This window comes from Rana temporaria, chromosome 1 (genome assembly GCF_905171775.1).
Source record: "Rana temporaria chromosome 1, aRanTem1.1, whole genome shotgun sequence".
Lineage (NCBI taxonomy): Eukaryota > Metazoa > Chordata > Amphibia > Anura > Ranidae > Rana > Rana temporaria.
Genome location: NC_053489.1, coordinates 690,407,074 through 690,479,162, shown reverse-complemented (window position 1 = coordinate 690,479,162; position 72,089 = coordinate 690,407,074). Strand labels below are relative to the sequence as shown.

Here is a 72,089-nt window from a genome sequence, read left to right as displayed (position 1 = left end):
AGACATGATACAGGAGATGATCAGAGACTGCAGACATAGTACAGGAGATGATCAGAGACTGCAGACATAATACAGGAGATGATCAGAGACTGCAGACATAGTACAGGAGATGATCAGAGACTGCAGACATGATACAGGAGATGATCAGAGACTGCAGACATAGTACAGGAGATGATCAGAGACTGCAGACATGATACAGGAGATGGTCAGAGACTGCAGACATAATACAGGAGATGATCAGAGACTGCAGACATAGTACAGGAGATGATCAGAGACTGCAGACATAATACAGGAGATGATCAGAGACTGCAGACATAGTACAGGAGATGATCAGAGACTGCAGACATGATACAGGAGATGGTCAGAGACTGCAGACATAATACAGGAGATGATCAGAGACTGCAGACATGATACAGGAGATGATCAGAGACTGCAGACATAGTACAGGAGATGATCAGAGACTGCAGACATGATACAGGAGATTATCAGAGACTGCAGACATAGTACAGGAGATGATCAGAGACTGCAGACATAGTACAGGAGATGATCAGAGACTGCAGACATAGTACAGGAGATGATCAGAGACTGCAGACATAATACAGGAGATGATCAGAGACTGCAGACACAGTACAGGAGATGATCAGAGACTGCAGACATAGTACAGGAGATGATCAGAGACTGCAGACATAGTACAGGAGATGATCAGAGACTGCAGACATAATACAGGAGATGATCAGAGACTGCAGACATAGTACAGGAGATGATCAGAGACTGCAGACATGATACAGGAGATGATCAGAGACTGCAGACATAGTACAGGAGATGATCAGAGACTGCAGACATGATACAGGAGATGATCAGAGACTGCAGACATAATACAGGAGATGGTCAGAGACTGCAGACATAATACAGGAGACGGTCAGAGACTGCAGACATAATACAGGAGATGATCAGAGACTGCAGACATGATACAGGAGATGATCAGAGACTGCAGACATAATACAGGAGATGGTCAGAGACTGCAGACATAATACAGGAGACGGTCAGAGACTGCAGACATAATACAGGAGATGATCAGAGACTGCAGACATAATACAGGAGACGGTCAGAGACTGCAGACATAATACAGGAGATGGTCAGAGACTGCAGACATGGTACAGGAGATGATCAGAGACTGCAGACATAATACAGGAGATGATCAGAGACTGCAGACATAGTACAGGAGATGATCAGAGACTGCAGACATAATACAGGAGATGATCAGAGACTGCAGACATAGTACAGGAGATGATCAGAGACTGCAGACATAATACAGGAGACGGTCAGAGACTGCAGACATAATACAGGAGATGATCAGAGACTGCAGACATAGTACAGGAGATGATCAGAGACTGCAGACATAATACAGGAGATGATCAGAGACTGCAGACATGATACAGGAGATGATCAGAGACTGCAGACATGATACAGGAGATGGTCAGAGACTGCAGACATAGTACAGGAGATGGTCAGAGACTGCAGACATAATACAGGAGACGGTCAGAGACTGCAGACATAATACAGGAGATGGTCAGAGACTGCAGACATAGTACAGGAGATGATCAGAGACTGCAGACATAATACAGGAGATGATCAGAGACTGCAGACATAGTACAGGAGATGATCAGAGACTGCAGACATAATACAGGAGATGATCGGGAGACTGCAGACATAATACAGGAGATGATCAGAGACTGCAGACATAATACAGGAGATGATCAGAGACTGCAGACATAATACAGGAGATGATCAGAGACTGCAGACATAATACAGGAGATGGTCAGAGACTGCAGACATAGTACAGGAGATGATCAGAGACTGCAGACATGGTACAGGAGATGATCAGAGACTGCAGACATAATACTGGAGATGGTCAGAGACTGCAGACATAATACAGGAGACGGTCAGAGACTGCAGACATAATACAGGAGATGATCAGAGACTGCAGACATAATACAGGAGACGGTCAGAGACTGCAGACATAATACAGGAGATGGTCAGAGACTGCAGACATGGTACAGGAGATGATCAGAGACTGCAGACATAATACAGGAGATGATCAGAGACTGCAGACATAGTACAAGGAGATGATCAGAGACTGCAGACATAATACAGGAGATGATCAGAGACTGCAGACATAGTACATGAGATGATCAGAGACTGCAGACATAATACAGGAGAACGGTCAGAGACTGCAGACATAATACAGGAGATATCAGAGACTGCAGACATAGTACAGGAGATGATCAGAGACTGCAGACATAATACAGGAGAGGATCAGAGACTGCAGACATGATACAGGAGATGATCAGAGACTGCAGACATGATACAGGAGATGGTCAGAGACTGCAGACATAATACAGGAGATGGTCAGAGACTGCAGACATAATACAGGAGACGGTCAGAGACTGCAGACATAATACAGGAGATGGTCAGAGACTGCAGACATAGTACAGGAGATGATCAGAGACTGCAGACATAATACAGGAGATGATCAGAGACTGCAGACATAGTACAGGAGATGATCAGAGACTGCAGACATAATACAGGAGATGATCAGAGACTGCAGACATAATACAGGAGATGATCAGAGACTGCAGACATAATACAGGAGATGATCAGAGACTGCAGACATAATACAGGAGATGATCAGAGACTGCAGACATAATACAGGAGATGGTCAGAGACTGCAGACATAGTACAGGAGATGATCAGAGACTGCAGACATGGTACAGGAGAGATCAGAGACTGCAGACATAATACTGGAGAAGGTCAGAGACTGCAGACATAGTACAGGAGATGATCAGAGACTGCAGACATAGTACAGGAGATGATCAGAGACTGCAGACATAGTACAGGAGATGATCAGAGACTGCAGACATGATACAGGAGATGATCAGAGACTGCAGACATGATACAGGAGATGATCAGAGACTGCAGACATAGTACAGGAGATGATCAGAGACTGCAGACATAATACAGGAGATGATCAGAGACTGCAGACATAGTACAGGAGATGATCAGAGACTGCAGACATAATACAGGAGATGATCAGAGACTGCAGACATGATACAGGAGATGGTCAGAGACTGCAGACATAATACAGGAGATGATCAGAGACTGCAGACATAATACAGGAGATGATCAGAGACTGCAGACATAATACAGGAGATGATCAGAGACTGCAGACATAGTACAGGAGATGGTCAGAGACTGCAGACATAATACAGGAGATGATCAGAGACTGCAGACATAGTACAGGAGATGATCAGAGACTGCAGACATAATACAGGAGATGATCAGAGACTGCAGACATAATACAGGAGATGATCAGAGACTGCAGACATAATACAGGAGATGATCAGAGACTGCAGACATAGTACAGGAGATGGTCAGAGACTGCAGACATAGTACAGGAGATGATCAGAGACTGCAGACATAATACAGGAGATGATCAGAGACTGCAGACATGATACAGGAGATGATCAGAGACTGCAGACATGGTACAGGAGATGATCAGAGACTGCAGACATAATACTGGAGATGGTCAGAGACTGCAGACATAGTACAGGAGATGATCAGAGACTGCAGACATAATACAGGAGATGATCAGAGACTGCAGACATAGTACAGGAGATGGTCAGAGACTGCAGACATAGTACAGGAGATGATCAGAGACTGCAGACATAATACAGGAGATGATCAGAGACTGCAGACACAGTACAGGAGATGATCAGAGACTGCAGACATAGTACAGGAGATGATCAGAGACTGCAGACATAGTACAGGAGATGATCAGAGACTGCAGACATAATACAGGAGATGATCAGAGACTGCAGACATAGTACAGGAGATGATCAGAGACTGCAGACATGATACAGGAGATGATCAGAGACTGCAGACATAGTACAGGAGATGATCAGAGACTGCAGACATGATACAGGAGATGATCAGAGACTGCAGACATAATACAGGAGATGGTCAGAGACTGCAGACATAATACAGGAGACGGTCAGAGACTGCAGACATAATACAGGAGATGATCAGAGACTGCAGACATGATACAGGAGATGATCAGAGACTGCAGACATAATACAGGAGATGGTCAGAGACTGCAGACATAATACAGGAGACGGTCAGAGACTGCAGACATAATACAGGAGATGATCAGAGACTGCAGACATAATACAGGAGACGGTCAGAGACTGCAGACATAATACAGGAGATGGTCAGAGACTGCAGACATGGTACAGGAGATGATCAGAGACTGCAGACATAATACAGGAGATGATCAGAGACTGCAGACATAGTACAGGAGATGATCAGAGACTGCAGACATAATACAGGAGATGATCAGAGACTGCAGACATAGTACAGGAGATGATCAGAGACTGCAGACATAATACAGGAGACGGTCAGAGACTGCAGACATAATACAGGAGATGATCAGAGACTGCAGACATAGTACAGGAGATGATCAGAGACTGCAGACATAATACAGGAGAGGATCAGAGACTGCAGACATGATACAGGAGATGATCAGAGACTGCAGACATGATACAGGAGATGGTCAGAGACTGCAGACATAATACAGGAGATGGTCAGAGACTGCAGACATAATACAGGAGACGGTCAGAGACTGCAGACATAATACAGGAGATGGTCAGAGACTGCAGACATAGTACAGGAGATGATCAGAGACTGCAGACATAATACAGGAGATGATCAGAGACTGCAGACATAGTACAGGAGATGATCAGAGACTGCAGACATAATACAGGAGATGATCGGAGACTGCAGACATAATACAGGAGATGATCAGAGACTGCAGACATAATACAGGAGATGATCAGAGACTGCAGACATAATTCAGGAGATGATCAGAGACTGCAGACATAATACAGGAGATGGTCAGAGACTGCAGACATAGTACAGGAGATGATCAGAGACTGCAGACATGGTACAGGAGATGATCAGAGACTGCAGACATAATACTGGAGATGGTCAGAGACTGCAGACATAATACAGGAGACGGTCAGAGACTGCAGACATAATACAGGAGATGATCAGAGACTGCAGACATAATACAGGAGACGGTCAGAGACTGCAGACATAATACAGGAGATGGTCAGAGACTGCAGACATGGTACAGGAGATGATCAGAGACTGCAGACATAATACAGGAGATGATCAGAGACTGCAGACATAGTACAGGAGATGATCAGAGACTGCAGACATAATACAGGAGATGATCAGAGACTGCAGACATAGTACAGGAGATGATCAGAGACTGCAGACATAATACAGGAGACGGTCAGAGACTGCAGACATAATACAGGAGATGATCAGAGACTGCAGACATAGTACAGGAGATGATCAGAGACTGCAGACATAATACAGGAGAGGATCAGAGACTGCAGACATGATACAGGAGATGATCAGAGACTGCAGACATGATACAGGAGATGGTCAGAGACTGCAGACATAATACAGGAGATGGTCAGAGACTGCAGACATAATACAGGAGACGGTCAGAGACTGCAGACATAATACAGGAGATGGTCAGAGACTGCAGACATAGTACAGGAGATGATCAGAGACTGCAGACATAATACAGGAGATGATCAGAGACTGCAGACATAGTACAGGAGATGATCAGAGACTGCAGACATAATACAGGAGATGATCGGAGACTGCAGACATAATACAGGAGATGATCAGAGACTGCAGACATAATACAGGAGATGATCAGAGACTGCAGACATAATACAGGAGATGATCAGAGACTGCAGACATAATACAGGAGATGGTCAGAGACTGCAGACATAGTACAGGAGATGATCAGAGACTGCAGACATGGTACAGGAGATGATCAGAGACTGCAGACATAATACTGGAGATGGTCAGAGACTGCAGACATAGTACAGGAGATGATCAGAGACTGCAGACATAGTACAGGAGATGATCAGAGACTGCAGACATAGTACAGGAGATGATCAGAGACTGCAGACATGATACAGGAGATGATCAGAGACTGCAGACATGATACAGGAGATGATCAGAGACTGCAGACATAGTACAGGAGATGATCAGAGACTGCAGACATAATACAGGAGATGATCAGAGACTGCAGACATAGTACAGGAGATGATCAGAGACTGCAGACATAATACAGGAGATGATCAGAGACTGCAGACATGATACAGGAGATGGTCAGAGACTGCAGACATAATACAGGAGATGATCAGAGACTGCAGACATAATACAGGAGATGATCAGAGACTGCAGACATAATACAGGAGATGATCAGAGACTGCAGACATAGTACAGGAGATGGTCAGAGACTGCAGACATAATACAGGAGATGATCAGAGACTGCAGACATAGTACAGGAGATGATCAGAGACTGCAGACATAATACAGGAGATGATCAGAGACTGCAGACATAATACAGGAGATGATCAGAGACTGCAGACATAATACAGGAGATGATCAGAGACTGCAGACATAGTACAGGAGATGGTCAGAGACTGCAGACATAGTACAGGAGATGATCAGAGACTGCAGACATAATACAGGAGATGATCAGAGACTGCAGACATGATACAGGAGATGATCAGAGACTGCAGACATGGTACAGGAGATGATCAGAGACTGCAGACATAATACTGGAGATGGTCAGAGACTGCAGACATAGTACAGGAGATGATCAGAGACTGCAGACATAATACAGGAGATGATCAGAGACTGCAGACATAGTACAGGAGATGGTCAGAGACTGCAGACATAATACAGGAGATGATCAGAGACTGCAGACATAGTACAGGAGATGATCAGAGACTGCAGACATAATACAGGAGATGATCAGAGACTGCAGACATAGTACAGGAGATGATCAGAGACTGCAGACATAATACAGGAGATGATCAGAGACTGCAGACATGATACAGGAGATGATCAGAGACTGCAGACATGGTACAGGAGATGATCAGAGACTGCAGACATAATACTGGAGATGGTCAGAGACTGCAGACATAGTACAGGAGATGATCAGAGACTGCAGACATAATACAGGAGATGGTCAGAGACTGCAGACATAATACAGGAGATGATCAGAGACTGCAGACATAATACAGGAGATGATCAGAGACTGCAGACATGATACAGGAGAGGATCAGAGACTGCAGACATGATATTTCGGGGGATGACTCTTCTGTTTGTTGGTCGGGATGTTTTCTCTGTAAAGTGTAATATATTTCTCTCAAGAAACAAGAAAAAGAGAGAAGTGTCCCATATGACAACCAATGATGTGAGATATGTGCTATTCTGAGAAGACGCTCCCCCAAATGAGAGGGTATTTGCCGTAACCAAAACTACTAGTCAAAATACAAAAAGAATCTGGGTGAAAGCCCTAGAAAACTAGGCTAACCCCAGAAAAGAGGTTACTATAGGCAAATGAAGGACTATACTCAGTTGATACAAATGTATAAATGATTTATTAGTATCTACAAAACATCAATAAAAATTAAAAATTAGTCTGCGGTGTATGCTAAACCGCGTGGCAGAACAAGTGCTTTGAATGGTATGCTGCCGCGTGAGCGGTATAGCTAATATGACTCACAAACATAAAGACAACTAACAAACATATAACATAAACCCAGGCAATCCGGATGCTGTGGTGTGACTTCTGTGGTAGTTCACTAGGGGCAGGAACCCCGATCTATGCGATCTGTAAACATGTGTTAGTAGTAGACCTGATATTAGTGAAAAAACCACAGGAGTGACACTGCGGGGAGGGGGAAGCAGGTTGTGCTGAAAAGGCCCTGAACCTGGAGTTCACAACTCATATGTGTATGAATTCCTATTTTGTCTGATCGACATAATTAAAGTCCAGCAATCTGGTGGATTCTATCCTATATGGGGAAATGTCAGTCCACCAATAAGAAAAGTTCAGGGTTTCGAGGAAAGAGAGGCAGTAACTTCTGCTATTTTTTGAAAAAATAGCAGAAGTTACTGCCTCTCTTTCCTCGAAACCCTGAACTTTTCTTATTGGTGGACTGACATTTCCCCATATAGGATAGAATCCACCAGATTGCTGGACTTTAATTATGTCGATCAGACAAAATAGGAATTCATACACATATGAGTTGTGAACTCCAGGTTCAGGGCCTTTTCAGCACAACCTGCTTCCCCCTCCCCGCAGTGTCACTCCTGTGGTTTTTTCACTAATATCAGGTCTACTACTAACACATGTTTACAGATCGCATAGATCGGGGTTCCTGCCCCTAGTGAACTACCACAGAAGTCACACCACAGCATCCGGATTGCCTGGGTTTATGTTATATGTTTGTTAGTTGTCTTTATGTTTGTGAGTCATATTAGCTATACCGCTCACGCGGCAGCATACCATTCAAAGCACTTGTTCTGCCACGCGGTTTAGCATACACCGCAGACTAATTTTTAATTTTTATTGATGTTTTGTAGATACTAATAAATCATTTATACATTTGTATCAACTGAGTATAGTCCTTCATTTGCCTATAGTAACCTCTTTTCTGGGGTTAGCCTAGTTTTCTAGGGCTTTCACCCAGATTCTTTTTGTATTTTGACTAATATATTTCTCTGCCTCTAGATGGCGCTCCAGTCTTGGCTCTCATTGCCTGTGCTCCCCCTCCCCCTCCTTCTCTTGTAGATGATAAATAACGAACGATCTCCTTCTTGGATACAACGTCCCTCTCATTCCACCGGGGGAGGGGAGTCTCTGATCCTTCGGGGAGAAATCGACTCCTTTCCACCGACATTCATCCATGTCCAATCTCCCGTCCCTCACCTCCATTCTCACCCATGTGTTTTCTTAGTGCGTTTTTCAGAAACGCACTGCAGTCCATGTAACGCGGTTTCCTGCGGTAGAAAGTCACATCTGTGCGTTTTTTGGAAACCGTTGAGAATGGTTTTTTTCCGCGATTTTCAGGGAATAGATTTCAATGGAATCTCGCCAACAACGCAAATGTTGCGTTTGTGATGCGATTTTTGATGTGATTTGCTTTTTGCGGTTCTTATTTTAACACTGTATATAGCTGGTTGCTAAGCAAGCCGCCTCGTCCTTAACAACCAGTGAATCAGCAGCAGTCAGCGGGGTTCCCACCGACAGCTGAATGTAAAAAAAGAAAAATTGTTGAGAAAAAAAACTACGTAAAAAAACAGCGTGGGGTCTCCCCCCCCCCTGGTCTAGTATGGATTTGGAGGGGACTCCCCCCCCCCCCCCCACCAACATTTTTGAAAAAAATTGCGTGGGGTTCCCCTCCCCCAAAATCCATACCAGACCCTTATCCAAGTATTCCACCCAGCAGGTCAGGAAAGGGAGGGGAGGAGCGAGTGACCCCCCCTCCTGAACCATACCAGGCTGCATACCCTCAACATCTTCCCCCTATGTTGATGAGGACAAGAGCCTCTTCCTGACAACCCTGGGCTGTGGTTGTCGAGGTCTGCGGGCGGGGAGCTTATCAGAATCTGGAAGCTCGCCTTAAAGAAGGGAGCCCCCCAGATCCCGCCCCCCCCCCCATGTGAATGGTTATCAGGTACATCGTACCCCTCCCCCCCCCCCCTCCCCATTCACCTGAAAAATCAGTGAAATTTACAAACAACAACAGAAGGGTTTTTGACAATTCCCTTAATAGTAAATAGCTCTGAGCCGTCTCTCCCGGTGCTGTCTTCTTCTTCCTCACCACCTGCCGCCGCCGTCTTCTTCTTCCTCACCGCCTGCCGCCATCTTCTTCTTCCTCACCGCCTGCCGCCGCCGTCTTCTTCTTCCTCACCGCCTGCCGCCGTCTTCTTCTTCTTCCTCACCGCCTGCCGCCGCCGTCTTCTTTTTCCTCACCGCCTCCCGCCGTCTTCTTCTTCTTCCTCACCGCCTGCCGCCGCCGTCTTCTTCTTCCTCACCGCCTGCCGCCGTCTTCTTCTTCTTCCTCACCGCCTGCCGCCGCCGTCTTCTTTTTCCTCACCGCCTCCCGCCGTCTTCTTCTTCTTCCTCACCGCCTGCCTCCGTCTTCTTCTTCTTCCTCACCGCCTGCCGCCGTCTTCTTCTTCTTCCTCACCGCCTGCCGCCGCCGTCTTCTTCTTCCTCACCGCCTCCCGCCGTCTTCTTCTTCTTCCTCACCGCCTGCCGCCGTCTTCTTCTTCTTCCTCACCGCCTGCCGCCGTCTTCTTCTTCTTCCTCACCGCCTGCCGCCGTCTTCTTCTTCTTCCTCACCGCCTCCCGCCGTCTTCTTCTTCTTCCTCACCACCTGCCGCCGCCGTCTTCTTCTTCCTCACCGCCTGCCGCCATCTTCTTCTTCCTCACCGCCTGCCGCCGCCGTCTTCTTCTTCCTCACCGCCTGCCGCCGTCTTCTTCTTCTTCCTCACCGCCTGCCGCCGCCGTCTTCTTTTTCCTCACCGCCTCCCGCCGTCTTCTTCTTCTTCCTCACCGCCTGCCTCCGTCTTCTTCTTCTTCCTCACCGCCTGCCGCCGTCTTCTTCTTCTTCCTCACCGCCTGCCGCCGCCGTCTTCTTCTTCCTCACCGCCTCCCGCCGTCTTCTTCTTCTTCCTCACCGCCTGCCGCCGTCTTCTTCTTCTTCCTCACCGCCTGCCGCCGTCTTCTTCTTCTTCCTCACCGCCTGCCGCCGTCTTCTTCTTCTTCCTCACCGCCTCCCGCCGTCTTCTTCTTCTTCCTCACCGCCTGCCTCCGTCTTCTTCTTCTTCCTCACCGCCTGCCGCCGTCTTCTTCTTCTTCCTCACCGCCTGCCGCCGCCGTCTTCTTCTTCCTCACCGCCTGCCGCCGTCTTCTTCTTCTTCCTCACCGCCTGCCGCCGCCGTCTTCTTTATCCTCACCGCCTGCCGCCGTCTTCTTCTTCTTCCTCACCACCTGCCGCCGCCGTCTTCTTCTTCCTCACCGCCTGCCGTCGCCGTCTTCTTCTTCCTCACTGCCTGCCGCTGTCTTCTTCTTCTTCCTCACCGCCTGCCGCCGCCGTCTTCTTCTTCCTCACCGCCTCCCGCCGTCTTCTTCTTCTTCCTCACCGCCTGCCGCCGTCTTCTTCTTCTTCCTCACCGCCTGCCGCCGTCTTCTTCTTCTTCCTCACCGCCTGCCGCCGCCGCCGTCTTCTTTTTCCTCACCGCCTCCCGCCGTCTTCTTCTTCTTCCTCACCGCCTGCCTCCGTCTTCTTCTTCTTCCTCACCGCCTGCCGCCGTCTTCTTCTTCTTCCTCACCGCCTGCCGCCGCCGTCTTCTTCTTCCTCACCGCCTGCCGCCGTCTTCTTCTTCTTCCTCACCGCCTGCCGCCGCCGCCGTCTTCTTTTTCCTCACCGCCTCCCGCCGTCTTCTTCTTCTTCCTCACCGCCTGCCTCCGTCTTCTTCTTCTTCCTCACCGCCTGCCGCCGTCTTCTTCTTCTTCCTCACCGCCTGCCGCCGCCGTCTTCTTCTTCCTCACCGCCTCCCGCCGTCTTCTTCTTCTTCCTCACCGCCTGCCGCCGTCTTCTTCTTCTTCCTCACCGCCTGCCGCCGTCTTCTTCTTCTTCCTCACCGCCTGCCGCCGCCGTCTTCTTTATCCTCACCGCCTGCCGCCGTCTTCTTCTTCTTCCTCACCGCCTGCCGCCGTCTTCTTCTTCTTCCTCACCACCTGCCGCCGCCGTCTTCTTCTTCCTCACCGCCTGCCGCCATCTTCTTCTTCCTCACCGCCTGCCGTCGCCGTCTTCTTGTTCCTCACTGCCTGCCGCTGTCTTCTTCTTCTTCCTCACCGCCTGCCGCCGCCGTCTTCTTCTTCCTCACCGCCTCCCGCCGTCTTCTTCTTCTTCCTCACCGCCTGCCGCCGTCTTCTTCTTCTTCCTCACCGCCTGCCGCCGTCTTCTTCTTCTTCCTCACCGCCTGCCGCCGTCTTCTTCTTCTTCCTCACCACCTGCCGCCGCCGTCTTCTTCTTCCTCACCGCCTGCCGCCATCTTCTTCTTCCTCACCGCCTGCCGTCGCCGTCTTCTTGTTCCTCACCGCCTGCCGCCGTCTTCTTCTTCTTCCTCACCGCCTGCCGCCGCCGTCTTCTTCTTCCTCACCGCCTCCCGCCGTCTTCTTCTTCTTCCTCACCGCCTGCCGCCGTCTTCTTCTTCTTCCTCACCGCCTGCCGCCGTCTTCTTCTTCTTCCTCACCGCCTGCCGCCGCCGTCTTCTTCTTCCTCACCGCCTCCCGCCGTCTTCTTCCTCACCGCCTGCCGCCGCCGTCTTCTTCTTCCTCACCGCCTGCCGCCGTCTTCTTCTTCTTCCTCACCGCCTGCCGCCGTCTTCTTCTTCTTCCGCACCGCCTGCCGCCGCCGTCTTCTTGTTCCTCACCGCCTGCCGCCATCTTCTTCTTCTTCCTCACCGCCTGCCGCCACCGTCTTCTTCCTCACCGCCTGCCGCCGCCGTCTTCTTCTTCCTCACCGCCTGCCGCCGTCTTCTTGTTCCTCACCGCCTGCCGCCGTCTTCTTCTTCTTCCTCACCGCCTGCCGCCGCCGTCTTCTTCTTCCTCACCGCCGCCGTCTTCTTCTTCCTGAAAGCTGCCGCCATATTGTTCTTCCTCACTGCTGCCGTCTTCTTCTTCCTCACCGCCACCGCCATCTTCTTCCTGACCACAGACGCTGTATTGTTCTTCCTTAGTGCCGCCGCCATATTGTTCTTCTTTACCGCAGCCTCCATATTGTTCTTTCTCACCGCCGTCATCTTCCTGACCGCCGACGCTGTATTGTTCTTCCTTAGTGCCGCCGCCAAATTGTTCTTCTTTACCGCAGCCTCCATATTGTCCTTTCTCACCGCCGTCATCTTCCTGACCACCGACGCTGTATTGTTCTTCCTTACTGCTGCCTTCATATTGTTCTTCCTCACCGCCGCCGTCTTCTTCTGCCTCACCACCGCCGACGCCTTCTTCTTCCTCACTGCCCCCGCTGTCTTCTTCCTGAAAGCCACCGCCATATTGTTCTTCTTCACCGCCGCCGCCGTCTTCTTCTTCCTGACCGACGCAGCCGTATTGTTTTTCCTTACCACCACCGCCGTATTGTTCTTCCTCACCGCCACCGCTTTCTTTTTTCCTTACCGCCGCCTTCTTCTTCCTCACCCCCGCTGTCTTCTTTTTCCTCACCACAGTCTCCATATTGTTCTTCCTCACTGCCGCTGCCGTCTTCTTCCTGACCGCCGCCGCTGTATTGTTCTTCCTTACCGCCACCGTCATATTGTTCTTTCTCGCCGCCATCGTCTTCTTCCTTACCGCCGCCTTCTTCTTCCTCACCGCTGCCGCCGTCTTCTTCCTGACCGCCGCCGCTGTATTGTTCTTCCTCACCGCTGCCGCCGTCTTCTTCCTGACCGCCACCGTCATATTGTTCTTTCTCACCACCGCTGTCATCGTCTTCTTCCTTACTGCCGCCTTCTTCTTCCTCTCTGCTACCTTCTTCTTCCTCGCTGCCGCATTGTTCTTCGTCGCTGTATTGTTATTCCTCATCGCCGCTGTCTTCTTCTTCCTGACCGCAGCCGCCGTATTGTTCTCCCTCTCCGCTGCCACCATTTCTTTATCGTTCATCACGGGACACAGAGAAGCATAGTAATTACTATGTGGGCTATAGAGTCTACCTTCAGGTGATGGACACCGGCACGCCCGTAAGGCAGGAAGTTCCCTCCCCTATATAACCCCTCCCATACTGGGAGTACCTCAGTTTTTTCGCCAGTGTCTAAGGTGTTGGTCACGAGTGAACATGTGCTCTAAAGAGCTCCACTGGAGGGATCCATGTTGGATGTAAAAAGCCTCCATAAAATCCGGATCCGTCCAAAGTGCTTCTTAGCCAATGTGGACGGTACCCGGGTCCCGGTTGAGAAGAACGAGGTTTGGCATGTAATGCTCCTCTTTTGAGGGCTGGATCCTGATTATTCAGTACTTTGGTCAATTTCCTAATACCAAAAGCTTACTGACAGGGTGCGATATGGGTCCAGGGGTGTGGTGTTCCTGTCCATGGACCCCGGTCCCTGAAGGTCTGCAGACTTTGCTCTCTGTGACGGGCGAAGATTGGGCTGTCTGTGTGCAGAGTCCTGCGGCGTTGGATCAGGTAAGTGAAGGTGCTATCAGAACTTGGTTCTGAAAGTTTCCTTTTTTTTGAGCCTCTCTGTGCCTCTTCTTTCACTTGTCCTGGTAATGCTGTGGGGAGGAGGGGTGTCTGTAACGGAATAACCCGTGACACCCAGAGACCTTTGAAGGATGGGGGGGACTCCTGTGCCAGCGTCACTAATGACTCTTGGGTCTAGGGTCACCCTGTGCCCCTTTTGGCCATAGGCTGACTGAGAAATATTCATTATAAATTACATGAGATGGGACATTACTGATAATTCATGTATTGCAGGAGATCTGGACATATTACAGTTTGATTTCATGCTGACCCCCAACCGGTCAATAAGAGTGTCTACTTCAATGCTTAACCTAGGCTGTTGAGATGCTAACTAAGTACGTCGGCTCCTAAGACCTTTCATTGTGTGAAGATGCTATTGATGATAGAGGTGTGTTGTGAGTTAGCAGTCTAAAGGTCAGACGTCTCCTTTCAGGGGTAGGAAATTAGCATGTCAATCATGTTTAGTAAAGGAATGTGACTTGTCTAACTGTAGTAATTGCCTCCTCTAATTGCGGAGACGGGACATCTGGGGGGTGACTAATGATTAGCTCAACTGGATGTCATTATCTAAAAGAATGTGATTGAAGCCCCCCCATTGTGTGATGTGTGGGTGGAGAGTTGTTTGTCCCTGTGATTAACTGTAACATGCCTGTACTGTATATAAGAAAGCTAAGATACCATTAAAATAGTTCATACATTTTGACTCAGAAAACGGAGCTTGTCTCGTCTTTCTGGGGAATTGGTATGGATCGTGTCTGTTGGATGGTTGGAGTGTCAGATAAGCTGTCGTGGCTGATGGAATGGGAATATCGTAAACGGTGGTGACCGTTACAGTGTCTATGCTCAGTCGTTTAGCCCCTCCTGTGCAGGTAATAGAAGGGAAAGGTTGTCCAAAAGTTTTGGCTACAAGTTGTCTTACCTGGTCCTCACATGGTAGCTGCAGTAGCTCCAACTTCATGCACGGGCGCGTCAGCGTCACGTGCGAGCGCATAGTGCATGTCATAGGCACATGCGCAATTGTGATAATTTATGAGCTGTGTCTGGTGCGCACGCATGTGCGCGGCATGCACGCGGCTTCAGATGCGCATGCGGCAACGTGTGCGCGCACAGCCTCATGATGCACGCACATGCGTGCAAGAGGTCTATCTCAGCTGTTCTCTTCTTCCTGACCGCTCTCTTCTTACATAGTTACATAGTTAGTCAGGTTGAAAAAAGACACAAGTCCATCCAGTTCAACCACAAAAAATAAACAAACAAAATAAAAAACACAGTACAATCCCATACACCCAACTCCATACCCACAGTTGATCCAGAGGAAGGCAAAAAACATCCTGACTTCTTCCTCACTGCCGCATTGTTCTTCGTTGCCGTATTGTTATTCCTCACCGCCGCTGTCTTCTTCTTCCTCACCGCCGCCGCTGTATTTTTCCTCAACGCAAAATATACAGTCCTGACACACTAGTCTAACTAAGGAAAGGGTTATGAACATACCGGCAATGTTTCCGTGAAATTAGAACTACAGCTGAATAGCCGGAGTATCACTCGGACAATTGTAGGAATAAGTCTCTACTTCAGACCCTCCTTGGTGAGCCTCAGACTCAGACACCTCTGAGTGAGTGAATAATTTTATGGTGCTACAAATGCGAACTGAATCGCCTCAAGGTGCTTATTTCCATCCGGTGTCGTCCTGATCCTTCAGAAGAGATGAGTCTTAAGTTCTTACCTGAAGGCCGATGGTTTTCTTCCATGCGGATGTTTGTGGTCCATGCGGATGTTTGTGGTCCATGCGGATGTTTGTGGTCCATGCGGATGTTTGTGGGCAGAACTTTACGGAGCCGTGGTCCTTGGACTGCAAATCTTCGTTCTCCCTTTGATTTGTAGCGGGTCTTGGGGATGTGGAGGAGGTTTTGGTTGGTTGATCGGAGAGTACGATTAGGGGTGTAATGCTTTATTTTCTCACACAAGTATTGAGGAGCGTTCCCTTGATCCCCGATGGATTGTCTAGGCCCTGTTGGATCGCCAGCCTCTCTTGGCTCTCCTCAGGCGGACTCCCCACCGAACAGCTATCTTGCTTGGGATCTTCCCAGAATTGGGGACCCAGTCGAATACTGGGGCCCCCGCCACAGCTTTAAATGTTCCGTGCCAACATGGTCCTGGAACCAGGAACACTTCATGGCATGCGCACCCCGGCCTGGTAGGCCATCTCGCCGGGGGGCCGTGATGTGTGGTCACCCTAAAGGTGGGTGCCACCTCAGGAAAAGAACCCCGCCTTAATGGCGTCTGCTGCAGAAGTACCCTCCACCAGCATGCCCCGCGAGAGAAACTCCCTCCCGATTGGCTGCTGGCAAGAGGCACCCCAGCCTGAACTCCACTGGCGTCATCTGCCTCCCCGGAGTGGTATACCACCCCAGGAACAACAGAATGGACCCACAGCCCAGCTGAAACAGAGACCCTTTGTAAAATTGCAATCAGAGTCAACTACACTCTGATTATCCCTTTAACTTTTAATAGCACCGGTACTTGGAAGTACACAGGCGCTACACACTCACCCCACTTGAACAGACAATGGCCCATATTCTCGTAGATCGGCGCATATTTAGTGAGGCGTAGCGGATCTCCGATGCGCACCGCCGGCTTAACTTGGCGAGAGCCGGACCATATTCCTGGACCACATGCGTCCTACGCTGCGCTCGCGTAACTTAAATGTGTTCGGCGTAAGTAGGCGCAAGTGATGGTAGGAGGGATGTGGGCGTGAAGCATCCTAATGAACCGTGACCCCATGCAAATGATGTCCAGACCGAACGGCGCATGCGCACAATGACAATAGGCGTAAATCCCTGCTGAGTTGGGCCGGCCCAGTGTATAAAAGCCTCAGCACATCCGCCCAGCTAGTGCAAAGTGACTCCCTTGGATTTCGTTTTTTGGAGTTTACACTTTGCTGCTGCTATGCCAGGCCCAAGGAAAGACAGAAGAAAAAAAAACTTTAGCCATGCTGAGAGGGCAGTTGTTGTCTCAGCAATGGAGCGTTTTGATGCCAGGCTCTATGGTGCTGATAGTGGCAGCACAAGCAAAATAAAAAAGGAGGAGATTTTAAAAAGAGTGGCGGCACAGGTCAATGCCCTTGGCCATGAGGTGAGGACCCCCCAGGACATAATAAAGAAAATGAATGACCTGCGGGGTGTGGTCCGAAATAAAAAGGCCACCATTGCCAAACATGCCAGGGACACTGGAGGTGGGCCACCCTGTCCGATCCAGCTTACAGAGGAGGAGGAAGTGATAGCCCGCTGCCTGCGGAGGGAGCAGGTGGAGGGCCTGGAGGGCCATGACTCCAGTGAGCCGCCCATGAGGACAGGTAAGTGTGTTTTATCTTCTATCTGGTGTGTAACATGTTTGGGGGGGGGGGGGCATGTGACAAGTGTGTGGGTCCACCAACATGTGAATTTTTTGTGTCATCCACAGGTGTGCAGGAGGGAGCTGGGCCATCTACTGCTGGCAGTGTCCGTCCAACACCATCCCCCCCAGCAGCCTGCTTCAGTGGCTGACCCCCTGGGAAGCCAACAGGCTTTGTTGGAGGGGAGTGGGCAGTCCTCCGCGCAGGAGGTGGTTGAGGAGGAGATTGCCCATGAGGAGGTGGTGGGCAATGAAGAGGAGGTGGTCCAGAGCGAGCAGGAGGTGTTTTTATTTCTAGAGGACTCGCATGAGGTGCCCGGACCATCACACCACCGCATCTCCAGCCCCTCAGGGTCTTCCAATACCCTCTCCAGCCCCTCCCGTCCCATGCCCCTCACCACCAGCCCCTCACGGCCCTCCCCCTATTCAAGGGCCACAGGCACTCCTGTCCCCAGGAAGGCCACTCATAAGACCAGGGGTGTGGCAGGAGTCCTGCAGGAAAAGCTGGCCAGGCAGCAGGACCAGCAGAGCTGCCATATGGGGGACATTGTGGAGGAGTTGAGGTGGCTGAATAATAGCCTGTCCTCCTCTGGAGCAGTGCCCGATGCTCTCCAGGATGTGGCTGGAAACTCTGCAGCCACAATCACCAGCCTGGGTGAGCTGCATACCACCACAGCCGAACTTGTGGGGGAGGTCAGGTGCCTGCGGAAGGCTGTTCAGGCCCAGACTGCTTGCCAGGAGGCCCTGCTCACCCGCATAGCAGTGGCTCTAGAGGGCAGACAGCCAGCCAGGGAGGCACCTGGGGATGCTCCTCCACCTGATGCCCCACCCCCCCCAAATGAGGCTCCCCCCAGGCAAGTGAGGGCCAGGAACCTGGGCACCAGGCGCAGTCCGCGCCGGGGCCAGTGATTTTTTTTTTATTATTTATGCTCTGAGTAAGAGCTTTTTTTTCTTATTTATGCTCTGAGTAAGAGCTTATTTTTTTTTGGGTGCTGCACAAAGTAGTGCATAGTACAGTGTGAATGGTGTGTGAATGTGGGGGGGGGTGACACTCCTGCCAGTAAGGGGTGTCACCCTCGGTCGCTGGGGATAAGTTCTCCCCAGGTCCGTGTGAAAGGTGTATGAATGGACAGCAACATCATTGGAGCCTTGACGCGGCGTTGCTGCTCCTTAGTACCGTGTGGTGTACTTCGGTCTAATCCAATGGGATGTGCATGTGGGGAGTGTGTGCTAGGGACCACAGTGGTGTGCATGCGTGCATTCTCATTGTGCAATGTTTAATGTGTATTTTTAACGTTCAAAGATTCGTTCCACGAGACATCTCCTGATTGCTGATCCCTCAGAAGACGGGGTACCCTCGGTCAGGGGGGTAATGTCTGGTTGGGGGGTCAGGTCATCACGTAGCTCAATCTCCAGGCCCTTTCTCACAGCAAAGTTGTGCAGCACGCAACATGCAGCGATGATCTGGCACACAAAGTTTGGGGAATACAGCAGGGTACCCCCAGTCTTATCCAGGCATCGGAAACGTGACTTCAGGATGCCAAATGTGCGTTCCACCACTGCACGGGTACGTATGTGTGCAGCATTGTATCTTCCCTCTCCTGGGGTTTGGGGGTTCCGGAATGTAGTCAGGAGATGGGGCCCAAGTGCAAATGCAGAGTCACCTGGAAGGGAAAAGACAGGAGGATGTTAGTCATGCATGTGCCCCTCGTGATGTCTGCATCATGGGGGGTGACAGTCATGCCTGACACCCATGTCACTCACCAACCAGCCAGCTGTCCCCATACACGTTCTCTTCAAATTGTCTTGGGATGTCGCTTTGACGGTAGATGAAGCTGTCATGGCTGGATCCTGGGTGTTTGGCACGGGCGTGCCATATGAGGCCATGGGCATCCATGATGGAATGCCAGTGCTTCCTATTCATATAAATGTGCTGTGTCTCATGGGGGGGCTGTATTGCCACATGGGTGCAATCAATGGCCCCGATGGTGCGTGGGAATCCATCAATTTCGCAGAACTCACGCATTACCTTCAGCCGCTGGACCTCCTGGGTGGGTCTGATGATGTGGTGGGCCATGCGTCTGAGGATTGCGGGGACAACCTGGTGCACACATCTGCTCATGCTGGTTTGTGATATCCCAATCACGTCTCCACTTGTTCTTTGAAAAGAACCACTGGCGAGGAAATGCAATGTTGCCAGGACCTTCACCAGTGGCTGCACTGCATGTGAGCGTTGTGTTGGGCTGGTAATGTCATCCTGCAGGGCTCTGGTAATTTCCAGGATGGCATCAGGGCTGAATCTGAAACACCTCCAAATCACCCATGCCAAAGAGGCTAATGCGCGGTGGGTATATCCTCTCACGTGCCCTCCTACGTGCCCTCCTCCTTCTACGCACCTCTGCCTCTTCCTCTTCCTCTGCCTCTGCATACACTAGTAGTGCTAAGACCTCGCCTGCCCCTGGCATGTTGGCATACGAATGTGTTGTCCTATAAGTGTGGTTGCTCAGCTCGTCCGGGATGGTGCTGCTGTATTGGCTTTCAAGCTGACTAACTCAGGTCTGGGGCAAGGTTACCCGAGCTTTATGAGGAGTAACTTTCAGCCGGCCATTCGTCTTACGCGCACAGCGCGTAGCCTACGCCGATCGCGCGTAGGTTCGGGAATCTGCTTATGTACATCATTTGCATATTTGAATACTAATTCTATGGCCGCGTAGGATGCCTTCAGCGGAAATATGCGCCTACGCCGCGTAAACTTAAACGAGTTAGAACGGACGGGAGCAGCCTTGTTTCTGGCGGATCTGGTTCTGTGACTGCGGCGCTTAGATATGACGGCGCATCTTTACGCTTACGCCACGGCATCTCCATATACGCCGGCGGAACTTCTTTAAGAATATGGGCCAATGTCCCCAGTGTCCGCTAAGCTGGTGTTCAAGCCTGAACACCTTAACCTGAACCTGCTTTGACAGAAAAGGAAGAAATAGAAAAGAATAGGAACACAAAAGAATATAAAACATTTCTCCGTACAATATTCACAATGAAACATCACAACATTAGACATTCCTAACTATCTAGTCTGCCCCATTCTCTATGGCCTCGTACACACGACCGAGGAACTCGACGTGCCAAACACATCGAGTTCCTCGTCGAGTTCAGTGTGGAAGCCGCCGAGGAACTCGGTGGGCCGACTTTTGCCATTGAACAACGAGGAAATAGAGAACATGTTCTCTATTTCCTCGGCCGAAAGTGTACACACGGCCGGGTTTCTCGGCAGAATTCAGCTCCGATCGAGTTTCTGGCTGAATTCTGCCGAGAAACTCGGTCGTGTGTACGGGGCCTGACAGTCTTGATAGATGATCAACAACCACATACTTGCCAACTGTCCCGTTTTTAAAGGGACAGTCCCGTCAAATAGGACCTAGTCCCGGCTAATTTAGCCTGCCGGGACTTGTCCCGGCTAGTGGGGAAGGCAGGTGCGGCTTCTGGGTCTCAGCAGGGCCGACACTTGCCTTACGGCGCCAGCGCCGACCAGGGGAAGAGGGCGGAAACTCAGAGCAGATCCGAGGGTTTGCGCGGGGTGCAGTTCACCCAGGCGCCACAGAAGTGAGGGCGCTCAAGCGCCAGAGTGCTCACTGCTGCCCTCCCTCCTCCTCCTCTCCTTGTCGGCGTATGAGTCTTTCTAAGCCTGTCACTGTGAGAGCCGCTCTCACCGCCAGCCAGTCACCGACGCGACGCCGTGTCACAATATTCTTCTCCACCCGGGCGGCGCGGCGGCGGCTCCACACATTCCTCTCAGGCTCTCGTCTCCAGCTGCCGCCCAGGTGGGGTTGTCGCACTCGCTCTGTAGGAGGGCGAGGGGGGATGTCATTGTCTCCTAATGAAGGAATGCACCAAAAATGTTTACTGCGGTAGTGCGCCGATTTACTCAAAAAATATTTTTAAACATACTGAAAAATATAATAAATTCAATTAAATCCGGTGAAAGTGTTGCCCTATTGCTAAATTATGTACAACAAATGTGCAAAATAATATATATATCATAAATATGTGTAAAATCACCCTCTTCAAATGCTGGGATGCAACCACCAAAATATGAAAATATGATGGTAAATATTAACATGCAATGTGCAATAAACCCTTATAAAGGAAACTTTATAAGGGTTTATTGCACATTGCATGTTAATATTTGCCATTATATTTTCATATTTTCATATTTTGGTGGTTGCATCCCAGCATTTGAAGAGGGTGATTTTACACATATTTATGTATATAGATATATATATTATTTTGCACATTTTTTGTACATAATTTAAGAATAGGGCATATTTGCACATTTTTCCTATGCTTATTTTGCACGTAACCTAATATTTATTAAGGATATATTTGCACACTGTGCACATTGTTCCAACACTTTCACCGGATTTAATCGAATTTAATATATTTTACAGTATGTTTAAAAATGTTTTTTGAGTAAATCAGCGCAGTAAAATTTTTTGGTACATACTTTTTCACTTCCTTTTGGAGGTGCATATAGTACTGCAGCAGATCGTGAATATCAACTCTCTCTTGCGCCGGTGACATTTATATTATTTTGCTAATGAAGGGGGGGGGGAGAGAGTCTGTACGGATGGGCGGATGAGTCTATACTAATGGAGGGGGCGGAGTCTGTACTAATGGAGGGGGGGGGGGAGTCTGTACTAATGCAGGGTGGGTGGTTTGTCTGGGGGGGTTTCTACTAATGGAGGCGGGAGGTTTTTCCTGAGGAGGGGGTCTGTACTAATGGAGGGGGGGTGGTTTGTCCTCGGGGGCAGCAGTGTGTGTGGGCTGCCGCTGCGGGCGACATCTGAAGGACGAGCCCAGACCACGCCGCGCTCACCACACAGGCCAGACACACACCCCCGCAGAGCCGCCGCCGTGACTTACAAGGGTTCAGAAACAGGTACGAGGGACCTGTTTTAAAGTTTCCTGTTTAAAAATAAACACCAAATCCCAGCAATAATATATTAAGCAACCTGTATAATGTATTATTGCTGGGATTTGTAGTCCTCTGTAACTGCTGGTATTCTGCATTGCGTTTTATATAATGTATTATTGCTGGGATTTGTAGTCCTCTGTAACTGCTGGTATTCTGCATTGCATTTTATATAATGTATTGCTGGGATTTGTTGTTCCTCTCTAGCTGCTGCTGGTATTCTCCATTGTGCTGTATAATGTATTATTGCTGGGATTTGTAGTTCTTCTATAACTGGTCAGTGGTAATCTGCATTGCGCAGTATAATCATTATACAGCGTAATGGAGAATACCACCAGCTATAGAGGACTACAAATCCCAGCAATAGTACATTATACAGCGCAATGCAGAATAACGCCATCTATGCTATCTTTCTCTGTAAAAGATAAATACGTTAAACTATCACTTTAAGCATCATAACCATTAAAGCTTAATGGAGCACAGATATAATGTATGGTGTGTGTGCCTGCCTGTAATTCTCTCTTTATTGAGTAGACCCTATAATCTGATAAGTAGGCGACGATTATGCGGAGTGGGTGGAGCTTCGGGGAAGTGAGTGTGGTAATTAATTAATAGCTGTGCTGCAAAGTGTCCCTGGAAATTTTTTTCAAATGTTGGCAACTATGCAACCAGCAAAACAAAAATGGAAGAACACACACGCAAAATATATACACACAGTCACTGAGGGTGAAATGAAGCTGCACCCTTTAAAACCAAGGCGAAACCTCCTTTCCTCCCAAAGAGACACATCAATTACAAGTGCTAAGGTTTTCTCAAACTGCAAGGCCTGAGAGAAACATGTAAAGAACTATATACATATATCTACTCTGCGCTGGCAGAAGTTGCAGAACACTGCCCCCTGGTGGTCAGTGTGCTGGTACTACAAGCATAAGGCAGTCCACTATTCACTTCAGAACAAATAGCAGCAAAAGGGAGATATAGAAAATGGTGTCTTCTCCTCTTTTCTTTTTCCTGGTGCTGTGAAGAAGCCGGCAAGACCCTATCCTTTCTAACTGATCAAACCCCCCAAAGTTCTGCACAAGCAACAAAATGTGGATCCGGTGGGATGAAAACACAAACTGGAAAGGGGCAACAGTTCTTGTCCGTAACTTCTTCAAAAGTATTAATAAAGGTGACAACACAGGCATTAGGTCTACCTGTAAAACCGTGGATCCGGCAGAGAAATAATGTCCCCTCGGGAATTAGTAGTGGTGACAGAAAAAACTTGATCCACTCTCCCGGGACATTTGAGGACCACTTTATCACTAAAGATATACCGGCCAGGGCTCCGGTCCTTAAGACAGCTCTCAAACCTGTGATTCAGATGGATAAACGTAAAGTCTGTGTCACGAGCACACCTGGGTACGTTCAAGTGCTCCCAGATTGCATCTTGATACCAGCCCTCTCTTGCTTGCTCAATCACGGGCAGAAGGGCTGGAGGCACATAGGGGTATTCCCATCCATATTTAGCGGCCACTTTTCGCATAATAATGCGCTGCAGGCGGGCCAGTCTGGGCAAAACACGGGGATCTCCAAGTCCTGGCAACACGATGGGTCAGGCGCCCTTTTTAGTACAGGCACTGCGGCAGGTATGGGGTTAGCGACACTCAACTCCCCATGTTAGTTGCGGGACACTTGCACTTGGTGCGCTCTGGCCGGAGCGTTTCTTTCGCCTCCTAGACTTGTTGGCTCGGGAACCTCCACCAAATGAAGACTCAGGAAATTCAGGCTCGAACCAGTGATCATCCCCGCCGTCAGACAAGGAGTCTAGGTCGGAGGTGTCATACTCCTCCGCAGGCAGATAGGTGCGTCCCCCAACAGGGACGTTAGCCAAGTCACTCGTTTGGGCAGGCAGGCCTCGACCGCAGCCACGGGAAGCCTGTGCAGGGGCCCACTTTGGCAATGGCGCGCCATACAGAGACCACATTGGTAGCCGTAGCCTCCGGTACGGCATTTGTTTGCACACTGGTCACACTGGTCACACTGGTCACGCATTCTTTCTCTTCCACTTCGCTTACCTCCGGCGATCTGATTGAGGAAACAGCCCATGCAAGGTAAGCGTAGATGAGACGGTCGTAACCTCTGGATCAGCGACCACAGAAGTTGGCGAGGGTTCCGGCCATGGGGCCTCCTCCTCCGCGGTTACAGTCCCAGCTATCCAGTCCACCTTGTACTCCCGGGGAGTTTCGGTCGGTGGCTCGATTTGGAACAGATAGGCCCGGCACCTCTTGCACCGAGCAAATGTGATGGGCGGTCCTTGAATGTTTTATTGAATACTGTATGTGTTCTTTGAAAACAATAAAAATAATTTTCCGGAGATTCTAATCAGAACCCCTCCAGAGGATCCTCTTCAAGGCTCAACATTCTGTGTTCATAACCCTCCAGGAGATCCTGTGCTAGGTCCTTGACCATAACCCTCCAGGAGATCTTGTACTCGGTCCATCAAGATTACAGATGATAACTTCCCAGGAGATTTATGAACATAACCCCTCCAGGAGACCCAGTGATTGGTTATTGACCCTCTAGATCTAGAATATCTTATACTAAGCTCATCAAGATAACAGACCAGAACATTCCAGGAGATTCTAATCATAACCCTCCAGAGAGACTTGTGCTAGTCCCCTGACCATAGGCCTCTAGAACATCTTATACTAAGCCCATCAAGATAACGGACCATAACATTCCAGGAGATTCTAACCATAACCCTGCAGAGGATCCTGTCCAAGGCTCAGCATTCTGTGTTCATAACCCTGCAGGGGATCCTGTGCTGGGTCCTTTACCATAACCCTCCAGGAGATCTTGTGTTGGGTCCTTGACCATAACCCTCCAGAGAGACTTGTGTTGGGTCCTTGACCATAACCCTCCAGGAGATCTTGTGTTGGGCCCTTGACCATAATTCTCCAGGAGATCTTGTGTTGGGCCCTTGACCATAACCCTCCAGAGAGACTTGTGTTGGGTCCTTGACCATAACCCTCCAGGAGATCTTGTGTTGGGCCCTTGACCATAATTCTCCAGGAGATCTTGTGTTGGGCCCTTGACCATAACCCTCCAGGAGATCTTGTGTTGGGCCCTTGACCATAACCCTCCAGAGGATCCTGTCCAAGGCTCAGCTTTCTGTGTTCATAACCCTGCAGGGGATCCTGTGCTACGTCCTGGACCATAACCCTCCAGAAGATCTTGTACTAATTCCATCGAGATTACAGATGAAAACGTCCCAGGAGACTTATGATCATAACCCCTCCAGAAGATCCAGCGCTGGGCCCATGACCATAACCCTCTAGTGATCTCCAAACTGTTGCCTATATCTGCCCCTTGGGTCACTTTTCCTTTCACTGATACAATACACGACCCCCCCCCCCCACCGACACCAACAATGGGTCAATATTCCTGCTACTGACATCAACAATGGGGCCCTAGTCCCCCTGCTGACACCAGCAATGGGGCCCTATTTCTCCTGCTGACACCAGCAATGGGGCCCTATTTCTCCTGCTGACACCAGCGATGGGGCCCTATTTCTCCTGCTGACACCAGCAATGGGGCCCTATTTCTCCTGCTGACACCAGCGATGGGGCCCTATTTCTCCTGCTGAAACCAGTGATGGGGCCCTATTTCTCCTGCTGACACCAGTGATGGGGCCCTATTTCTCCTGCTGACACTAGCGATGGGGCCCTATTTCTCCTGCTGACACCAGCGATGGGGCCCTAGTCCCCCTGCTGACACCAGCGATGGGGCCCTTGTCCTCCTGCTGACACCAGAGATGTGGCCCTATTCCTCCCCCAAAGATGCATTGTTTACTCCCACTGATGCCAGGACAGAGTCTACTCCCAATTGTCACAGTCCGGCCCCCCTGAAGGACAGTAGTCTGGCCCTTTGTTGAGAAGGTTTGGAGACCCCTGCTCTAGAACATCTTATTCTAAGCCCATCAAGATAACGGACCAGAACTCTCCAGGAAATTTTAATCATAACCCCTCCAGGAGATCTTGTGTTGGGCCCCTTGACCATAACCCTTCAGGAGATCTTGTGTTGGGCCCTTGACCATAACCCTCCAGGAGATCTTGTGTTGGGCCCTTGACCATAACCCTCTGGGAGATCTTGTGTTGGGCCCTTGACCATAACCCTCCAGAAGATCTTGTGTTGGGCTCTTGACCATAACCCTCCAGAAGATCTTGTGTTGGGCTCTTGACCATAACCCTCCAGAAGATCTTGTGTTGGGCTCTGGACCATAACCCTCCAGAAGATCTTGTGTTGGGCCCTTGACCATAACCCTCCAGAAGATCTTGTGTTGGGCCCTTGACCATATCCCCTCCAGGAGATCTTGTGTTGGGCCCTTGACCATAACCCTCCAGGAGATCTTGTGTTGGGCTCTTGACCATAACCCTCCAGAAGATCTTGTGTTGGGCCCTTGACCATATCCCCTCCAGAAGATCTTGTGTTGGGCTCTTGACCATAACCCTCCAGAAGATCTTGTGTTGGGCTCTTGACCATAACCCTCCAGGAGATCTTGTGTTGGGCTCTTGACCATAACCCTCCAGGAGATCTTGTGTTGGGCTCTTGACCATAACCCTCCAGGAGATCTTGTGTTGGGCTCTTGACCATAACCCTCCAGAAGATCTTGTGTTGGGCTCTTGACCATAACCCTCCAGAAGATCTTGTGTTGGGCCCTTGACCATAACCCTCCAGGAGATCTTGTGTTGGGCCCTTGACCATAACCCTCCAGGAGATCTTGTGTTGGGCCCTTGACCATAACCCTCCAGGAGATCTTGTGTTGGGCCCTAGACCATAACCCTCCAGGAGATCTTGTGTTGGGCCCTTGACCATAACCCTCCAGGAGATCTTGTGTTGGGCCCTTGACCATATCCCTCCAGGAGATTTTGTGTTGGGCCCTTGACCATAACCCTCCAGGAGATCTTGTGTTGGGCCCTTGACCATAACCCTCCAGGAGATCTTGTTGGGCCCTTGACCATAACCCTCCAGGAGATCTTGTGTTGGGCCCTTGACCATAACCCTCCAGGAGATCTTGTGTTGGGCCCTTGACCATAACCCTCCAGGAGATCTTGTGTTGGGCCCTTGACCATAACCCTCCAGCAGATCCTGTCCAAGGCTCAGCACTCTGTTGATACCCGGGAGGGGGGGGGCTCCTGTGTCACGTATCTGACAATATGTCGAGGATTCTGTGCCTTGACTCTCACCACAATCCTCCAGAATATTTCCCAGATGGGTCACTGAAGTCACAGATAAAAGGGGGAAATGATTACTTTCTATCTATGGCAGATTTTGGGCGCCGTGTATCCGGGCCCTGATGGTATAACGTGTATTTTTATGATCGGGGTGACACACACATACAATACAGGTGTGTCGCCTATTATCAGGTGTGTGTGGAATCTCATGTTATCTCCATGAAGCGGAGATCATAAAACGTCTCCTATCTCTCGCTCTTCTTATCATCTCCTGCAGACAAAATCCAAAGATCAGTGCGGCGAGGAGGGCGAGGAAGGCGCGGCGGTGACCAGGCAGGACAAGAACCAGGAAGAAGAGCTCCATTATACAATCCTTCATATTCCTAGGGGATCCTCTGCGGTGGTCCTTCTGCTTCCCGAGGATGATGAGGGGATATTGGGCGCTTTGTGTTGGGCTGCTGGCCCTGGCCGGAGTCACACGCTCACAAGGTAAGAACATTCCTCCATTACTACAAAGTACGGCCCAGCAGGCCGTGTCCATTGAAAACTCCGGAGCTGTTCTAGTACAGCGCCCCCTACATGTAGAGGACACGGGGCACCGGATTGTACATGTAGAGGACACGGGTCACCACATTGTACATGTAGAGGAGGACACGGGGCACCGGATTGTACATGTAGAGGACACGGGGCACCGGATTGTACATGTAGAGGAGGACACGGGGCACCGGATTGTACATGTAGAGGAGGACACGGGGCACCGGATTGTACATGTAGAGGAGGACACGGGGCACCGGACTGTACATGTAGAGGAGGACACGGGGCACCGGATTGTACATGTAGAGGAGGACACGGGGCACCGGATTGTACATGTAGAGGAGGACACGGGGCACCGGATTGTACATGTAGAGGACACGGGTCACCAGATTGTACATGTAGAGGAGGACACGGGTCACCGGATTGTACATGTAGAGGAGGACACGGGTCACCACATTGTACATGTAGAGGAGGACATGGGGCACCGGATTGTACATGTAGAGGAGGACACGGGTCACCAGATTGTACATGTAGAGGAGGACACAGGTCACCAGATTGTACATGTAGAGGAGGACACGGGGCACCGGATTGTACATGTAGAGGAGGACACGGGTCACCAGATTGTACATGTAGAGGACACGGGTCACCAGATTGTACATGTAGAGAAGGACACGGGTCACCAGATTGTACATGTAGAGGACACGGGTCACCGGATTGTACATGTAGAGGACACGGGGCACCGGATTGTACATGTAGAGGACACGGGGCACCAGATTGTACATGTAGAGAACACGGGTCACCGGATTGTACATGTAGAGGAGGACACGGGTCACCGGATTGTACATGTAGAGGAGGACACGGGTCACCAGATTGTACATGTAGAGGAGGACACGGGTAACCGGATTGTACATGTAGAGGAGGACACGGGGCACCGGATTGTACATGTAGAGGACACGGGTCACCAGATTGTACATGTAGAGGAGGACACGGGTCACCAGATTGTACATGTAGAGGAGGACACGGGTCACCAGATTGTACATGTAGAGGAGGACACGGGTCACCGGATTGTACATGTAGAGGAGGACACGGGTCACCTGATTGCACATGTAGAGAAGGACACGGGTCACCAGATTGTACATGTAGAGGAGGACACGTGTCACCAGATTGTACATGTAGAGGACACGGGTCACCGGATTGTACATGTAGAGGAGGACACGGGTCACCGGATTGTACATGTAGAGGACACGGGTCACCAGATTGTACATGTAGAGGACACAGGTCACCGGATTGTACATGTAGAGGAGGACACGGGGCACCGGATTGTACATGTAGAGGAGGACACGGGTCACCAGATTGTACATGTAGAGGACACGGGTCACCAGATTGTACATGTAGAGGAGGACACGGGTCACCAGATTGTACATGTAGAGGAGGACACGGGTCACCTGATTGCACATGTAGAGAAGGACACGGGTCACCAGATTGTACATGTAGAGGACACGGGTCACCGGATTGTACATGTAGAGGACACGGGGCACCAGATTGTACATGTAGAGGACACGGGTCACCAGATTGTACATGTAGAGGAGGACACGGGTCACCGGATTGTACATGTAGAGGAGGACACGGGTCACCACATTGTACATGTAGAGGAGGACACAGGGCACCGGATTGTACATGTAGAGGAGGACACGGGTCACCAGATTGTACATGTAGAGGAGGACACGGGTCACCAGATTGTACATGTAGAGGAGGACACGGGTCACCAGATTGTACATGTAGAGGACACGGGTCACCAGATTGTACATGTAGAGGAGGACACGGGTCACCAGATTGTACATGTAGAGGAGGACACGGGGCACCGGATTGTACATGTAGAGGACACGGGTCACCAGATTGTACATGTAGAGGAGGACACGGGGCACCGGATTGTACATGTAGAGGACACGGGTCACCAGATTGTACATGTAGAGGAGGACACGGGTCACCAGATTGTACATGTAGAGGAGGACACGGGTCACCAGATTGTACATGTAGAGTACACGGGTCACCAGATTGTACATGTAGAGGACACGGGTCACCGGATTGTACATGTAGAGGAGGACACGGGTCACCAGATTGTACATGTAGAGGAGGACACGGGTCACCAGATTGTACATGTAGAGGAGGACACGGGTCACCAGATTGTACATGTAGAGTACACGGGTCACCAGATTGTACATGTAGAGGACACGGGTCACCGGATTGTACATGTAGAGTACACGGGTCACCAGATTGTACATGTAGAGGAGGACACGGGGCACCAGATTGTACATGTAGAGGAGGACACGGGTCACCGGATTGTACATGTAGAGGAGGACACGGGGCACCGGATTGTACATGTAGAGGAGGACACGGGTCACCAGATTGTACATGTAGAGGAGGACACGTGTCACCGGATTGTACATGTAGAGGAGGACACGGGTCACCGGATTGTACATGTAGAGGACACGGGGCACCGGATTGTACATGTAGAGGAGGACACGGGTCACCGGATTGTACATGTAGAGGAGGACACGGGTCACCACATTGTACATGTAGAGGAGGACACGGGGCACCGGATTGTACATGTAGAGGACACGGGGCACCAGATTGTACATGTAGAGGAGGACACGGGTCACCAGATTGTACATGTAGAGGAGGTCACGGGTCACCAGATTGTACATGTAGAGGAGGACACGGGGCACCAGATTGTACATGTAGAGGAGGACACGGGTCACCGGATTGTACATGTAGAGGAGGACACGGGTCACCGGATTGTACATGTAGAGGAGGACACGGGGCACCAGATTGTACATGTAGAGGAGGACACGGGTCAACAGATTGTACATGTAGAGGACACGGGGCACCGGATTGTACATGTAGAGGAGGACACGGGGCACCAGATTGTACATGTAGAGGAGGACACGGGTAACCGGATTGTACATGTAGAGGAGGACACGGGTCACCAGATTGTACATGTAGAGGAGGACATGGGTCACCGGATTGTACATGCAGAGGAGGACACGGGGCACCGGATTGTACATGTAGAGGACACGGGTCACCGGATTGTACATGTAGAGGAAACGGGTCACCGAATTGTACATGTAGAGGAGGACACGGGTCACCAGATTGTACATGTAGAGGAGGACACGGGTCACCAGATTGTACATGTAGAGGAGGACACGGGTCACCAGATTGTACATGTAGAGGAGGACACGGGTCACCAGATTGTACATGTAGAGGAGGACACGGGTCACCGAATTGTACATGTAGAGGAGGACACGGGGCACCGGATTGTACATGTAGAGGAGGACACGGGTCACCAGATTGTACATGTAGAGGAGGACACGGGTCACCGGATTGTACATGTAGAGGAGGACACGGGGCACCGGACTGTACATGTAGAGGACACGGGGCACCGGATTGTACATGTAGAGGAGGACACGGGTCACCAGATTGTACATGTAGAGGACACGGGTCACCGGATTGTACATGTAGAGGAGGACACGGGTCACCGGATTGTACATGTAGAGGACACGGGTCACCGGATTGTACATGTAGAGGAAACGGGTCACCGAATTGTACATGTAGAGGAGGACACGGGGCACCGGATTGTACATGTAGAGGACACGGGTCACCGGATTGTACATGTAGAGGAAACGGGTCACCGAATTGTACATGTAGAGGACACGGGTCACCAGATTGTACATGTAGAGGAGGACACGGGTCACCAGATTGTACATGTAGAGGAGGACACGGGTCACCGAATTGTACATGTAGAGGAGGACACGGGGCACCGGATTGTACATGTAGAGGAGGACACGGGTCACCAGATTGTACATGTAGAGGAGGACACGGGTCACCGGATTGTACATGTAGAGGAGGACACGGGGCACCGGACTGTACATGTAGAGGACACGGGGCACCGGATTGTACATGTAGAGGAGGACACGGGTCACCAGATTATACATGTAGAGGAGGACACGGGTCACCGGATTGTACATGTAGAGGAGGACACGGGTCACCGGATTGTACATGTAGAGGAGGACACGGGGCACCAGATTGTACATGTAGAGGAGGACACGGGTCAACAGATTGTACATGTAGAGGACACGGGTCACAGAATTGTACATGTAGAGGAGGACACGGGTCACCGGATTGTACATGCAGAGGAGGACACGGGGCACCGGATTGTACATGTAGAGGACACGGGTCACCGGATTGTACATGTAGAGGACACGGGGCACCGGATTGTACATGTAGAGGAGGACACGGGTCACCACATTGTACATGTAGAGGAGGACACGGGGCACCGGACTGTACATGTAGAGGACACGGGGCACCGGATTGTACATGTAGAGGAGGACACGGGTCACCAGATTATACATGTAGAGGAGGACACGGGTCACCGGATTGTACATGTAGAGGAGGACACGGGTCACCGGATTGTACATGTAGAGGAGGACACGGGGCACCAGATTGTACATGTAGAGGAGGACACGGGTCAACAGATTGTACATGTAGAGGACACGGGTCACAGAATTGTACATGTAGAGGAGGACACGGGTCACCGGATTGTACATGCAGAGGAGGACACGGGGCACCGGATTGTACATGTAGAGGACACGGGTCACCGGATTGTACATGTAGAGGACACGGGGCACCGGATTGTACATGTAGAGGAGGACACGGGTCACCACATTGTACATGTAGAGGAGGACACGGGTCACAAGATATATAATGAGGATATGGCCTGTACCCGGTGCTGTACCCGGTGCTGTACCCGGAGCTGTACCCGGTGCTGTACCCGGTGCTGTACCCGGAGCTGTACCTGGTGCTGTACCTGAAGCTGTACCCGTGCCGATTGTCTGCACTTTTTCTGAGGTTTAGGGTCAGCTTCAGTCTGATGCTTTTCACACGTAACCTTGTCTCACCCAGCCAGCCTTCACCTAATAATACAAAACACGGGACGTTCTGGGCGATGGATGGTCCTCTGAGGGCTCCTCACTGTTGGGGTCGGGCTTGTTTTAGTTCGATATGGTCGCCTCATGTCCAGGCCTGGATTATATTCCGTAGTATGTCCATGGACCATCAAATATCCAGCTGATCCCATGAGTGGTGGATGTGGTGACCTGGAGGAGGGGCATAGAGCAGGGACGTCTTATCAAGTGGCAATGCCCAGGGGCCCCAGCTGTACATGGGGCCCCATCAGGGTCAGGTCTGTTGCTCCAATGATCTAGGGGGGTGTGGCAGTGCTGAGGTCAGGTGGTCGGTAGTATGGATGGGCTATCTGTCCCATCCCTCTGCCGTCCTCTACTCCTCCCTTCCCTCTCCCATCCTCTACTTCTCCCTTCCCTCTCCCGTCCTCTACTCCTCCCTTCCCTCTCCCGTCCTACTCCTCCTTCCCTCTCCCATCCTCTACTTCTCCCTTCCCTCTCCCGTCCTCTACTCCTCCCTTCCCTCTCCCGTCCTCTACTCCTCCCTTCCCTCTCCCGTCCTCTACTCCTCCCTTCCCTTCCCTCCCGTCCTCTACTCCTCCCTTCCCTCTCCCGTCCTCTACTCCTCCCTTCCCTCTCCCGTCCTCTACTCCTCCCTTCCCTCTCCCGTCCTCTACTCCTCCCCTCCCTCTCCCGTCCTCTACTCCTCCCTTCCCTCTCCCGTCCTCTACTCCTCCCTTCCCTCTGCCGTCCTCTACTCCTCCCTTCCCTCTCCCATCCTCTACTTCTCCCTTCCCTCTCCCGTCCTCTACTCCTCCCTTCCCTCTCCCGTCCTCTACTCCTCCCTTCCCTCTCCCGTCCTCTACTCCTCCCTTCCCTCTCCCGTCCTCTACTCCTCCCTTCCCTCTCCCGTCCTCTACTCCTCCCTTCCCTCTCCCGTCCTCTACTCCTCCCTTTCCCTCTCCCGTCCTCTACTCCTCCCCTCCCTCTCCCGTCCTCTACTCCTCCCTTCCCTCTCCCGTCCTCTACTCCTCCCTTCCCTCTGCCGTCCTCTACTTCTCCCTTCCCTCTCCCGTCCTCTACTCCTCCCCTCCCTCTCCCGTCCTCTACTCCTCCCTTCCCTCTCCCGTCCTCTACTCCTCCCTTCCCTCTGCCGTCCTCTACTTCTCCCTTCCCTCTCCCGTCCTCTACTCCTCCCCTCCCTCTCCCCTCCTCTACTCCTCCCTTCCCTCTGCCGTCCTCTACTCCTCCCTTCCCTCTGCCGTCCTCTACTTCTCCCTTCCCTCTCCCGTCCTCTACTCCTCCCTTTCCTCTCCCGTCCTCTACTCCTCCCTTCCCTCTCCCGTCCTCTACTCCTCCCTTCCCTCTCCCATCCTCTACTCTTCCCTTCCCTCTCCCGTCCTCTACTCCTCCCTTCCCTCTCCCGTCCTCTACTCCTCCCCTCCCTCTCCCGTCCTCTACTCCTCCCCTCCCTCTCCCGTCCTCTACTCCTCCCCTCCCTCTCCCGTCCTCTACTCCTCCCTTCCCTCTCCCGTCCTCTACTACTCCCTTCCCTCTCCCATACTCTACTACTCCCTTCCCTCTCCCGTCCTCTACTACTCCCTCCCGTCTCCTGTCCTCTACTACTCCCTTCCCTCTCCTGTCCTCTACTCCTCCCTTCCCTCTCCTGTCCTCTACTCCTCCCTTCCCTCTCCTGTCCTCTACTCCTCCCTTCCCTCTCCTGTCCTCTACTCCTCCCTTCCCTCTCCCGTCCTCTACTACTCCCTTCCCTCTCCCGTCCTCTACTCCTCCCTTCCCTCTCCCGTCCTCTACTCCTCCCTTCCCTCTCCCGTCCTCTACTCCTCCCTTCCCTCTCCCGTCCTCTACTCCTCCCTTCCCTCTCCCATCCTCTACTACTCCCTCCCCTCTCCCATCCTCTACTACTCCCTTCCGTCTCCCGTCCTCTACTACTTCCTCCCGTCTCCCGTCATCTATTACTCCCTTCCCTCTCCTGTCCTCTACTACTCCCGTCCCTCTCCTGTCCTCTACTCCTCCCTTCCCTCTCCTGTCCTCTACTCCTCCCTTCCCTCTCCCGTCCTCTACTCCTCCCTTCCCTCTCCCGTCCTCTACTCCTCCCTTCCCTCTCCCGTCCTCTACTACTCCCTTTCCTCTCCTGTCCTCTACTCCTCCCTTCCCTCTCCCGTCCTCTACTACTCCCTTCCCTCTCCTGTCCTCTACTCCTCCCTTCCCTCTCCTGTCCTCTACTCCTCCCTCCCGTCTCCCATCTTCTACTCCTCCCTTCCCTCTCCCGTCCTCTACTCCTCCCTTCCCTCTCCCGTCCTCTACTCTTCCCTTCCCTCTCCTGTCCTCTACTCCTCCATTCCATCCATTGTCCTCTAATACTCCCTTTCCTCCCCTGTCCTCTACTCCTCCCTTCCCTCTCCCGTCCTCTACTCCTCCCTTCCCTCTCCCGTCCTCTACTCTTCCCTTCCCTCTCCCGTCCTCTACTCCTACCTTTCCTCCCCTGTCCTCTACTTCTCCCTTCCATCTACCGTCCTCTACTCCTCCCTTTCCTCCTCTCTCCCTTCCTCTACTCCTCCCTTCCCTCAGTTTTCCCATCCTCTACTCCTCCTATCCCTCTCCCGTCCTCTACACTTCCCTTCCCTCTCCTGTCCTCTACTCCTCCCTTCCGTCTCCCGTCCTCTACTCCTCCCTTCCCTCTACCATCCCCTACTCCTCCCTTCCCTCTCCCGTCCTCTACTCCTCCCTTCCCTCTCCCGTCCTCTACTCCTCCCTTCCCTCCACTCTCCTGTCCTCTACTCCTCCCTTCCATCTACCCTTCTCTACTCCTTCCTTCCCTTCCCTGTCCTCTACACCTCACTTTCCTTTCAGTCCTCTACACCTCCCTTCCTTCTACCGTCCTCTACACATACCTTTCCTCCCCTCTCCTATTCTATACTCTTCCTATCCCTCTCCCATCCTTTACTCCTCTCTTCCGTCTCCCATCCTCTTCTTTTGCCCTCCGCCTCTCATCCTCTACTCCTTCCTTCCATCTCCCATCCTCTACTCCTCCTGTCCTCTACTCCTCCCTTCCATCCCCTATCCTATACTCCTCCCGTCCTCTACTTCTCTCTTCTGTCTCCCATCCTCTTCTTTTGCTCTCTGTCTCTGATCCTCTACTCCTATCTTCCATCTCTCATCCTCTACTCCTCCCTTCCGTCTCCCGTCCTCTACTCCTCCCTTCCATCTCCTGTCCTCTACTCCTCCCTTCCGTCTCCCGTCCTCTACTCCTCCCTTCTATCTCCTGTCCTCTACTCCTCCCTTCCGTCTCCCGTCCTCTACTCCTCCCTTCTATCTCCTGTCCTCTACTCTTCCCTTCCGTCTCCCGTCCTCTACTCCTCCCTTCCATCTCCCGTCCTCTACTCTTGCCTTCCATCTCCGGTCATCTACTCCTCCCTTCCATCTCCCATCCTCTACTCCTCCCTTCCCTCTCCTGTCCTCTACTCCTCCCTTCCCTCTCCTGTCCTCTACTCCTCCCTCCTGTCTCCCATCCTCTACTCTTCCCTTCCATCTCCCATCCTCTACTCCTCCCTTCCGTCTCCCATCCTCTACTCCTCCCTTCCATCTCCCATCCTCTACTTCTCCCTTCCCTCTCCTGTCGTTTACTCATCCCTTCCATCTCCCGTCCTCTACTTCTCCCTTCCCTCTCCCGTCCTCTACTCCTCCCTTCCATCTCCCGTCCTCTACTCTTCCCTTCCATATCCCGTCCTCTAGTCTTCCCTTCCATCTCCAGTCCTCTACTCCTCCCTTCTGTCTTCCATCCTCTACTCCTCCCCTCCCTCTCCCGTCCTCTACTCCTCCCTTCCTCTACTCCTCCCTTCCGTCTCCCGTCCTCTACTCCTCCCTTCCTCTACTCCTCCCTTCCATCCCCTATCCTCTACTCCTCCCTCCCATCTCCCTTCCTCTACTCCTCCCTTCCGTCTCCCTTCCTCTACTCCTCCCTTCCGTCTCCCGTCCTCCTCCCCTCCCATCTCCTTTTGTTGGTTTTGTTCTGTAGATTCGGAGTGTAATCAGTCGGTGTCGATTTCTGAATCTGGATCGAACGTCTTATGGACATATGTCAGATCCCAGGACCGGTGTAAACCCTTCATGGCAAAAAACTCTGGAACCGCCCCCAACGTCTTCCTGACTGAGGACGACTGTATGAAGCGCTGCTCCACTCAGTACAACCAACTCTTCCCACCAGAAGGTAAGGGGTGATAGCTTTGTATATGGGTGGAGTCAGAGGTGAGGGATGACATGATTGTATATGGGTGGAGTCAGAGGTGAGGGATGACATCACTGTATATGGGTGGAATCAGAGGTGAGGAATGACATCATTGTATATGGGTGGAGTCAGAGGTGAGGGATATCTATGTATATGGGTGGAGTAGGAGGTGAGGGATGACATCATTGTATATGGGTGGAGTCAGAAGGGAGGGATATCTATGTATATGGGTGGAGTCAGAGGTGAGGGATGACATCACTGTATATGGGTGGAATCAGAGGTGAGGAATGACATCATTGTATATGGGTGGAGTCAGAGGTGAGGGATATCTATGTATATGGGTGGAGTAGGAGGTGAGGGATGACATCATTGTATATGGGTGGAGTCAGAAGGGAGGGATATCTATGTATATGGGTGGAGTCAGAGGTGAGGGGTGACATCACTGTATATGGGTGGAATCAGAGGTGAGGGATGACATTACTGTATATGGGTGGAGTCAGAGGTGAGGGATGACATCATTGTATATGGGTGGAATCAGAGGTGAGAGATGACATCAGTGTATATGGGTGGAGTCAAAGTTGAGGGATGATGGGTGGAGTCAGAGCTGAGGGATGACATGACTGTATATGGGTGAAGTCAGAAGTGAGGCATATCTATGTATATGGGTGGAGTAGGAGGTGAGGGATGACATCACTGTATATGGGTGGAGTCAGAGATGAGGGATGATATCTATGTATATGGGTGGAGTCAGAGGTGAGGGGTGACATCACTGTATATGGGTGGAGTCAGAGGTGAGGGATATCTATGTATATGGGTGGAGTCAGAGCTGAGGGATGACATGACTGTATATGGGTGAAGTCAGAAGTGAGGCATATCTATGTATATGGGTGGAGTAGGAGGTGAGGGATGACATCACTGTATATGGGTGGAGTCAGAGATGAGGGATGATATCTATGTATATGGGTGGAGTAGGAGGTGAGGGATGACATCACTGTATATTGGTGGAGTCAGAGATGAGGGATGACATCACTGTATATGGGTGGAGTCAGAGATGAGGGATGACATCACTGTATATGGGTGGAGTCAGAAGTGAGGGATATCTATGTATATGGGTGGAGTCAGAGGTGAGGGATGACATCACTGTATATTGGTGGAGTCAGAGATGAGGGATGACATCACTGTATATGGGTGGAGTCAGAGATGAGGGATGACATCACTGTATATGGGTGGAGTCAGAGATGAGGGATGACATCACTGTATATGGGTGGAGTCAGAGATGAGGGATGACATCACTGTATATGGGTGGAGTCATATATCTGATCTCTATGACTTTTCTGTGCAGGCGCAGCGTGTAACCTCACGATGGAGGCGGGGCCTTGCCTGGCTCACATCATCATGTGGTACTATGACAAGGAGAAGGAGGTCTGCGACACCTTCATCTGGGGGGGTTGTCAGGGAAACGGAAACAGATTTGAGAGCTGGGAGAAGTGCTCCGCCCTCTGCATCATCCCAAAGAAAGGTTTGTACCCGGAACCCTCCAATCATTGTCCTGATTGTCTGCAGATTCCGCCCACTTGTGGGATGACCATACAGAATTATGTGATCCAGAGGGAGGGAGGGAGAGAAGGGGCGTTGTGACGGTATCGGTATGATATCCCCGTCAACGTTCCCTTCTTCCCATAACGGAAATCACCCCAATATTCCACGAGGAGGGATATCCCTGGAATCGCCCAGAAAGCCACACATGAGACAAGCTTACTGCTAGAACAAGACACTTTAATGACACAAAAACTCAGCTTATATGTGGTTACAGCCTGTTAGGAACGCCCCCCTCACACAGTGGGGTTTCCCATACAGATTATAGGAGACAAGTCGGAGCCGACCATGCAGACACGTTTCTTTAGATAAAGACATCAGGGGAGTTAATTACTACACTGAAGCAATCAGAATAATTAACATACTACTTCTCTAATCATTTAGCCTGATGATACAATACACATCTTTTAAGGGTAAACACAGATCTTCTTCACACAACACAATAGATCAATTACCCTTTAGAATAGTGAGGGGACATTAGCACGTCAATAACCTGTCAGAGGAATGAATCACACATGAAATTCCTTTCTACCTCTAACCATATGGCTAGCAGGGAGCAGTAAACTGAGACATATAGGCAAATGTATCACAATGGCCCCCCTTTTGCTCCCTGCTCCGGCAAACCTGGTTGGACCTTCCCTGGTCCAGTAGGGTTGACGGGTTCAGAGCTTTTAGTCCGAGGTTAACTCCCTTGACAACTGCTTCAGACTCAGGTATGCCACCGGGTCGTCAGATCACACGTCGGTCAGTCCCCAAGTCTTTGTGCGATCTGCAAAGTCACCAGAAGTCAGTGTGAAGACAGCGAATGGGTCTGTGCGCCGCCGTCTAGGTGTCCCGCTATGGGAGGGGCAGGTTATGGCTCTGAAGTGACAATCACAGGAGATTCATAAAAAGAAAAAGTTATATTTGTTGAAATGCTGTAGCACTGGTGCTCAGAGTTCGGGGGGGGAGGGGAATCAGAGCCCCATAAGATCAGCCACCCCCTGCTCCCTCCGCAGCCGCCGGTTCTCCTCTTGGAGCTTCTCCAGCTCCATCTCCAGTTCATGGAGCCTGGGGGGGTCAGCCTGCTGTGACCTCAGGTGGTTGTTCTCCTCCTCCATGCGGCTTATGCATTCCTCCAGCTCTATGTACTCACGGATCAGCTCCTGCTTGCTCATGTCCTGCAGGCTCTCCACGTGGTCCTTCATCATCAGGAACTGGGTGGTGGTGTAAGGGGCCACCGGTGGGCCCTTGGTGAACATCTCGGCCCGCATCTGGGATGCCCGCTGCGACTCCCTCTCCTCCAGTCGCTTCTTCTCCTCCCAGGTCCGCTTGTTATACGGCTTCCAGGACCTCTTCTTCTTGGGGGGTAGCTGGCGGTGCCTCTTTCTGCCCAGCTCCCTCCAGGGCCCCTCCGTCTCATGGCTGTCGCCCATGACCAGCTGACGATGGTGTTCCCTGTTGTCCGTAATACCCGATTGTACCGTGAGGACTTTGTAAACGGTGTCCGATGGTTCTTCCGGACCCAGCTCCTGGAGATCCCAAGCCGAGTCTACACAATGGGCTGCTGCTGGTGGGCGGTACCCAGGTTGAGACCAATTTGACCTGGTGTTGTCGTCCATGGGGCAATTCTGCTTGAAGTGACCCAGCTGTTTGCACCGGAAGCAGCGTTGTTCGTTGTCCTCCTGGCGTGGGTAGCGAGGGCTAGATGTCACCGGTCTGTTAGGAGGTTGGTATCTAGCGGCTGGTGGGTGTGAGGGCGCCGTTGGTCGTGGAGGTTGTACCCGTGGTGTGACCTGGTTCGTCTTGCGAGTATCCGCATATTCATCCGCCAACTTCGCGGCATCTGGTAGAGTCATGGGCCTGCGATCTCTCACCCAGTCTTTGACGTCCATCTGGATGTGATTGTAAAATTGCTCCAGGAGCATTAGTTGCAAAATGTCCTCTGCGGTGGTGGCCTGGCTGCTGTTAACCCAGTTAGAGGCCGACCGGGACAACTGGCATGCCCATTCCGCGTAAGAGTCTTCCGTGGTTTTGCGTGAGTCCCTGAACTTCTGTCGGTGGGACTTCTGTCGGTTACTGCATAACGAGCTAGGAGCGCTTCTTTAACCCGGGCGTAGCTATGGATATCCTGATCTGGCACGGTCCGGAAAGCATCAGAAGCTTTGCCTGACAGTTTGCCTGACAATATTGCAACCCAGTCTCCTCTAGCTATTCGGTGCAGGTTACATTGTCGCTCAAAATCCGCCAGGAAGTTATCAATCTCACAGTCCTTTTCATCAAAAGCTTTAAAAGCGCTAAACGGAATCTTCCTTGCGTCTGCTGTGCTGTACTCACTGTTTGGAGAATGTGCGGCTGCTTGTTGGACTGATGCCAGTTTTAACTGTAGTTCTGCGTCCCTTATTTGTTTATCCTTCTGTAGCTCTGCGTCTCTTATTTGTTTATCCTTCTGTAGTTCTGCGTCTCTTATTTCTTTATCCTTCTGTAGTTCTGCGTCTCTTATTTCTTTAGCCTCCTTCGCTAACAGGTCCATCACTTTCAGCACCACATCCGGCGTTGGGTTCGGGCCGAACCACGCTAGCTTCTCTCTCATTAGCTTGTTGGCTGGCGATTCCTCCTCCTGAATCACTGGTGTCTCCATCTCTTGTACTGCTGGCGTTGCTGCAATCCCGTCCTCCTGGTCTATCTCCATTGATTCTGCTATGATGACCCGCTTGGTTTTGTTGCTAGCAATCCTTCCACAAACTTCCAGTAGTTCTTCCAGTGTCTGCTTGGAATCCGGGTGTGAAGGGGAATAGAAAGGAAAATCCCACTGCTACCAACCAATTGTGACGGTATCGGTATGATATCCCCGTCAACGTTCCCTTCTTCCCATAATGAAAATCACCCCAATATTCCACGAGGAGGCATATCCCTGGAATCGCCCAGAAAGCCACACATGCCAAGCTTACTGCTAGAACAAGACACTTTAATGTTACAAAAACTCAGCTTATATGTGGTTACAGCCTGTTAGGAACGCCCCCCTCACACAGTGGGGTTTCCCATACAGATTATAGGAGACAAGTCGGAGCCGACCATGCAGACACGTTTCTTTAGATAAAGACATCAGTGGAGTTAATTAATACACTGAAGCAATCAGAATAATTAACATACCGTATTTATTCGAGTATAACGCGCAAAATTTTATACCCCAAAAAAAGTTCAAAGTTTGGGTGCGCGTTATACTCGAGGACTTTTTCCCCCCCGCCGCTACCGCCGCTGCTACCGCCGCCGCACACGCCGCTGCTACCGCCGCCGCCACCGAAGCCACAAACGCCGCTACAACGTTAATCACGCGGCGCGGGGGAACATTAGACAACTTTCGTTTGAATAGCTGTTTTCCCTGCCGCGCGTAGACACTCCCCCTTGGACGGATCTGTCCAATCGCGAACGAGGGGGAGTGTCTATGCGTGGCAGGGAAAACAGCTGTTCAAACGAACGCTGTCTGTAATGTTCCCGCGCGCCGCGTGATTAAAGGTAAGGGGGCACGGCTGGACACATACAGGGGGCACGGATGGACACATACAGGGGGCACGGCTGGACACATACAGGGGGCACGGCTGGACACATACAGGGGGCACGGCTGGACACATACAGGGGGCACGGCTGGACACATACAGGGGGCACGGCTGGACACATACAGGGGGCACGGCTGGACACATACAGGGGGCACGGCTGGACATAAATGATTTTTGGCAATTACAATGATTTTATACCGATTTTTAATTGAAAATTAGGGGTGCGCGTTATACACGGGTGCGCGTTATACACGGGTGCGCGTTATACTCGAATAAATACGGTACTACTTCTCTAATCATTTAGCCTGATGATACAATACTCATCTTTTAAGGGTAAACACAGATCTTCTTCACACAACACAATAGATCAATTAACGTTTAGAATAGTGAGGGGACATTAGCACTTCAATAACCGGTCAGAGGAATGAATCACACATGAAATTCCTTTCTACCTCTACCCATATGGCTAGCAGGGAGCAGTACACTGAGACATATAGGCAAATGTATCACAGGCGTGGCCTCTATAGCCCTGTTATAGGGGGGAGGGTCATATGAAGTTGCCCTCCCCTCACAGGCTATGGCGCGGACCTGCAGGTAACCAAAGGAACCGGAACCTTCTCTAGAGGAAGGGAGGACTACGGGCCAGATTCATATAGAATCCGTGGCAGGGTAGCGTAAGCCATTTACACTACACCGCCGCAACTTACTGGAGAAAGTGCCGTATTCTCAAAGCACTTGCTCCGTAATTTGCGGGGGCGTAGTGTAAATGGCCTGGCGCAAGGCCGCGTAATTCAAAGGGGGTGGCTTGTATTCAAATTAAGCGCGCCCCCACGCCGATCGAAACTGCGCATTTGCCGGCCGTAAAAATAGCCCAGTGCGCATGCTCCAACTCACGTCGGAAAACATCAATGAAGCCGACGTGAGCGTCATTTCCATAAATCCCTATTCGCGGACGACTTAGGAATACGACGTAAAACATTCAAATTTCGTCGCGGGAACGACGGCCATACTTAACATTGGCTGCGCCTCATAGAAGCAGGGGTAAATATACGCCGGGAAAACCCTTACGTAAACGGCGTAAAGTGACTGCGTCGGGCCTGCGTACGTTCGTGAATTGGCGTATCTCGCTGATTTACATATCGTCGCCGTAAATCAGCGAGAACGCCCCCAGCGGCCATTTTAAAATTGCAGTTAAGATCCGACAGTGTAAAACAATTACACCTGTCGGATCTTAGGGATATCTATGCGTAACTGATTCTATGAATCAGGCGCATAGATACGACCGACGCAACTCTGAGATACGACGGCGTATCAGGAGATATACTGTCGTATCTCTATATGAATCTGGCCCTGTGAGTCTAGAACCGGCAGAGCCTCAACCTAGAACAGGACTCCAGAGATGACCCCAATCTAGGCTAATTTTTTTTTGAAAAGCCTGTGGCGTGCAAAACACAACCCAAAAACTCCACCCGGTGCAGGGAAAAATGTGCACACACCTAAAGAGTGACATCACAAAAAACTGCGACGGGTGCATACGTCAGTGGTCCTCCGAAAAGGACCCGTCTCTGATCCCCCGGGGCGTTAGGCTCCTGGCAGGGAAAAGAGTAAACTGTGGTCCATACAGCCGAAGCCATATGGACCCATCTTGGTCCAAGCAGCCGAAGCCACAAGGACTCAACATCCTCAGAGGGACTGCCGAAACAGAACCCTCCTCGGTGAGGCTCTCCCCCCGAAGGGAGACCCCATGAGAGCCGGTGAACCTAACCAGAAGGCCGAGTCCACCAACTCCCAAGACTTTCAGAGACCGGCCCGAGGACCAGCACCCTACTCGCCACACTAAAAGTGCAAGCACCAACAAAAAGAGTGACAAACAAAACAGAACACGGGGTAAAAATAATAAAAGAAAGTGGGGAAAAGGAAGATGGGAAGGTGAGGAAAGTGACCAATGTGAAATACGATGGCCGGCCCTCCGGCCAGGATAAAAATTCCACTGGTCCTAGCCAAAAGGCCCGGCCCAAGCGGCAGGTGTGAAAAGTGTGTTGTGGAGATCAGTGACCTGAAGGTGCCACACGATGAGTGCCCCTCAAACACTCGTGCAATGTATGGCACCCCTGGACTGCCACTCCAGGGGCACAATCTCCACAGGCTTTTCAACGGTCCCTAGCCCCCGGTCCGGACCGGCAGCACCCTTCCCAGCCAGGAAGGTGGGAGAAGAGGTTGGGGAGAGCCTACTGACGCAGACTCTACCCACAACCCCTATCTCTCCCACCTAATCACATTCTGGAAGTACTACCTGCTCCATCCCGGTTAAAGGAGAAGCAAGGGTTCCCTCCAGAACAACTGACTGGGGCAGATACCACCAAATCCAGGCCAACGGCCAGGGACCCGGCCTCTTGGCTTCGACCTCATGCCTCTCTGTCCACATCAGAAGGCTTCCACCTCCACACCAACAGGCTTAGCGTCCGCCGACTGCCATCCCTTTCCCCCTGCCACAGGGTACCGGGGACAGTCAGCTTAGCACCACCTATTGGCAACTGATAAGAACAGATACTACACTTGATCTTAGCCAAAAGGCAGAGAAGCGATCTAGGCTAATAACTGGTAACTCACCAGAAATAGTGGACTGCAGAAGTACTACAACACCCAGCATGGAGATCTGAGAGACGAGATCTGCAGACACCAGACGGTGATCAGATTAGTGATGGCAACCAAAGCGACAGACAGAATGGCCCAGATTCCCATAGTGTGGGCGCACATTACACCGCCGTAGCGCATACGCAAGCATTGCATTCAGCAAGCTATTGCTCCCAACGCTGTGTCAGCGTGGCGTAGGTTTTGAGGGCGTAGGTGGAAGTGGGCGTGACCCATGCAAATGAGGCGTGACCCCATGCAAATGATGGGCCGAGCGCCAGACAGATACGTATGAGCCGTGACGTGGACGCATCCCCCTGCGCTTGCTCACAACCACGTCGGCACAACTGCCTAAGATACGCTGGATCACTGCGTACGGCGTGAACGGAACCTACGCCCAGCCAGACGCACGTCCAACGCAAAATACGCCGGCTTGTGTTCCCTGGTGCAGACCTGAGCATGTCTGTTGCTGGATTGCGCCTCCTTTATGGGGAATAACTTTACGCCGGACGTACAACTTACGCGCATCTAGTGTAGCCTGCGCCGGGCACACGCACGTTCGTGAATCGCCGTATTTCCCTCATTTGCATATTTGAATGGCTGATCAATGGGAGCGCCACCATGCGTCCAGCCTAAATGTGCGCTCACCCTACGCCGGCGTGTGGAAGATACGTCGGCGCGGTGTAGCCTGGTTTTAGGCGCATGTTTTTTGTGGGTCCGGCGCACAGATACAACGACGCACATTTGCACTTACGCCGGCGTAACTTGTTATACTTTGGCGTAAGTGCTTTGTGAATCTGGACCCAGATATATATATAAAGAGGAGTGTAGAGTTTGGGGGATCGGCTCCCCGGGAATCCTCTACAAAACCCTTTAAATTTAAACAAAAAAGGTTTTACTTTTATTTTCAGGAAAAACACAAAAAAACGTTTTCAGCGGCAAAACCAAAAACAATGCAAAAGTCCGCTTGTCCTCCGCACAAAATATAATGAAATTCTGAGTTCATTGATGGGACTCCCCCCTCCCCCCCCCGGGTTATCACCGTCCCGGTCTGGTTATCCGGCAACTTCCAGCCAATGTGTCGCACTCCAACCGGGGATCTCTCTACTCCTCCCCACCCCCCATCACACCGAATACTACTTCCTGTGAGGACTGGAGTCCCTGGAGTCAGCAGTCCCTGTAGTCCCTGGAGTCAGCAGTCCCTGGAGTCAGCAGTCCCTGGAGTCAGCAGTCCCTGGAGTTGTGAGTCCCTGGAGTTGTGAGTCCCTGGAGTCAGGAATCCCTGGAGTCGGGAGTCCCTGGAGTTGTGAGTCCCTGGAGTTGTGAGTCCCTGGAGTCAGCAGTCCCTGGAGTCGGGAGTCCCTGGAGTCGGGAGTCCCTGGAGTTGTGAGTCCCTGGAGTTGTGAGTCCCTGGAGTCAGCAGTCCCTGGAGTCAGCAGTCCCTGGAGTCGGGAGTCCCTGGAGTCGGGAGTCCCTGGAGTTGTGAGTCCCTGGAGTCAGGAATCCCTGGAGTCGGGAGTCCCTGGAGTCAGGAGTCCCTGGAGTCAGGAGTCCCTGGAGTCAGGAGGTCCTTTTCCCATCCGAATATCACTTCAGAGTCTCCGAAATTCCGGGTCCCAAATTCCTCTCTAACACAGAGATCTGTGAGTCAGGGCCGCCCAATGAATGGATGGGTGGGTGAAATTCTGACAAATACAATTTGTAGAACCATTTTGGTCATTTAAAGTGGAGATCCGGGAGAAATTCTTCTCATGCTAAAATGACTCACATTAGATATTCCCCAATCGTTGCCTTCTATCCTTCCAGCTCTATTGTGGGCGTATCCTTCATAGGTGTGGGCGTGTCCATCATAGGTGTGGGCGTATCCATCATATGGGTGGGCGTATCCATCATATGTGTGGGCGTATCCATCATGTGTGTGGGCGTATCCATCATATGTGTGGGCGTATCCATCATGTGTGTGGGCGTATCCATCATATGTGTGGGCGTATCCATCATGTGTGTGGGCGTATCCATCATATGTGTGGGCGTGTCCATCATAGGTGTGGGCGTATCCATCATAGGTGTGGGCGTATCCATCATGTGTGTGGGCGTATCCATCATGTGTGTGGGCGTATCCATCATATGTGTGGGCGTATCCATCATATGTGTGGGTGTATCCATCATGTGTGTGGGCGTATCCATCATATGTGTGGGCGTATCCATCATGTGTGTGGGCGTATCCGTCATGTGTGTGGGCGTATCCATCATATGTGTGGGCGTATCCATCATGTGTGTGGGCGTATCCGTCATGTGTGTGGGCGTATCCATCATGTGTGTGGGCGTATCCATCATATGTGTGGGCGTATCCATCATGTGTGTGGGCGTATCCGTCATGTGTGTGGGCGTATCCATCATGTGTGTGGGCGTATCCGTCATGTGTGTGGGCGTATCCGTCATGTGTGTGGGCGTATCCATCATGTGTGTGGGCGTATCCATCATGTGTGTGGGCGTATCCATCATATGTGTGGGCGTATCCATCATGTGTGTGGGCGTATCCGTCATATGTGTGGGCGTGTCCGTCATATGTGTGGGTGTGTCCATCATACGTGTGGGCGTGTCCATAATACGTGTGGGTGTGTCCATCATACGTGTGGGCGTGTCCATCATACGTGTGGGCGTGTCCATCATACGTGTGGGTGTGTCCATCATATGTGTGGGCGTGTCCGTCATATGTGTGGGCGTGTCCGTCATATGTGTGGGTGTGTCCATCATACGTGTGGGCGTGTCCATCATACGTGTGGGCGTATCCATCATACGTGTGGGCGTATCCATCATATGTGTGGGCGTATCCATCATATGTGTGGGCGTATCCATTATATGTGTGGGCGTGTCCATCATATGTGTGGGCGTATCCATTATATGTGTGGGCGTGTCCATCATATGTGTGGGCGTATCCATATGTGTGGGGGGCATGTGAAGCCCAGTTCCTGGTTTTCAGGGAGAGGTGCATGCTGGGAAATGAGTGTCATGATTTCCCAGGAGGCAATGGGGTCTTAGGACAGGAAGTTGAACCACCTAGGACCAGGAACTAGGCAGATTCCGAAATCTGCCTAGTAACAGCCAGATAGAAGGAAGTAAAAAATGTTTTAAACAAAAATCTTTACATTAAAGGCAAAGCTGTTACTAGAAAGTTCATTTTTAGGGCGGAGCTCCGCTTTAAGTAAAAAACTCCAAAATCCAGAATAATATAAAATGTGATTTATTCCCGGAATTCCGGAATGACGGATTGTTCTATGTTATCCCCTTTCAGGAAGGACAGGAGGCGGCGCCTCCAATCAGACTCCTCCCTCTCAGAGTGATGCCGGTAACAACCCTCTCTGTGTTCCCCAACCCCCCACTATCGTCCCTGTGCTCCCCACCCCCAACCACGTCTCTGTGCTCCCAACCCCCAACCACGTCTCTGTGTTCCCCAACCCCCCACTATCGTCTCTGTGCTCCCCACCCCCAACTACGTCTCTGTGCTCCCCACCCCCCCCACTATCGTCCCTGTGCTCCCCACCCCCAACCACATCTCTGTGTTCCCCACCCCCAACCACCGTCCATGTGTTCCCTACACCCAACCACCGTCCCTGTGCTCCCCACCCCCAACCACATCTCTGTGTTCCCCACCCCCACCACCGTCCCTGTGCTCCCCACCCCCAACCACATCTCTGTGTTCCCCACCCCCACCACCGTCCCTGTGCTCCCCACCCCCAACCACATCTCTGTGTTCCCCACCCCCACCACCGTCCCTGTGCTCCCCACCCCCAACTACGTCTCTGTGCTCCCCACCCCCAACTACGTCCCTGTGTTCCCCACCCCCACTATCGTCCCTGTGCTCCCCACCCCCAACCACATCTCTGTGTTCCCCACCCCCAACCACCGTCCCTGTGTTCCCTACACCCAACCACCGTCCCTGTGCTCCCCACCCCCAACTACGTCTCTGTGTTCCCCACCCACCACCACCGTCCATGTGTTCACTACTAAACTATCGTCCCTGTGCTCCCCACCCCCAACCACATCTCTGTGTTCCCCACCCACCACCACCGTCCATGTGTTCACTACTAAACTATCGTCCCTGTGCTCCCCACCCCCAACCACATCTCTGTGTTCCCCACCCCCAACCACCGTCCATGTGTTCCCTACACCCAACCACCGTCCCTGTGCTCCCCACCCCCAACTACGTCTCTGTGTTCCCCACCCACCACCACCGTCCATGTGTTCCCTACACCCAACCCCCAACCAAGTCTCTGTGTCCCCCAACCCCCCACCCACTATCGTCCCTGTGCTCCCCACCCACAACTACGTCTCTGTGTTCCCCACCCCCAACCACCGTCCATGTGTTCACTACTAAACTATCGTCCCTGTGCTCCCCACCCCCAACCACATCTCTGTGTTCCCCACCCACCACCACCGTCCATGTGTTCACTACTAAACTATCGTCCCTGTGCTCCCCACCCCCAACCACATCTCTGTGTTCCCCACCCACCACCACCGTCCATGTGTTCACTACTAAACTATCGTCCCTGTGCTCCCCACCCCCAACCACATCTCTGTGTTCCCCACCCACCACCACCGTCCATGTGTTCACTACTAAACTATCGTCCCTGTGCTCCCCACCCCCAACCACATCTCTGTGTTCCCCACCCCCAACCACCGTCCATGTGTTCCCTACACCCAACCACCGTCCCTGTGCTCCCCACCCCCAACTACGTCTCTGTGTTCCCCACCCACCACCACCGTCCATGTGTTCCCTACACCCAACCCCCAACCAAGTCTCTGTGTCCCCCAACCCCCCACCCACTATCGTCCCTGTGCTCCCCACCCACAACTACGTCTCTGTGTTCCCCACCCCCAACCACCGTCCATGTGTTCACTACTAAACCACCGTCCCTGTGCTCCCCACCCCCAACCACATCTCTGTGTTCCCCACCCACCACCACCGTCCATGTGTTCACTACTAAACTATCGTCCCTGTGCTCCCCACCCCCAACCACATCTCTGTGTTCCCCACCCACCACCACCGTCCATGTGTTCACTACTAAACTATCGTCCCTGTGCTCCCCACCCCCAACCACATCTCTGTGTTCCCCACCCCCAACCACCGTCCATGTGTTCCCTACACCCAACCACCGTCCCTGTGCTCCCCACCCCCAACTACGTCTCTGTGTTCCCCACCCACCACCACCGTCCATGTGTTCCCTACACCCAACCCCCAACCAAGTCTCTGTGTCCCCCAACCCCCCCCCCACTATCGTCCCTGTGCTCCCCACCCACAACTACGTCTCTGTGTTCCCCACCCCCAACCACATCTCTGTGTTCCCCACCCACCACCACCGTCCATGTGTTCACTACTAAACTATCGTCCCTGTGCTCCCCACCCCCAACCACATCTCTGTGTTCCCCACCCCCCACCACCGTCCATGTGTTCACTACTAAACTATCGTCCCTGTGCTCCCCACCCCCAACCACATCTCTGTGTTCCCCACCCACCACCACCGTCCATGTGTTCACTACTAAACTATCGTCCCTGTGCTCCCCACCCCCAACCACATCTCTGTGTTCCCCACCCCCAACCACCGTCCATGTGTTCCCTACACCCAACCACCGTCCCTGTGCTCCCCACCCCCAACTACGTCTCTGTGTTCCCCACCCACCACCACCGTCCATGTGTTCCCTACACCCAACCCCCAACCAAGTCTCTGTGTCCCCCAACCCCCCACCCACTATCGTCCCTGTGCTCCCCACCCACAACTACGTCTCTGTGTTCCCCACCCCCAACCACATCTCTGTGTTCCCCACCCACCACCACCGTCCATGTGTTCACTACTAAACTATCGTCCCTGTGCTCCCCACCCCCAACCACATCTCTGTGTTCCCCACCCCCAACCACCGTCCATGTGTTCACTACTAAACTATCGTCCCTGTGCTCCCCACCCCCAACCACATCTCTGTGTTCCCCACCCACCACCACCGTCCATGTGTTCACTACTAAACTATCGTCCCTGTGCTCCCCACCCCCAACCACATCTCTGTGTTCCCCACCCCCAACCACCGTCCATGTGTTCCCTACACCCAACCACCGTCCCTGTGCTCCCCACCCCCAACCACATCTCTGTGTTCCCCACCCCCCACCACCGTCCATGTGTTCCCTACACCCAACCCCCAACCAAGTCTCTGTGTCCCCCAACCCCCCACCCACTATCGTCCCTGTGCTCCCCACCCACAACTACGTCTCTGTGTTCCCCACCCCCAACCACATCTCTGTGTTCCCCACCCACCACCACCGTCCATGTGTTCACTACTAAACTATCGTCCCTGTGCTCCCCACCCCCAACCACATCTCTGTGTTCCCCACCCACCACCACCGTCCATGTGTTCACTACTAAACTATCGTCCCTGTGCTCCCCACCCCCAACCACATCTCTGTGTTCCCCACCCACCACCACCGTCCATGTGTTCACTACTAAACTATCGTCCCTGTGCTCCCCACCCCCAACCACATCTCTGTGTTCCCCACCCCCAACCACCGTCCATGTGTTCCCTACACCCAACCACCGTCCCTGTGCTCCCCACCCCCAACTACGTCTCTGTGTTCCCCACCCCCAACCACCGTCCATGTGTTCCCTACACCCAACCCCCAACCAAGTCTCTGTGTCCCCCAACCCCCCACCCACTATCGTCCCTGTGCTCCCCACCCACAACTACGTCTCTGTGTTCCCCACCCCCAACCACATCTCTGTGTTCCCCACCCACCACCACCGTCCATGTGTTCACTACTAAACTATCGTCCCTGTGCTCCCCACCCCCAACCACATCTCTGTGTTCCCCACCCACCACCACCGTCCATGTGTTCACTACTAAACTATCGTCCCTGTGCTCCCCACCCCCAACCACATCTCTGTGTTCCCCACCCCCCACCACCGTCCATGTGTTCACTACTAAACTATCGTCCCTGTGCTCCCCACCCCCAACCACATCTCTGTGTTCCCCACCCACCACCACCGTCCATGTGTTCACTACTAAACTATCGTCCCTGTGCTCCCCACCCCCAACCACATCTCTGTGTTCCCCACCCCCCACCACCGTCCATGTGTTCACTACTAAACTATCGTCCCTGTGCTCCCCACCCCCAACCACATCTCTGTGTTCCCCACCCCCAACCACCGTCCATGTGTTCCCTACACCCAACCACCGTCCCTGTGCTCCCCACCCCCAACTACGTCTCTGTGTTCCCCACCCACCACCACCGTCCATGTGTTCCCTACACCCAACCCCCAACCAAGTCTCTGTGTCCCCCAACCCCCCACCCACTATCGTCCCTGTGCTCCCCACCCACAACTACGTCTCTGTGTTCCCCACCCCCAACCACCGTCCATGTGTTCACTACTAAACCACCGTCCCTGTGCTCCCCACCCCCAACCACATCTCTGTGTTCCCCACCCACCACCACCGTCCATGTGTTCACTACTAAACTATCGTCCCTGTGCTCCCCACCCCCAACCACATCTCTGTGTTCCCCACCCCCCACCACCGTCCATGTGTTCACTACTAAACTATCGTCCCTGTGCTCCCCACCCCCAACCACATCTCTGTGTTCCCCACCCCCAACCACCGTCCATGTGTTCCCTACACCCAACCACCGTCCCTGTGCTCCCCACCCCCAACCACGTCTCTGTGTTCCCCACCCACCACCACCGTCCATGTGTTCCCTACACCCAACCCCCAACCAAGTCTCTGTGTCCCCCAACCCCCCACCCACTATCGTCCCTGTGCTCCCCACCCACAACTACGTCTCTGTGTTCCCCACCCCCAACCACATCTCTGTGTTCCCCACCCACCACCACCGTCCATGTGTTCACTACTAAACTATCGTCCCTGTGCTCCCCACCCCCAACCACATCTCTGTGTTCCCCACCCACCACCACCGTCCATGTGTTCACTACTAAACTATCGTCCCTGTGCTCCCCACCCCCAACCACATCTCTGTGTTCCCCACCCACCACCACCGTCCATGTGTTCACTACTAAACTATCGTCCCTGTGCTCCCCACCCCCAACCACATCTCTGTGTTCCCCACCCCCAACCACCGTCCATGTGTTCCCTACACCCAACCACCGTCCCTGTGCTCCCCACCCCCAACCACATCTCTGTGTTCCCCACCCCCCACCACCGTCCATGTGTTCCCTACACCCAACCCCCAACCAAGTCTCTGTGTCCCCCAACCCCCCACCCACTATCGTCCCTGTGCTCCCCACCCACAACTACGTCTCTGTGTTCCCCACCCCCAACCACATCTCTGTGTTCCCCACCCACCACCACCGTCCATGTGTTCACTACTAAACTATCGTCCCTGTGCTCCCCACCCCCAACCACATCTCTGTGTTCCCCACCCACCACCACCGTCCATGTGTTCACTACTAAACTATCGTCTCTGTGCTCCCCACCCCCAACCACATCTCTGTGTTCCCCACCCACCACCACCGTCCATGTGTTCACTACTAAACTATCGTCCCTGTGCTCCCCACCCCCAACCACATCTCTGTGTTCCCCACCCCCAACCACCGTCCATGTGTTCCCTACACCCAACCACCGTCCCTGTGCTCCCCACCCCCAACCACATCTCTGTGTTCCCCACCCACCACCACCGTCCATGTGTTCCCTACCCCCAACCCCCAACCAAGTCTCTGTGTCCCCCAACCCCCCACCCACTATCGTCCCTGTGCTCCCCACCCACAACTACGTCTCTGTGTTCCCCACCCCCAACCACATCTCTGTGTTCCCCACCCACCACCACCGTCCATGTGTTCACTACTAAACTATCGTCCCTGTGCTCCCCACCCCCAACCACATCTCTGTGTTCCCCACCCACCACCACCGTCCATGTGTTCACTACTAAACTATCGTCCCTGTGCTCCCCACCCCCAACCACATCTCTGTGTTCCCCACCCACCACCACCGTCCATGTGTTCACTACTAAACTATCGTCCCTGTGCTCCCCACCCCCAACCACATCTCTGTGTTCCCCACCCCCCACCACCGTCCATGTGTTCCCTACACCCAACCACCGTCCCTGTGCTCCCCACCCCCAACCACATCTCTGTGTTCCCCACCCACCACCACCGTCCATGTGTTCCCTACACCCAACCCCCAACCAAGTCTCTGTGTCCCCCAACCCCCCACCCACTATCGTCCCTGTGCTCCCCACCCACAACTACGTCTCTGTGTTCCCCACCCCCAACCACATCTCTGTGTTCCCCACCCACCACCACCGTCCATGTGTTCACTACTAAACTATCGTCCCTGTGCTCCCCACCCCCAACCACATCTCTGTGTTCCCCACCCACCACCACCGTCCATGTGTTCACTACTAAACTATCGTCCCTGTGCTCCCCACCCCCAACCACAACTCTGTGTTCCCCACCCCCCACCACCGTCCATGTGTTCACTACTAAACTATCGTCCCTGTGCTCCCCACCCCCAACCACATCTCTGTGTTCCCCACCCCCCACCACCGTCCATGTGTTCCCTACACCCAACCACCGTCCCTGTGCTCCCCACCCCCAACTACGTCTCTGTGTTCCCCACCCACCACCACCGTCCATGTGTTCCCTACACCCAACCCCCAACCAAGTCTCTGTGTCCCCCAACCCCCCACCCACTATCGTCCCTGTGCTCCCCACCCACAACTACGTCTCTGTGTTCCCCACCCCCAACCACATCTCTGTGTTCCCCACCCACCACCACCGTCCATGTGTTCACTACTAAACTATCGTCCCTGTGCTCCCCACCCCCAACCACATCTCTGTGTTCCCCACCCACCACCACCGTCCATGTGTTCACTACTAAACTATCGTCCCTGTGCTCCCCACCCCCAACCACATCTCTGTGTTCCCCACCCACCACCACCGTCCATGTGTTCACTACTAAACTATCGTCCCTGTGCTCCCCACCCCCAACCACATCTCTGTGTTCCCCACCCCCCACCACCGTCCATGTGTTCACTACTAAACTATCGTCCCTGTGCTCCCCACCCCCAACCACATCTCTGTGTTCCCCACCCACCACCACCGTCCATGTGTTCACTACTAAACTATCGTCCCTGTGCTCCCCACCCCCAACCACATCTCTGTGTTCCCCACCCCCAACCACCGTCCATGTGTTCCCTACACCCAACCACCGTCCCTGTGCTCCCCACCCCCAACTACGTCTCTGTGTTCCCCACCCACCACCACCGTCCATGTGTTCCCTACACCCAACCCCCAACCAAGTCTCTGTGTCCCCCAACCCCCCACCCACTATCGTCCCTGTGCTCCCCACCCACAACTACGTCTCTGTGTTCCCCACCCCCAACCACATCTCTGTGTTCCCCACCCACCACCACCGTCCATGTGTTCACTACTAAACTATCGTCCCTGTGCTCCCCACCCCCAACCACGTCTCTGTGTTCCCCACCCACCACCACCGTCCATGTGTTCACTACTAAACTATCGTCCCTGTGCTCCCCACCCCCAACCACATCTCTGTGTTCCCCACCCACCACCACCGTCCATGTGTTCACTACTAAACTATCGTCCCTGTGCTCCCCACCCCCAACCACATCTCTGTGTTCCCCACCCACCACCACCGTCCATGTGTTCACTACTAAACTATCGTCCCTGTGCTCCCCACCCCCAACCACATCTCTGTGTTCCCCACCCACCACCACCGTCCATGTGTTCACTACTAAACTATCGTCCCTGTGCTCCCCACCCCCAACTACGTCTCTGTGTTCCCCACCCACCACCACCGTCCATGTGTTCCCTACACCCAACCCCCAACCACATCTCTGTGTCCCCCAACCCCCCACCCACTATCGTCCCTGTGCTCCCCACCCACAACTACGTCTCTGTGTTCCCCACCCCCAACCACATCTCTGTGTTCCCCACCCACCACCACCGTCCATGTGTTCACTACTAAACTATCGTCCCTGTGCTCCCCACCCACAACTACGTCTCTGTGTTCCCCACCCCCAACCACCGTCCATGTGTTCACTACTCCCAACCACCGTCCCTGTGCTCCCCACCCACAACTACGTCTCTGTGTTCCCCACCCCCAACCACCGTCCATGTGTTCACTACTCCCAACCACCGTCCCTGTGCTCCCCACCCACAACTACGTCCCTGTGCTCCCCACCCCCAACTACGTCTCTGTGTTCCCCACCCCCAACCACCGTCCATGTGTTCCCTACACCCAACCCCCAACCAAGTCTCTGTGTCCCCCAACCCCCCACCCACTATCGTCCCTGTGCTCCCCACCCACAACTACGTCTCTGTGTTCCCCACCCCCAACCACATCTCTGTGTTCCCCACCCACCACCACCGTCCATGTGTTCACTACTAAACTATCGTCCCTGTGCTCCCCACCCACAACTACGTCTCTGTGTTCCCCACCCCCAACCACCGTCCATGTGTTCACTACTCCCAACCACCGTCCCTGTGCTCCCCACCCACAACTACGTCTCTGTGTTCCCCACCCCCAACCACCGTCCATGTGTTCACTACTAAACTATCGTCCCTGTGCTCCCCACCCCCAACCACATCTCTGTGTTCCCCACCCACCACCACCGTCCATGTGTTCACTACTCCCAACCACCGTCCCTGTGCTCCCCACCCACAACTACGTCTCTGTGTTCCCCACCCACCACCACCGTCCATGTGTTCCCTACACCCAACCCCCAACCACGTCTCTGTGTCCCCCAACCCCCCACCCACTATCGTCCCTGTGCTCCCCACCCACATTTACGTCTCTGTGTTCCCCACCCCCAACCACATCTCTGTGTTCCCCACCCCCAACCACCGTCCATGTGTTCACTACTCCCAACCACCGTCCCTGTGCTCCCCACCCACAACTATGTCTCTGTGTTCCCCACCCACCACCACCGTCCATGTGTTCCCTACACCCAACCTCCAACCACGTCTCTGTGTCCCCCAACCCCCCACCCACTATCGTCCCTGTGCTCCCCACCCCCAACCACATCTCTGTGTTCCCCACCCACCACCACCGTCCATGTGTTCACTACTCCCAACCACCGTCCCTGTGCTCCCCACCCACAACTACGTCTCTGTGTTCCCCACCCCCAACCACCGTCCATGTGTTCACTACTAAACTATCGTCCCTGTGCTCCCCACCCCCAACCACATCTCTGTGTTCCCCACCCACCACCACCGTCCATGTGTTCCCTACACCCAACCCCCAACCACGTCTCTGTGTCCCCCAACCCCAACCACCGTCCATGTGTTCACTACTTCCAACCCCCCCCCCCCGCCACCGTCCCTCTGTTCCCCACCCCTCACCATCGTCTTTGTGTTCCCTACTCCCAACCCCCCCACTGTCTCTGTGTTTCCAACCGCCGACCCTCTACCACCATTGTTGTTTCTGTGATTCCCACCCTAAGCCCCCCACCACCATCATCATCTCTGTGTTCCCAACCCCCACACCATCATCTCTGTGTTCCCCACTCCCAACCCCCCACTACCCTCTCTGTGTTTTCCCCCTCCGGCCCCACCACCATCTCCATCTTCCCCACCCCATCATAATTTCTGTATTCTCCAACCTTGTCTGTGTTCTCCACCCCCATTACCTCCGTCTCTGTGTTCCCCTCCCCCTATACCACCCTCTCTGTGTTCTCCCCTCCCCTGTGTTCCCAACCCCCCACTACCGTCCTCTGGGTTTCCACCCCCATTACTCCCCCCCCCCCCAGTTTCTGTACTTGGTCCTTCCCTCGCTCAGTCCTCTCTCTGGTCCTCTCCTCCAGGTCTCATCGTTGGAGTTGTGTTCGGTGTTGTATTTGGAGTGGCGTTCCTGGTCACCCTGACCATGTACTTGCTGCAGAGGTAAGACAGACGGGGATCTCATTTCCTCCCCTTCCTCTCTCCATCAACTCCTCCCCTTTCTCCCTCCATCTCCTCCCTCTCCTCTCTCCATCATCTCCTCCCCTTCCTCCCTCCATCATCTCCTCCCCCTCCTCCTTTCATCTCCTCCCCATCCTCCCTCCATAATCTCCTCCCCTTCCTCTCTCCATCTCCTCCCCCTCCATCTCCTCCCCTTCCTCTCTCCATCATCTCTCCCTTCCTCTCTCCATCATCTCTCCCTTCCTCTCTCCATCATCTCCTCCCCTTCCTCCCTCCATCATCTCCCCCCTTCCTCTCTCCATCATCTCCTCCCCTTCCTCTCTCCATCATCTCCTCCCCTTCCTCTCTCCATCATCTCCTCCCCTTTCTCTCTCCATCTCCTCCCATTTATCTCTCATCTCCTCCCCTTCCTCTCTCTATCATCTCCTCCCCTTCCTCTCTCCATCATCTCCTCCCCTTCCTCCATCTCCTCCCTCCATCTCCTCCCCTTCCACCCTCCATCATCTCCTCCCCTTCCTCTCTCCATCATCTCCTCCCCTTCCTCATCTCCTCCCCTTACTTTCTCCATCATCTCCTTCCCTTCCTCTCTCCATCATCTCCTCCCCTTCCTCTCTCCCTCCATCTCCTCCTCTTCCTCCCTCCATCTCCTCCCCTTCCCCCCTCCATCATCTCCTCCCCTTCCTCCCTCCATCATCTCCTCCCCTTCCTCTCTCCATCATCTCCTCCCCTTCCTCCCTCCACCTCCTCCCCTTCCACCCTCCATCATATCCTCCCCTTACTCTCTCCATCATCTCCTCCCCTTCCTCCCTCCATCATCTCCAACCCTTCCTCTCTCCCTCATCTTCTCCCCTTCCTCTCTCCCTCATCTTCTCCCCTTCCTCTTTCCATCATCTCCTCCCCTTACTCTCTCCATCATCTCCTCCTCTTCCTCCCTCCATCATCTCCAACCCTTCCTCTCTCCATCTTCTTCTCCCCTTCCTCTCTCCCTCATCTTCTCCCCTTCCTCTTTCCATCATCTCCTCCCCTTACTCTCTCCATCATCTCCTCCCCTTCCTCCCTCCATCATCTCCAACCCTTCCTCTCTCCATCATCTTCTCCCCTTCCTCTCTCCATCATCTTCTCCCCTTCCTCTTTCCATCATCTCCTCCCCTTCTACCCTCCATCATCTCCAACCCTTCCTCTCTCCATCATCTTCTCCCCTTCCTCTCTCTATCATCTCCTCCCCTTCCTCCCTCCATCATCTCCAACCCTTCCTCTCTCCAGCATCTTATCCCCGTCCTCTCTCCATCCTCTCTCTATCTCCTCCCCTTTCATCCCTCCATCATCTCCTCCCCTTCCTCTCTCCATTTCCTCCCCTTCCTCTCTCCATCTTCTCCCCTTCCTCTCTCCATAATCTCCTCCCTTTCCTCTCTCCATCTCCTCCCCTTCCTCTCTCCATCATCTCCTCCCCTTTCTCTCTCCATCTCCTCCCCTTCCTCTCTCCATCTCATCTCCTTCCTCTCTCCATCATCTCCTCCCCTTCCTCTCTCTAGCATCTTCTCCCCTTCCTCTCTCCATCTCCACCCTTTCCTCTCTCCATCTCCTCCCATTCATCTCTCATCTCCTCTCCTTCCTCTCTCCATTTCCTCCCCTTCCTCTCTCTATCTCCTCCCCTTTCTCTCTCCATCTCCTCCCATTCATCTCTCATCTCCTCCCCTTCCTCTCTCCATTTCCTTCCCTTCCTCTCTCCATCTCCTCCCCTTCCTCTCTCCATCTCCTCCCCTTCCTCTCTCCATCTCCTCCCATTCATCTCTCATCTCCTCCCCTTCCTCTCTCCATCTCCTCCCCTTCCTCTCTCCAGCATCTCTTCCCCTTCCTCTCTCCATCTCCTCCCATTCATCTCTCATCTCCTCCCCTTCCTCTCTCCATATCCTCCCCTTCCTCTCTCCATCTTCTCCCCTTCCTCTCTCCATAATCTCCTCCCTTTCCTCTCTCCATCTCCTCCCCTTCCTCTCTCCAGCATCTCCTCCCCTTCCTCTCTCCATCTCCTCCCCTTCCTCTCTCCAGCATCTCTTCCCCTTCCTCTCTCCATCTCCTCCCCTTCCTCTCTCCATCATCTCCTCCCCTTCCTCTCTCCATCTCTTCCCCTTCCTCTCTCCATCTCCTCCCCTTCCTCTCTCCAGCATCTCCTCCCCTTCCTCTCTCCATCTCCTCCCCTTCCTCTCTCTAGCATCTCCTCCCCTTCCTCTCTCTAGCATCTCCTCCCCTTCCTCTCTCCATCTCCTCCCTTTCCTCTCTCCAGCATCTCCTCCCCTTCCTCTCTCCATCTCCACCCTTTCCTCTCTCCATCTCCTCCCATTCATCTCTCATCTCCTCCCCTTCCCCTCCCCTTCCTCTCCCCATTTCCTCCCCTTCCTCTCTCCATCTCCTCCCCTTCCTCTCTCCAGAATCTCCTCCCCTTCCTCTCTCCATCTCCCCCCCTTCCCCTCTCCATCTCCTCCCCTTCCTCTCTCCATCTCCACCCTTTCCTCTCTCCATCTCCACCCTTTCCTCTCTCCATCTTCTCCCATTCATCTCTCATCTCCTCCCCTTCCTCTCTCCATCTCCTCCCCTTCCTCTCTCCATCTCCTCCCATTCATCTCTCATCTCCTCCCCTTCCTCTCTCCATCTCCTCCCTTCCTCTCTCCATCTCCTCCCCTTCCTCTCTCCATCATCTCCTCCCCTTCCTCTCTCCATCTCCTCCCATTCATCTCTCAACTCCTCCCCTTCCTCTCTCCATCTCCTCCCCTTCCTCTTTCCATCTCCTCCCATTCATCTCTCATCTCCTCCCCTTCCTCTCTCCATCATCTTCTCCCCTTCCTCTCTCCATCATCTTCTCCCCTTCCTCTCTCCCTCATCTTCTCCCCTTCCTCTTTCCATCATCTCCTCCCCTTACTCTCTCCATCATCTCCTCCCCTTCCTCCCTCCATCATCTCCAACCCTTCCTCTCTCCATCATCTTCTCCCCTTCCTCTCTCCATCATCTTCTCCCCTTCCTCTTTCCATCATCTCCTCCCCTTCTACCCTCCATCATCTCCAACCCTTCCTCTCTCCATCATCTTCTCCCCTTCCTCTCTCTATCATCTCCTCCCCTTCCTCCCTCCATCATCTTCAACCCTTCCTCTCTCCAGAATCTTATCCCCTTCCTCTCTCCATCCTCTCTCTATCTCCTCCCCTTTCATCCCTCCATCATTTCCTCCCCTTCCTTTCTCCATCTTCTCCCCTTCCTCTCTCCATAATCTCCTCCATTTCCTCTCTCCATCTCCTCCCCTTCCTCTCTCCATCATCTCCTCCCATTTCTCTCTCCATCTCCTCCCCTTCCTCTCTCCATCTCATCTCCTTCCTCTCTCCATCATCTCCTCCCCTTCCTCTCTCTAGCATCTTCTCCCCTTCCTCTCTCCATCTCCACCCTTTTCTCTCTCCATCTCCTCCCATTCATCTCTCATCTCCTCTCCTTCCTCTCTCCATTTCCTCCCCTTCCTCTCTCCATCTCCTCCCCTTCCTCTCTCTATCTCCTCCCCTTTCTCTCTCCATCTCCTCCCATTCATCTCTCATCTCCTCCCCTTCCTCTCTCCATTTCCTTCCCTTCCTCTCTCCATCTCCTCCCCTTCCTCTCTCCATCTCCTCCCCTTCCTCTCTCCATCATCTCCTCCCCTTCCTCTCTCCATCTCCTCCCCTTCCTCTCTCCATCATCTCCTCCCCTTCCCCTCACCATCTCCTCCCCTTCCTCTTTCCATCTCCTCCCCTTCCTCTCTCCATTATCTCCTCCCCTTCCTCTCTCCATCTCCTCCCCTTCCTCTATCCAGCATCTCCTCCCCTTCTTCTCTCTATCTCCTCCCCTTCCTCTCTCCATCTCCTCCCATTCATCTCTCATCTCCTCCCCTTCCTCTCTCCATATCCTCCCCTTCCTCTCTCCATCTTCTCCCCTTCCTCTCTCCATAATCTCCTCCCTTTCCTCTCTCCATCTCCTCCCCTTCCTCTCTCCAGCATCGCCTCCCCTTCCTCTCTCCATCTCCTCCCCTTCCTCTCTCCAGCATCTCTTCCCCTTCCTCTCTCCATCTCCTCCCCTTCCTCTCTCCAGCATCTCCTCCCCTTCCTCTCTCTAGCATCTCCTCCCCTTCCTCTCTCTAGCATCTCCTCCCCTTCCTCTCTCTAGCATCTCCTCCCCTTCCTCTCTCCATCTCCTCCCTTTCCTCTCTCCAGCATCTCCTCCCCTTCCTCTCTCCATCTCCACCCTTTCCTCTCTCCATCTCCTCCCATTCATCTCTCATCTCCTCCCCTTCCCCTCCCCTTCCTCTCTCCATTTCCTCCCCTTCCTCTCTCCATCTCCTCCCCTTCCTCTCTCCAGCATCTCCTCCCCTTCCTCTCTCCATCTCCTCCCCTTCCCCTCTCCATCTCCTCCCCTTCCTCTCTCCATCTCCACCCTTTCCTCTCTCATCTCCTCCCCTTCCTCTCTCCATCTCCTCCCCTTCCTCTCTCCATCTCCTCCCATTCATCTCTCATCTCCTCCCCTTCCTCTCTCCATCTCCTCCCCTTCCTCTCTCCATCTCCTCCCCTTCCTCTCTCCATCTCCTCCCATTCATCTCTCATCTCCTCCCCTTCCTCTCTCCATCTCCTCCCCTTCCTCTTTCCATCTCCTCCCATTCATCTCTCATCTCCTCCCCTTCCTCTCTCCATCTCCTCCCCTTCCTCTTTTCATTTCCTCCCATTCATCTCTCATCTCCTCCCCTTCCTCTCTCCATCTCCTCCCCTTCCTCTCTTCATCTCCTCCCCTTCCTCTTTCCATCTCCTCCCCTTCCTCTCTCCATCTCCTCCCCTTCCTCTCTCCATCGCCTCCCCTTCCTCTCTCCATCTCCTTCCCTTCCTCTCTCCATCATCTCCTCCCCTTCCTCTCTCCAGCATCTCCTCCCCTTCCTCTCTCCATCATCTCCTCCCCTTCCTCTCTCTAGCATCTCCTCCCCTTCCTCTCTCCATCTCCTCCCTTTCCTCTCTCCAGCATCTCCTCCCCTTCCTCTCTCTATCTCCTCCCCTTCCTCTCTCCATCTCCTCCCATTCATCTCTCATCTCCTCCCCTTCCTCTCTCCATTTCCTCCCCTTCCTCTCTCCATCTCCTCCCCTTTCCTCTCTCCATTTCCTCCCCTTCCTCTCTCCATCTCCTCCCCTTCCTCTCTCCAGCATCTCCTCCCCTTCCTCTCTCCATCTCCTCCCCTTCCTCTCTCCAGCATCTCCTCCCCTTCCTCTCTCCATCATCTCCTCCCCTTCCTCTCTCTAGCATCTCCTCCCCTTCCTCTCTCCATCTCCACCCTTTCCTCTCTCCATCTCCACCCTTTCCTCTCTCCATCTCCTCCCATTCATCTCTCATCTCCTCCCCTTCCTCTCTCCATTTCCTCCCCTTCCTCTCTCCATCTCCTCCCCTTCCTCTCTCCATCTCCTCCCCTTCCTCTCTCCAGCATCTCCTCCCCTTCCTCTCTCCATCTCCTCCCCTTCCCCTCTCCATCTCCTCCCCTTCCTCTCTCCATCTCCACCCTTTCCTCTCTCCATCTCCACCCTTTCCTCTCTCCATCTTCTCCCATTCATCTCTCATCTCCTCCCCTTCCTCTCTCCATCTCCTCCCCTTCCTCTCTCCATCTCCTCCTCTTCCTCTCTCCATCTCCTCCTCTTCCTCTCTCTATCATCTCCTCCCCTTCCTCTCTCCATCATCTCCTTCCCTTCCTCTCTCCATCATCTCCTCCCCTTCCTCTCTCCATCTCCTCCCCTTCCTCTCTCCATCGCCTCCCCTTCCTCTCTCCATCTCCTCCCCTTCCTCTCTCCATCATCTCCTCCCCTTCCTCTCTCCATCTCCTTCCCTTCCTCTCTCCATCATCTCCTTCCCTTCCTCTCTCCATCATCTCCTCCCCTTCCTCTCTCCATCTCCTCCCCTTCCTCTCTCCATCTCCTCCCCTTCCTGTCTCCCTCATCTCACCACCTTCTTCTCCTCTCTTGGCTCCAGGAAGAAGATGAAGAAGCAGCAGCATAAGAGAGTTCCAGACACAGAGATGAAATAAATGCCCCCCGCTGCTGGGGACATGAAAAGCATTTTATATCATGTCTGTAATAATAATAATACAATTGTGTGACAATATAAATGTTAGTAATACATTTCCGATACGTTTTTTGTGTTTTTTCTGAAGATCGGCAAAGCAGACATTATAGAAGTTCAGTATGTGAAGTCCATGGGGGGAGATTTACTAAGACTGGAGAGAGTAAAATCTGGTGCAGCTCTGCATAGAAACCAATCGGCTTCCAGGATTTATTATCAAAGTCCAATTGAAGAAGCTGAAATTAGAAGCTGATTGGTTCCAATTCCCAACTGCACCACATTCTTCAGTTTTAGTAAATTAGCCCCTATGGGTCCTCACTGGGGCTGGTCTCATATCATATAGCACCGCTATGCCTACCAGCGGACATGTGAGGCTGACTCATAGGGTAGAGCTGTCTCCGTGGACAGAGATGTCTCCGTGGACAGAGATCCCTCCGTGGACAGAGCTGTCTCCGTGGACAGAGATGTCTCCGTGGACAGAGATGTCTCCGTGGACAGAGATCCCTCCGTGGACAGAGATGTCTCCGTGGACAGAGGTGTCTCCGTGGAGAGATGTCTCCGTGGACAAAGATGTCTCCGTGGACAGAGACCCCTCCGTGGACAGAGTTGTCTCCGTGGACAGAGATGTCTCTGTGGACAGAGATGTCTCTGTGGACAGAGATCCCTCCGTGGACAGAGTTGTCTCCGTGGACAGAGATATCTCTGTGGACAGAGATGTCTCCGTGGACAGAGATCCCTCCATGGACAGAGTTGTCTCCGTGGACAGAGATGTCTCTGTGGACAGAGATGTCTCTGTGGACAGAGATCCCTCCATGGACAGAGTTGTCTCCGTGGACAGAGATGTCTCTGTGGACAGAGATGTCTCTGTGGACAGAGATCCCTCCGTGGACAGAGTTGTCTCCGTGGACAGAGATGTCTCTGTGGACAGAGATGTCTCTGTGGACAGAGATCCCTCCATGGACAGAGTTGTCTCCGTGGACAGAGATGTCTCTGTGGACAGAGATCCCTCCGTGGACAGAGATCCCTCCGTGGACAGAGATGTCTCCGTGGACAGAGATCCCTCCGTGGACAGAGATCCCTCCGTGGACAGAGATGTCACTGTGGAAGGTCTATTGGTTTGGATTTTCCACCACACTTCAAAATTGACAGCCCGGCATTGCGCAGTTACAGCAATCCCAGAAGAAGATCAGTCGCACGGTGATAATAAAATAATTCGGAATTTGGTTTGGCGCGCTTCCGGCAAATGGTGGCATTGCAATCACCGTCCATGTTCTCCGGGTTCATTTGTAAACAGAGAGGTCCTCACATTTCATCTCCCAATCCATGAAACCGGAGGAGGATTTAGGTCAGGGGTCTTCAAACTTCGGGGCCCTCCAGTTGTTCAGGAACTACAATTCCCATCATGCCCAGTCATGCCTCATGGGACGCGTAGTTCCGCAACAGCTGGAGGGCCGTAGTTTGAGGATCCCTGGTTCCGATCTTTGGTATAAAGAAGTGAATAACTTGTATGTCTTTTATGTGACCTGCTGCAACTTTTGTATATATGGCTGCCCCACCTTCTGGATATTAAATATAAATTGAAGACTTTTAGCTTGTTGATTGCTCTATCCATGAAGCTGTTGTGATGTGTGTGCTGGGAAAGAAAGATCGACTGGATGATCGCGGGAAAAGGGACTATTGAAAAAAAGTTCATTTTCCCAAACTTTGGTAAGATTTTGGTAAAATGTAGCTGGAGTGGCAAAATGAATTGGCGTCAATGGGGAAGGTGAAGGGGAAGGTGAAGGTGAAGGGGAAGGTGAAGGTGAAGGTGCTTTTAGGGATACAATGGGCTTTAAATGCCCCCTAAAGGGTATGGAAGCTCCTTTTCTCTATCCTAGACTTGTTCTTGTGCCAACGTGGCCTCATAGAAGCCTCGTTATTTTACACCAAGTGATAGAACACAAACAACAGTCATATGTACAGTACATAAAAAGTATAAAATACAAGAAACACTACAGCCCTAAAAATGAACACAAAAACAGTCGATCTTTCTGCTGGAAAAAGCAGTGTGAGGCCTCGTACACACGACAGAGTTTCTCGGCAGAATTCGCCGAGAAACTCGGTCAAAACCCGGATTCTGCCGAGAATCTCTGTCGTCTGTACAGTTTTGGCTCGATGGAGCCGCCGAGGAGCTCGACGAGAAAATAGAGAACATGTTCTCTATTTTCTCGTTGGCCGCGTTGTTCTATGGGAGAAGGCGTCCCGCCGAGCTCCTCGGCGGCTTCATCCCAAAACGAGACGAGGAACTCGACGTGCCAAGCACGTCGAGTTCCTCTGTCGTGTGTACGGGGCCTGAATGTTTGCAGACAGGGCTGGACTTGGATAAAAATTTGGCCCTGGACTTCATCCAGTCCGGCCCACTGACAGGTTTCTCCAATGTGGGCGGCCAGACAAACCCGCCCCCCCTGGTTGGCCAACCCTGATGGCCACCCAAGCCCCCCTCCCCCTTCACTAGCCATTCTACTTTATTACACGATGCTGCGGGGAGGGAGAGGAGGTGAGCGCTGCGGGGAGGGAGAGGAGGTGAGCGCTGCGGGGAGGGAGAGGAGGTGAGCGCTGCGGGGAGGGAAAGGAGGTGAGCGCTGCGGGGAGGGAAAGGAGGTGAGCGCTGCGGGGAGGGAAAGGAGGTGAGCGCTGCGGGGAGAGAGAGGAGGTGAGCGCTGCGGGGAGGGAGAGGAGGTGAGCGCTGCGGGGAGGGAGAGGAGGTGAGCGCTGCGGGGAGGAAGAGGAGGTGAGCGCTGTGGGGAGGGAGAGGAGGTGAGCGCTGCGGGGAGGGAAAGGAGGTGAGCGCTGCGGGGAGAGAGAGGAGGTGAGCGCTGCGGGGAGGGAAAGGAGGTGAGCGCTGCGGGGAGAGAGAGGAGGTGAGCGCTGCGGGGAGGGAAAGGAGGTGAGCGCTGCGGGGAGGGAAAGGAGGTGAGCGCTGCGGGGAGAGAGAGGAGGTGAGCGCTGCGGGGAGGGAGAGGAGGTGAGCGCTGCGGGGAGGGAGAGGAGGTGAGCGCTGCGGGGAGGGAGAGGAGGTGAGCGCTGCGGGGAGGGAGAGGAGGTGAGCGCTGCGGGGAGGGAAAGGAGGTGAGCGCTGCGGGGAGGGAAAGGAGGTGAGCGCTGCGGGGAGGGAAAGGAGGTGAGCGCTGCGGGGAGAGAGAGGAGGTGAGCGCTGCGGGGAGGGAGAGGAGGTGAGCGCTGCGGGGAGGGAGAGGAGGTGAGCGCTGCGGGGAGGAAGAGGAGGTGAGCGCTGTGGGGAGGGAGAGGAGGTGAGCGCTGCGGGGAGGGAAAGGAGGTGAGCGCTGCGGGGAGAGAGAGGAGGTGAGCGCTGTGGGGAGGGAAAGGAGGTGAGCGCTGCGGGGAGAGAGAGGAGGTGAGCGCTGCGGGGAGGGAGAGGAGGTGAGCGCTGCGGGGAGAGAGAGGAGGTGAGCGCTGCGGGGAGGGAAAGGAGGTGAGCGCTGCGGGGAGGGAAAGGAGGTGAGCGCTGCGGGGAGAGAGAGGAGGTGAGCGCTGCGGGGAGGGAAAGGAGGTGAGCACTGCGGGGAGGGAAAGGAGGTGAGCGCTGCGGGGAGAGAGAGGAGGTGAGCGCTGCGGGGAGGGAGAGGAGGTGAGCGCTGCGGGGAGGGAGAGGAGGTGAGCGCTGCGGGGAGGGAGAGGAGGTGAGCGCTGCGGGGAGGGAAAGGAGGTGAGCGCTGCGGGGAGAGAGAGGAGGTGAGCGCTGCGGGGAGGGAAAGGAGGTGAGCGCTGCGGGGAGAGAGAGGAGGTGAACTCTGCAGGGAGGGGGAGACAGAGGAGCAAAGGGGGCAGCGTTCTGCTGTCACTGAAGCCGGTCCACTGAGCCATTGGCCCACCGGGAAACTCCCTGTAGTCCAGATGGCCAGTCCATCCCTGTTTGCAGAGTCCTATCTGTGTCCGAGAGCTCTCTGACCATAAGTCTCCGCAGTCTGTGCCAGAAATCTCTCTGACCATAAGTCTCCGCAGTCTGTGCCAGAAATCTCTCTGACCAGAAGTCTCCGCAGTCTGTGCCAGAAATCTGTCTGACCAGAAGTGTCCGCAGTCTGTGCCAGAAATCTCTCTGACCAGAAGTCTCCGCAGTCTGTGCCAGAAAGCTCTCTGACCAGAAGTCTCCACAGTCTGTGTCGGAGAGCTCTCTGACCAGAAGTCTCCGCAGTCTGTGTCGGAGAGCTCTCTGACCAGAAGTCTCCGCAGTCTGTGTCAGAAATCTCTCTGACCAGAAGTCTCCGCAGTCTGTGCCAGAAATCTCTCTGACCAGAAGTCTCCGCAGTCTGTGCCAGAAATCTCTCTGACCAGAAGTCTCCGCAGTCTGTGCCAGAAATCTCTCTGATCAGAAGTCTCCGCAGTCTGTGCCGGAGAGGTCTCTGACCAGAAGTCTCCGCAGTCTGTGCCAGAAAGCTCTCTGACCAGAAGTCTCCGCAGTCTGTGCCGGAGAGGTCTCTGACCAGAAGTCTCCGCAGTCTGTGCCAGAAAGCTCTCTGATCAGAAGTATCCGCAGTCTGTGCCAGAAATCTCTCTGATCAGAAGTCTCCGCAGTCTGTGCCAGAAATCTCTCTGATCAGAAGTCTCCGCAGTCTGTGCCGGAAAGCTCTCTGACCAGAAGTCTCCGCAGTCTGTGCCGGAGAGGTCTCTGACCAGAAGTCTCCGCAGTCTGTGCCAGAAAGCTCTCTGACCAGAAGTCTCCGCAGTCTGTGCCGGAGAGCCCCGACACAGACCATTTTCCATATAAACACTAACAAGACCAAAACTGCGCTCTACAGACCAAAATCACCTTTTAACACAGAACAGACCATACTACTTAACTCACACTAAACGTTGAAACCTGGCCCAAAAGCAGAGGAATTCCACCCAAAACCTAAACACAGCAGACACGAAATGGCAGTTACAACAAACAAAGTTTAGGCCACGACCCCATGGTAGATGACATCTGGACTACAGCACAATGGCTGACAAAAGCCGGGCCACATGGTGACTACAACAAAATGGCCGACGACTATCGGACCACATGGGGACCTTAACACATGAAATGCAGTTGCTGATCCCGCCAAAACCAACACAAACCGAGATTTCTTCACTAGAAAACCCAAATTTCTCCCCATAAAGCCCAACTATATGGAGCGTCCGGCTTATTGTCCCCCTATGTACAGATACTCCAGTCTCTGCTGTGGGACTCTGCAGCTCCTCCAGGGTCACCTCAGGTCTCTGTGCTCCTCTCTGATTATTGCCCTCCTTGCCCGCTCTGTGAGTTTTGGTGTGCGGCCGTCTCTTGGCAGGTTTGCTGTTGTGCCGCGTTCTTTCCATTTGGTGATGATAGATTTGATGGAGCTCCGAGGGATCATCAAAGATTTGGAGATTTTTTATAACCCGACCCTGACTTGTACTTCTCACCAACATTGTCCCTTCCTGTGGAGAGGTCCTTGGTCTTCATGGCCGTGTTTGGTTAGTGGTGCCTCTTGCTTAGGTGTTGCCGCCTCTGGGGCCTTTCATAAAGATGTGTCTATGTAATGACGGGTCATGTGACACTTAGATTGCACGCAGGTTATAGGTGGCACCAGAGCTTCTTATGGGCTTCATAACAAAGGGGGTGAATACTTACGCACATGACAATTATCATTTTTTTATTTCTGAAAAATAGTTTTATGTATTTATTTTTCTAATTTTACTTCACCAACTTAGACTCTTGTGTTCTGATCATCACATATAATTCAGATTAAAAAAACATTCAACTAAAGACTATAATGTAACAAAATAGGTCATTAAAAAAAAACAAGGGGGTGAATACTTTTGCAAAGCACTGTATGTGGCATGAATGTGTTAGGAGAAGGAGAGAATTTATGGGGGGAATCACTGTTGGCTTACATAACTCTTATTCTGAAGGAGGGAAAGGACCGGTGGCCCCCCCGAGCTATAGACCGACATGCCTGCTGAATATAGACAAAGATTTTCGCTACAATAATTGCAGAAAGATGAAAAACATTTTTACCAAGTTGGATTGATAATGATCAGGTTGGGTTTGTGAAAGGGAGGGAAGGGAGGGACAATTGCCTTAAGTCTTTGTTCTATATACATGAAGTAAGAGGGAAGGAGGCCTCAGTCGTATTCCTGTCAATAGACGCCGAAAACTCTTCTGACAGGGTGGACTGGGGTTCTATGTTGGGAACGTTGAGACACTTCGGTATTGGTGATAGGATGATGTGATGGATTGCCGCATTCTATCACCATCCAACAGAGAAAATGAGAATAGATGGAAGATTATCCCCTCTTTCGAACTATTCAGTGGCACAAGGCAGAGATGCCCCTCCCCCCAATGCGGTGTGTAATAGCACTGGAACCCCTGCTGGTGGCGAACCGTATAAAAGAAGACATCAGAGGGGTTTAAATAGGAGATAGGAAATATAGAGGGGCTGCATATGATGGGAAATATAGGGGGGCTGCATATGATGGGAAATATAGGGGGGGCTGCATATGATGGGAAATATAGGGGGGCTGCATATGATGGGAAATATAGGGGGGCTGCATATGATGGGAAATATAGAGGGGCTGCATATGATGGGAAATATAGAGGGGCTGCATATGATGGGAAATATAGAGGGGCTGCATATGATGGGAAATATAGGGGGGCTGCATATGATGGGAAATATAGGGGGGCTGCATATGATGGGAAATATAGAGGGGCTGCATATGATGGGAAATATAGAGGGGCTGCATATGATGGGAAATATAGGGGGGCTGCATATGATGGGAAATATAGAGGGGCTGCATATGATGGGAAATATAGAGGGGCTGCATATGATAGGAAATATAGAGGGGCTGCATATGATAGGAAATATAGGGGGGCTGCATATGATAGGAAATATAGGGGGGCTGCATATGATGGGAAATATAGGGGGGCTGCATATGATGGGAAATATAGGGGGGCTGCATATGCAGATGAGGTGATATTTTTATATTTCCAACCCCAGGATAACGTTACCAAACGGGCTAGAGGAACTGCGTCAATACGGAAAAATTATAAACTATAAACCACCCCAACGAATGAACAGCAGGCAATACAACCGAATTTCCCTTTGTATGGTGCAAGGAATTGGGATATCTAGGAGTAAAGCCAACTGCATCTTTATACAAAGCCAATTATATTCCAACGCTCAACAAGGTTAAAGTGGTTGTAAACCCTTCACATGTAATGAGGCCTACCTGTAGGTACTGGAAATATCTCTTTAATCTGCACGGTAAGAGATATTTGCCATATTCGCTTGCTCCAACGTCATCCTCACATGCGCACTGAAGAAAAGGCACGACCGATCTTCAGCAGTGTGCCGTGACCGTCGGCTCCATTGTGCCATGTGACTCCAGCCAGTCACAGAACCGTCCACGGCCCAGGAGGAAGAGGGGTGGAGATGGACACGGCCCGGGAGGAAGAGGGGTGGAGATGGACACGGCCCCGGGAGGAAGAGGGGTGGAGATGGACACGGCCCGGGAGGAAGAGGGGTGGAGATGGACACGGCCCGGGAGGAAGAGGGGTGGAGATGGACACGGCCCGGGAGGAAGAGGGGTGGAGATGGACACGGCCCGGGAGGAAGAGGGGTGGAGATGGACACGGCCCGGGAGGAAGAGGGGTAGAGATGGACACGGCCCGGGAGGAAGAGGGGTGGAGATGGACACGGCCCCGGGAGGAAGAGGGGTGGAGATGGACACGGCCCCGGGAGGAAGAGGGGTGGAGATGGACACGGCCCCGGGAGGAAGAGGGGTGAAGATGGACACGGCCCGGGAGGAAGAGGGGTGGA

The 72,089-nt window shown here is 52.8% G+C and overlaps 1 protein-coding gene and 1 pseudogene across 1 annotated transcript; one reads left to right on the top strand and one right to left on the bottom strand.

Annotated features, from left to right (window-relative positions):
* The first annotated feature begins 28,034 nt into the window (after positions 1 to 28,034).
* Positions 28,035 to 64,328, top strand: LOC120924756 (kunitz-type U19-barytoxin-Tl1a-like). The gene is made up of 6 exons (XM_040335783.1): positions 28,035 to 28,247; positions 37,287 to 37,478; positions 38,839 to 39,015; positions 48,552 to 48,605; positions 58,077 to 58,155; positions 64,180 to 64,328. The coding sequence occupies exons 1-6, from the start codon at positions 28,181 to 28,183 to the stop codon at positions 64,232 to 64,234; spliced, it is 624 nt and encodes a 207-aa protein (XP_040191717.1). The 5' UTR covers positions 28,035 to 28,180; the 3' UTR covers positions 64,235 to 64,328.
* On the bottom strand, positions 45,084 to 45,214 carry LOC120925160 (annotated as a pseudogene).
* Positions 64,329 to 72,089: the final 7,761 nt, after the last annotated feature.

Coding starts and splice junctions, on each gene's coding strand:
- LOC120924756 (XM_040335783.1), top strand. CDS start 28,181: ATGATGAGGGGATATTGGGCGCTTTGTGTTGGGCTGCTGGCCCTGGCC. Junction 37,479..38,838: donor CCAACTCTTCCCACCAGAAG/GTAAGGGGTGAT, acceptor TTTTCTGTGCAG/GCGCAGCGTGTAACCTCACG. Junction 39,016..48,551: donor CTGCATCATCCCAAAGAAAG/GTTTGTACCCGG, acceptor ATCCCCTTTCAG/GAAGGACAGGAGGCGGCGCC.